The sequence below is a fragment of the Canis lupus genome, chromosome 25, assembly GCF_011100685.1.
Source record: "Canis lupus familiaris isolate Mischka breed German Shepherd chromosome 25, alternate assembly UU_Cfam_GSD_1.0, whole genome shotgun sequence".
In the NCBI taxonomy this organism is placed as follows: domain Eukaryota; kingdom Metazoa; phylum Chordata; class Mammalia; order Carnivora; family Canidae; genus Canis; species Canis lupus.
Genome location: NC_049246.1, coordinates 18,909,562 through 18,981,086, shown reverse-complemented (window position 1 = coordinate 18,981,086; position 71,525 = coordinate 18,909,562). Strand labels below are relative to the sequence as shown.

The 71,525-nt window shown below is 47.8% G+C and overlaps 1 protein-coding gene across 1 annotated transcript; it reads left to right on the top strand.

The window, feature by feature from the left end:
• The first annotated feature begins 22,181 nt into the window (after nt 1-22,181).
• Nucleotides 22,182-63,610, top strand: LOC119865837. The gene is made up of 12 exons (XM_038573058.1): nt 22,182-22,550; nt 38,246-38,372; nt 38,686-38,897; nt 39,400-39,562; nt 39,777-39,859; nt 42,468-42,628; nt 42,773-42,938; nt 50,200-50,315; nt 51,149-51,267; nt 54,636-54,765; nt 60,856-60,993; nt 63,134-63,610. Exons 2-12 carry the CDS (start codon nt 38,278-38,280, stop codon nt 63,380-63,382), a joined length of 1,632 nt encoding a protein of 543 aa, XP_038428986.1. The 5' UTR covers nt 22,182-22,550; nt 38,246-38,277; the 3' UTR covers nt 63,383-63,610.
• The last annotated feature ends 7,915 nt before the right edge of the window (nt 63,611-71,525 follow it).

Genomic DNA, 71,525 nt, shown 5'->3' with positions numbered 1-71,525 from the left:
CCCCATCTGCTGCTTCCTCAGGCCCTAACCTCAGCCCTGACCCCTTCACAGGTTTCTACTGCCCTGAAGGGACAGGGCTTGACTGGCAGCCCTGCCCCCCAGGCACCTACGGCCCCACACTGGGACTGAGTAGGCTGCCAGAATGTCAAGCCTGTGACAGGGGCAGGTTCTGCCCCAGGGCCAATGCTACGGAGGCTGGTGGGCAGTGTTGGGAAGGCTTCTTCTGCTCCAGAGGCTCCACCCGGCCCAACCCCGAGGCCGGCACTGAAGGTACTAGGCCCTCCCTTCTGAACACTGGTCTGCTGCTCCATTTCCTAAGGTCCCCCAACTGGGAGGCAGGAGACAGATTCAGTGCCCTCCCTCGACTCCCTCAACCCAGAGACCGAGAGTCTACTCTGTCCAGGAGACCTGGGGTGCCTGTCCTGCCACCTGTCTGTGTTGCTGGGCTCTCATTTGTGGGACAGTAGGACACTGGCCCAGCATGAACAGTGCTTTGGCGTTTGTCTCCACTACTTACTACCCCCTCCTGGGCGGGACACCCACAGAGGCCAGACTGAGGGCAAACACCTGAGGAAGTTCACCTTCAGAGTCATGGAGTTCTCTCCAACTAAGCCAAGCACTAGAGCCACCTGGTGCATACTGTTCCTGGGCTGGAGGGAAGGCCAGGCATCCAATCAGACCAGTGAGGGTCGGGCCCAGCCCAGGTATGGTCAGTATGTTAATCCTCTCCAGTGGTTCTCATTGTACCTCCGAGGGATCATTCCAGTGGTTTTAGTCTTCCAGAGCTCAAGCCCTCTTTGGAATCCAGGGACCACGGGGCAAAATCCCGTGATTCAGTACAATCCCTGTCTCTGGCAGAAGTGAAACTGAGGCTCAGGAAGACAGTCTGCTTTGTCAAAGGGCACACAGTCAGTAGCCAATTTGAGTGCCCAGGCCCACTGGCCCCAGTCCAGCTTTCTGCCACCCTGCAGCTGCCCTTGGACCCTAAGGGTCACACCATTCTCAGGGAGGCCTGGACACTGCTGAGGGCGCTGTCTGAGGCACAGCTCATCCCACCAGCTCCTGACCTGCCAGCTACAATAGCCCTGTCTACTCAGCAACAGCCTAGAACTGGCTGGTTCTCATCTTCACTCACCACGCAGTCCTGGTGGCAGGCCACTTAGAACAGGGCCCATGTGGGTCAGGGGAGTGGAGAAAAGACACAGCTATGCACCTCCAGAAACTGGGGAAAGTGTTAAAGTACCGACCATCATGGGAAGGTGTGCAAAGGCCTTTACAGCAAGAACTGGAATGGGTGATGGAAACCCTGCCTCTCAAATGCCGTGTGTCCAGAGCCTTCCAGAGAGGAGGCCCTGTCCCTCTCACGTGCCCTGCCTCTTTCAAAAGCCCTTCCAGCTGCCATCACCCCAGGTCAGGAAGAGCTCCCTCTGACCGCTTCCTTTCTGTAACAGCAGCACAGGGGCTAATGTGGAATGGCCAGAGGCAGGGGGTGTGATGGGCAGGACACCCAGCCTGATTCCAGAGCCCAGGGCCTCTGCTAAAGATGCAGAGAGAGATGTTTGCAGCACTCGCTTCTCACCACACACTTCCCAGGGGCCAGGCTAACTTGTTTCTTGGTTGCAGAGGAGGCTGGCCCATGTCCTCAGGGACACTATTGCCCCAGGGGTTCAGCCGTGCCCCAGCCCTGCCCACCTGGCACCTTCAGCGCACGCATCAAACTCAGCTCAGAGGTAGGGAGACCCAGCCCAGGAGGAGGCTGTGTGTGGGAAGGGCCCTGTTTGGATCTAGCCAAGCCACCTTGCCCTTGAGGTCCAAGGTTGCCATGGGGATTGGAAAACAGAGCCACCTGGCTAGCCCTTCCTTCCTTGGGGACTGTACTTGAAAGTCACTTTCCCAGGGAGATCTTCCCTGGCCCTCCTTAGCACATATCATAGTCTACCATAGTATTCTACTTACTGGCCTTATTTATTTCCCATACTCCCCACTAAAATATAAGCAGCACAAAGCTAGGGAGTTTTGTCTATTGCTCATTACTTTATAGTCAGAGTAGTGCCTGGCACGTAGCCGGCTCCCAGCACGTCCCTGTTGGCTGCATGCATGGCCATGCATACTAAATGGAAACTCAGAGGAAGCAGCAAAACCCCTTGTGGTAGGTGCATGTTGGGGGGTGCCCAGGAAGGGTGGGCGGAGGGAGGTTGAAGAGGGACTAAGGGGCCAGCTCACCTGAGGACTGCTACCTGAGTGAGCTGAAGGCCAAAATAGGGTTTGAGAATAGGAGTGATGTGAGTGAAACATTACTTTAGAATATATCTTAATCTATAATTTTTAAAAGGCTACCATAGGAAGAATTTAAATTCTATCTAAATTGCCAGGTTTCAAGAGCAACTTTAGTATCTAGTTCTAGTCACAAGTGCCTCCAAGTCATGGTTGCAGTTCCCTGTTCAGAGACCAACCCTCCTGTTGCTAAAGGAATGTTCCTGGCTTGTCAAAAGCCCCAGAAATCCCAGCTCTCTGGAGTGCTTGGTCCTCCACAATCAAATGAGCAGAAAGGGTTTCCCTGGAGGTAGATCAGAAGGATAGGCTTCCCCTGGTGTTATTGGTCAAACTACAAAAGGACATGGAAGTAAAGTGAAAAAAAGAAAGAAAGCAGAACAACTTGCTGATGGAGTAGTTTGGAGCATTAAGCCTCGGCTGTTGTAGGGAATTTGCATGCCACCTGGAGAGTGTGCGAGCAGAATGGAGGGGGTACCTGTCATGGGTGCTGGGGGTGGAGGAAGGTGAGCCAGGACCAGGTGTTCTCTGATCTGAAGCCCCTGCAGGCCTCCTGGTGTGGTCCTGGCTCTCTTCCCCGGACAGAGCTGGGGGTAGCATCTTAGTGGGGCATCTCCTGCAGGCCGACTGCTCTCGGTGCCCAGCTGGCCACTACTGCGGCTCTGCAGGCCTCACCAGCCCTTCAGGGCCCTGCAGCTCAGGCTTCTTCTGCCGCCATGGGGCCCTCATTCCCAACGGCTCCCTGGGAGATGGGACCAGTGGCCCTTGCCCTGCAGGTACTTCTGGTCTGAGGAGGAGCCTGAGCAGGTGGGAAGGGAGCAAGTTCCAAGGCTGCCACTCAGACGGGGGCCAAGGGTCCCCTGGACTCTCTAGGAACTGGGTTTGGGATGGGAACACCCTGAGAGCCAGGGAGTGCAGTTTCCTATGGGCTTGACCTGTGGGATCTGCTTCCCTTTCAGGGCACTTTTGCCCTCCAGGCACTGTGACCCCCAGACCGTGCCCAGCAGGCACCTACAACAGCCTGGCTGCCCAGGGCCACTGCGAGTCTTGTCCTGAGGGGTGAGTGCTGAGAGGCCGTCCAAGGGGCTTGTGTGTCCTGCCCAACGGGGTGAGCCTTCCTGCTACAGGAAGTGGCTGGACTGGATGCTCTCTAAGACCCCTTTCAACCTGAGTTTTCTGTGACTTTAAAAAAAGGTCACTGAAGGGGGTACCTGGGTGGCTCAGTGGTTGAGCATCTGCCTTCGGCTCAGGGCATGATCCCGGGGTCCTGGGATCGAGTCCCACACCGGGCTCCCTGAGAGGAGCCTGCTTCTCCCTCTGCCTATGTCTCTGCCTCTCTCTGTGTCTCTCATGAATAAATTTTTAAAAAAATCACTGAAGAACTGCCACCTTCTAGCCACCTTTCTTTATGCCTCTTGATCTCTTTACTGAGTGTGCTGAGACATTCCTAATTCCAAACCTACGTCTCTTTTGCTGTCATTTAAGCACCCCCCCCAACCCCCGCCCTGGGGCTTGAGCTGGAGAGGGCCTTGTCCACAGGGGTGGCACAGCTCCTGAGGCCAGGGGGGCAGGCTAGCCCAGGCAGCCATGTCTGCCCCACCCCACACTGCCCTGTGAGCCCCATCCTTCCTGCTTGTCTCTTCCGTAGTTTCTTCTGCCCGGCGAACACTTCCTCTGTGGTGGAGAACGAGTGTCCTGCAGGCCATTACTGCCCCATCTCCACGGCCTCTGCATCTCAGTTCCCCTGCCCCAGAGGCACCTACAAGCCACAGAGAGGGGGCGTCCAGCAGTCAGACTGCACACCCTGTGAGCCAGGTAAGGGGACAGGTCATACCCCCACCACAGCCATATTAGGGCACATCTTCCCTGACCAGTGAGGATGGGACTTAGGACTGGCTTGGATAGAGATGCTTCAGCCACAGCCCACAAGGCACCTTTGCTGGCTGGGATGGGAGGTGCCCCCAATCTCTCCCTGCCCCATAACTGGGGATCCTGTCTCTTCCTCTCTCCTATAGGCTCCTACTGCCTCCTGCCTGGGCTGGTGGCCGTGTCTGGGCCTTGCAGGGCAGGGTTCCACTGCACTCAAGCGGCAGCTGTCCCCAATCCCACCGATGGGATCACAGGAGACCTCTGCCCTCCAGGACACTTTTGTCCCGAGGGCAGCCCCAGGCCCATTCCATGCCCCCCAGGTGAGTTATGGATGGGGGTGGAGGCACCAGCAGTGGCAGGGTGTGCTCTGGCCCTGGAGAGGAGAAGGCAGTGGAGATCCAACCTTGAGGAGACATCTTGGGAAGGTCACAGAAGAAACTCCCACACTGTGCTTAAAAAGCAGTGTCCATCCTGCATCCACATAGCTTGGGACTAGGGGATGGAGTGACAGACAAGGTGGTCTAGAGCTTGGGCCCAGGCTCTCGGGGGAGGCTTGAATCTGGAGGGCTATATGGCAGAGAAGTGGGTGATGCCTTGCAGCAAAGATGGGGGATGAGATGCATCTCAGCTGTGCCAGGGCCCAGACCACCAGGAGGCTGAGAAGCCCTTGGGCTGCTGGTCTGTGGGGCTCAGCAGGCAGAGCGGGACCACGGCTCTACAGTCTGACAGGCGCCACCCTGGGTCTCTGTCTGGGAGAGGGGCCCTGACAGTAGCTAGAGAGTGTGTACTTGCAGGCTCTCTCCAGCCCATCCCGGGGGCCACGTCTCGGGAGGACTGCCGGCCGTGCCCACCTGGCTGGTTCTGCTCCAGGGCCGGCCTGAGCTTCCCAGAGGCTCCATGTGAAGGAGGCTGGTTCTGCCCTGGGGCCTCTGTCTCTGGGCACAGTCCAGGTAAGGGAGGACCTCCTCACCATTTGGGTAGGGGTAGGGTGCTGTGGGATCCCCCGTGGGCAGCCTGGAAGGAAGACACGCCTGTGGGCTCTCCCTCGACATTCAGGGTCCCGAGGCCAACTGCAGTGAGACAGGGCCTTGTGATCTGGAACCTGCCGTGGAAGGGGCTGAAAACACTGAGCGTTAGCAAGGCTCCTCGTGTGCCCAGAGCATAAAGGGAGATGGGAGGTATTGGGACGATGATAAGGAAGGGAAGAAACAAAAAGCATTTATTTAAAAAGAGTCAAAATGGAGAATCCTGTGGGGGAAGGGAATAAAAATACTCTAGGGCTATGTAAGACACTCCGGGGGGCAGGAAGGTTGTCACCCTCGTGTGCTACCTGAGGTCCAGCAGAGAAGGGGTAGAAGCTCAGACCCCAAGGACGAGGGTGCGTTAGAGCTCCCTTAGCAAAGGTGGCATAGTTCTGTCTCCTGGGGCCTCAATTCTCAGCTGAGAACCAAGAATAGGTGGATTATAATCAGTTTTGAGATGCAAGTAATTATACTTAAAGTTTAGGGCAGGTTCCTTTTTTGGGTCAGAATGTATTGAAAGTTGGCTCTATCACTACATTACTCAGCTGCCTTCTGACACTTTTCTGCAACAAAGGAGAGCGGAGTGAGGTGGTCTCTAGTTCCTAGGAATTGTCCCTGGCCCTGAAAACTTTAGCAAGTATGCTGTGCAAGGGACGGTCACCAAATCCAAAAAATGGGCCTGGCCAGGACACAGTCTTTGCGGACCCACACAAATGGCCACCAGAATACCAATCAGCGAGATTTGGAAGGGCATAAGGAACCCCTCCTAGGAGTAGGGTCACAGCTGCAGGGCTGAGGCCAGCTGTGAATGCGAATGCAGGGAGGGACCACCATGCACCTCAGGGCTCAAGGAAAGCTGCAAATCTAGGTAATTAGGTTTGTTTCTGTTGTTGTTGTTTTAAAGACTTTATTTGAGATTGCGTGAGAGTGAGAGAGAGAGAGAGAGAGAGAGAGCAGAGTGGGGAGGCAGAGGGAGGAGCAGACTCCCTGCAGAGCAGGGAGCCTGACACAGGACTCTATCCCAGGACCCTGGGGTCATGACCGGAGCCAAAGGCAGATGCTTAACCAACTGAGCCACCAGGGTGCCCCTAGGCAACTAGGTTTAAAAGATTAGATTTCAGTGCAAGCCAAGCAAACCTGCAAACCTTGTGCCACTGTCAGGCACTGTCTGTAGAGAACCAAGAGGCTCAAGCGCCCTGTTGTTACCAAGTTTACAATCTGACAGCACTTCAGTGGGAAGAGTCTCTTCACCCAACAGAGAAGGTCCCTCTGATACTGCAGCTCTCAGGAGGAATCCCCCACACTGTCCCCACCTGGGAGATCTGGCCTCAGCATGGACACGACCCCAACTCCAGAGCACAACCTATTTAGGACCGCATCTCCAAAAAAAATGCATCAAATATCCCAGGAAATTTAAAAAATGGATATATAAAAAAAATAAAAACAGTTTCATCCTTCAGAATATGGATAAAGAATACAGGTTTCTGATCCTGCTCCAACTCTACCTGCGGTCTGACTCCTAAATTAGCTCCCTTTCAACCCACATCTAATGCCTTCATTAAGCCACAGCCCATGGGAAGCTGAGATCATGAGCATGGACAGGCTTCCCACCACTTGCATGAGCTCCATAGGGTGAAGAGCACAGGGATCTCCAGGGGACTTAGTTGACACATTAAGCACTTTCCAAATTTACACACCTAAAGAGGCTACGTTTTGAGGAATATTTTATAGGACTAGGACCCCTGGGAAGACTATTGGTGAGAGATGTTCTGACCTGAGAGCCTGGGACTGCCTCAGGTAACATGTGAGGTTTCCAGCTTCAACACCACCTTGTGGAGAGTGCTGTCCTTCCATCCCTCTCAGCTCCATCACTACAGACCTGGCTCCTTCCCACAATGGGACTAGCAGGCGGTTCCTGTGTGGACCTTCCATGCAGAGCTGGTTTTCAGCTGGAGCATTCCGTCTAGGCATCCGTAGGACTTAAGGATAAGGGGCCAGGCCCAGGAGCGTCTATACAGCATCAGCACCATGAATCACATACCCCACCTGCTCAGCCCTCTCACACGAAGGGAGTGAGAATGGTTGTGGGCTCTGGCTGGAAGGAGATGGGGAGTCTCCCAAGAGGAAATAATTGTCTCCCATGGTTTTTCTAGGCACTCTCTGCCCCACTGGGCACTCATGCCCCCCGGGCAGCCTGGAACCCCAGCTCTGCCCTCCAGGGCAGTATCAGGATGAACCTGGACAGAGTCTCTGCAAGACATGCCCTGCTGGAAAGTGAGTACTATTGCTGGGGCTGGGGGCTCCTCCTTTATCTGGGTGACGCCTGACTTTTCCTGCACTCTCTGAAGCTAGAGGGGCTCAGACATGTTGCAGGGATCAGTGACCATGGGCAGGCACTCCAAGCACCTTGCCTGCAGAGCCCAATGTAATTAAAACCCTGTTGCCAAAAAACAAAACAAAACAAAAAAAACCCAAAACCCAAAAACCAAACCAACAAACAAAAACAACCCTAATGCCAATGCAGGGGCCATGGAGAACTGCAGAAGACCGTTGTCAACCTTGATACCCATTTCCTCTGACCTCAGATGGTCCTGGAGGGTTTCACTTCTGCCCAAATCCTCCATGCCCTGGGATCTTCCTTCTTCTGGAGGAGCTTCACTGCCTAGAAAAACCTAACGATGCAGAAGGCCTGGACTCTCATTCCTAACCATCTACTGGCTATTTCCACAGGTTCTGTTCCTTCAGGAGCCAGAGGCCAGGAGCCGGGGCTACCTGGCCAGTGGACTGTCCTGCTGGCTACTACTGCCCTTTGGGTACCTGGACCCCCACCCAATACCCATGTCCCAGGGGCACCTTCCGAGAGTGGCCTGGCGCACGCAGTGCTAAGGATTGTAGGCCTTGTCCTCCAGGACAATTCTGCTCAGATTCAGGTGACAAGAGCTATCTCTCTGGGACTTTGCAGGGTCCTTAACCAATCCATTTGTCCCAGAGGCATTTAGCCTGCCTGTGGATGACATCCTAGGTCCCCTCCCATCACATATGACCCGGAGTCCTATGTAAGGGATGCTGCCTGAGCCTGAACGTGGAAGTGAGAGGGGAAGGCTAAGGTGACCTGGCCCCAACCCCTGAGAATTCACAGTGGGGAAGGGGATAGAAAAAGACAGAGAATAACGTGAATGTCCCAGCCCAAACACATCGACTTCTGTCAGACAAGATGTTCTGGATATCCTGGGGTGGGATGACATGAGTCCCACAGGGGTGGAGGCTTCGTAGGGTGCTTATTCAGAAAGCAGGGGCTTCTGTCCAGAACAGCAGGGGGTAGGGCTGCAGAGAGACCTTGCCAGAGCTAAGCCTAATAATGAGGGGGTAGACATATCAGCAATCACATTGGGAAGATGACAAGCAGAGTGTGTTGTGCATTTGTCAGTTTTAGTTGTCTACTCCATTCATGTATAAATCACCTGGAACCAGATACGCTTAGGGCAGTAAACAGACTAGTACACAGTCCTGGAAAGCAGAAGGGAGGTTGAATTCCCACAAGTGGTCCTCCAGGGATCCCCATAGGAGCCTGTGTGTGTGTCACACCAGAATGAGGCTGAGGATGTGAGGCACAGCAGAGCCCTGCAACTAGCCCTCCAACCACCACAGTGGGACCTGTATTTCTAGGTCCCTAAGTCTGACTATTTCCCGGGGTGGTTCTACATGATCCCATGGGATGTGACCAGACAGGCCTTTTAACTCCTTTCTCCTCATAATAGGGCTACTATTTTCCAGATGAAAACCATGAGATGAGAGAGGCCCTCCTGCACAGGGAGTGAGCAGCAGACCTGGGGGGCGGGGGGGATGCAGAGTCTGGCTGCAAAGCCCAGCACCCTGACCTCAGGGTATACTCCACTTGCAAGTTCAGGCACAGCTCCAGGCACTCTTCCAGGTCCTGTCTCTCCCTTTCCCTCTCATTTGCAGCCAGGCCCGTTGATGTGAAGTCAGCCTGCCTCCACCCCCTCTCCACAGGGTCCGGCAAAACCTTTCCAGATGGGCCATGCTCAGCAGGTTATTATTGTCCTCCTGGCCAGACTTCCGCCACCCCTACATCTTTCCGGTGCCCCCATGGCTTCTACTGTCCGGAGGGATCTCCCCAGCCAAGGGCCTGTGAGAATGGAACCTTCCAGCCCCAGGAAGCCAAGGGGTCATGTGAGCCTTGCCCTGCAGGATTCTACTGTGAAGACGGGGGCACAGGTAGGCTCACTGGAGCTGAACACGAGGCCCCCATGTGGTGCTGGGTCCCAGGACGAGGTGCTGGCAGTGGGAGCCCTTGTAGAAGTGACACCTCCTTGTTGAGCAGGAGTTCACCTCCCTTATTAGAGAGAGAACAGGGACTAACCCCAGGGTGGCACAGTGAATCTGCTCCAGTGCAGCAAGAGCCCCCTGGTATCCTCCCTTATGCATTCATTTAGATTTGGCTTTAGAATGTATCTCGGGAATTCTTACAGCAGAAGCTTGGGTGTCATAGCCACAGTGCTTTGATCCACATGCAGCCCTTGACAACTGACAGCAGAACGGAGGGAAGGGGACCCTGAAACCAGCCAGGTACGAGGGGAGGACATATCAGGGACTTAAACCAGGAAAGGCATTGCAAGGTGACTCAGCCCAACACCCGATGCCCAGCTCAGGATGGTAGGCACTGGATGCAGGACAGGACAGTATGAGGTCTAGGACTCTAGGATCTAGTTGGCTGTGACCCAACTGGGTTTTCCCAAGGTACATTCTGCACACTCGAGATCATAACATGGCCTTGGTCATGTTTAGAAATACATAGGTGGCTCCTGGCCTGACAGAGAGGCCACAGCACAGCAGTGGGGTCTGCAGCCCACTGCAGAGGTAGGCCAGATGTGCCCAGCATGTGCGAGTGCCACTGTCTGGAGAATGGGAGCTTTGTGCTCAGCAGTCAGCCTCAAGGCTGGAGATCTCAGGATCCCACAGAGGTTTCCTGGGCCATACACCTTCTGCTGCAATGGCTGATGGACAACCATCGAGGGTCTTCCCAACATGTTCAGAAATTAGAGAATAAAGCACCTTCACTGAGGAACTGGGCCAGGGCAGCTTCAGAGCCTGGGGGTCCCAAGTCTCTGACCAGGATGCTCAGAAGGGAGGGCTCCCACTGCAAGCTCGGGCTGACATTGCCATTGTCCCTTAGGTCCCATGGCCGGCCACCCCAGCCTGTGCCTGCAAGGCTACTTCTGTCCCTCCGGCTCCCACTCAGCCACTGCCCACCCATGCCCTCGGGGGACGTTTGGGCCCAAGCGAGGGGCCAGTGCAGAGCTGGACTGTGAGCTGTGCCCAGCAGGTTGGTGGACTCTGGGCCATGGGGTCTAGAAGCCTAGACTAAAGGGTTGAGAAGACAATGAGGAGCAATCGAAGGAGGGCAGGCAAATAAGTCCCTGAGCAAATGTGCCTTGGCTCCCTGGGCCCGTGCTGTCCCGGCAGCACCTCGTGGGCCTACCAGCTGGCTGAAGGACAGTAAAGTCAGGTTCAAACATGGGTCAGGGCCCCTCTGACCTCCGACAGGCCCACAGCTCCCACCATACTTTGGATTCTCCAGGCCTCCTCATACCGGGCGGCCCAGCCACCCCACATGTACCTCTAGGGCTCAGGGCAAGGCCAACCCCAGGCTTTCTTCAACCCAAAGAGAATGTACTGCCTGGTCAAGGCAGTTCCATGTCTGCCTGTCCTTGCTCCCTGATTCAGCTTGGCCAACATGCCCACACCCTGTGCCCGCCCGAGAGCCCAGGGAGGGAGGAGCAGGTGGGGCCCAGCCCAAGGCAGGCAGCACTGGTGCCAGAGCCAGAGGGAGGTGGGAGGAGTCTACCCCTTGGGTCTGCTTCTTCTAGGGATGTTCTGCTCATCAGAAGGGCTGTCCCAGCCATCAGGGCTCTGTCACTCAGCCTACTACTGCACTGGAGGAGCAGTGTCTCCCACCCCCCTCAAACACAAGGTATGTAACGCTGGGCACAGCCACCCAGCCATGCATCCGAGTCTGCCCTGCAACAGCAGCTGAGTAGTGGACGCGGAGCTGCCCAGGGGTTCTAGTAGGCTGATCGTTCCTCCTGCCAGGGTTGAGTACCCTGAGGGCAGGACGATTCTCACCTTGTGTCTGAGGCCTGGCAGAGGACCCAGTGACAGCTTATTTCAATGATTCTAAGATGTGCATCGTTTTCATGTCTAACATCTCTAAAATCAGCAGCATCGTATAATCCATGGCATCTGGAAACCACAATGGCAGTGGCTTTTTTCTTAAAATCATTCGCCTTCCAGGGTGTGACATCTTGGGTTTGATGGCATGTGACAATAATAGTAGCATAGGGGCTTTACTCAGTGCTGGACAACATTCATGTGCTGTGTACACACTGACTCCACAGTCCTTACAAGGGCCCTGTGGGAAGCCCCATGGTCACCCCACTTCAGACACGAAGACACAGAAAAGTGTGTGTGGTAATGAATGTTCTCCAGGCCATGTGGTGAGAAAGCAACCGTCAGAATGTTGGGTTATTGTACTGTAGAACAGGGTGGTGGAGAGTCACCTGGGTGGGTGGATACACAGACCCATGCCGGACCCACATGATGTCGGTGTGATAGTTGATTATCCCTGATTCTCATTTTTTTACTGACTTCCTGTGTGACTTTGAACATACCTGCTCTTTGCCCTCTCTGGACCCCAACTTACCTTTTACCAAGAGACTCCCCATTCTGGGAGTCACCAATTCCATGTTGATGCCAAGAGAAGACCGGCCCAGGGGATGAGGAAGAGAGGGGACAGAAGCCATTGAGTCAACATTATGATTTTGGAAGTAAGAGACCCCTCCCGGGCCTCCTGGTGCATCCTCCCCAGGTCTTGGCTGGCGCAGGCGGAAGCACCCAGTAATGGGATGATTTTGCGCCGTAACCTTATTTGCTGTCTCCAGGGGCCAGCAGGTGCCAGTGGTGCTCCTTACAACCTGGGACCACAGCTCTAACGTGAAGGCCTTTCTTCCTTCTTTCTGACTGCGCAGGTGGAGGCCCCAGGACTTTCTGGGAATGACATCTGCCCCCCCGGCTTCTTCTGCCCCAAGGGAACGGGTTCCCCAGTGCCATGCCCGCCTGGGTTTTATTCCTCCACCCCAGGCCTGGCCAGTGAGGACCAGTGCCAGCCATGCCCCCCAGGGCACTACTGCAGCCATCCGGGGCTGTCCCACGCCCTGCAGGCAGGGCTCTGCGATGCAGGGTGAGGAGGCCCTGACCCTGAACTCCTCAGGGGGGAGGGGGGAGGAGTAGCCCTTAGGCCTGACAGGGCTCCCAAATCACAGACTAACCCTAAATCCTATGGTCTCTCCTGAGTCCCCGTGAGGATGCTGGGCCAGGGTTATTATGCCCCAGGCGTGGGTCCTGATGTGTCATCCCGTAGATACAAGGCTGAACTGACCACACTCTCTGGTGCCCTCCCTGTGCTGACTTTCCAAGATCCAAGCAGTGCTGGTGCTGGGCCAGTTCCATGGTCCCACTTAGCCCCAGGGCAGCCTCCACACCCTCTGTAGCCCCTGCTAGGCCTTGGTCTTTACCCTGTTGGCCAACAGCCTCTGCCAACAGGTGTCTGAGATGCCTGACAGGTATATTTTCACCTTATTGTTGAAAGGGCTGGAGACTGCCCGCAGCTACCAGTAAGCTCCTTCTAGGTGCCATGTGAAGGAATCCCTGCCCCATCTGTTCAGGGGCCTTGAGGATGGAGAAATTTTGGAGAAGGGAGCATGCTTGTTCTGGAAAATGTCTGACGTTTCCCAGGATCTTCCTGAGCCTCTACTATACAGTTTCCCATCACAGGGGCAGAGGACCTCCTTCCATCCCAGGGACAGCCCCTGGCTGCGGCCACTCTGGCCTTATCCTCAGCACAATTCTGTTGACCCAAGGCTCCAAAGGCCACCCCTTTCTCTCACCTTCTGTCTGTCCAGGACCACATGGTTGTGCTCGAGGAGGGCCAGCCACGGTTCTCCGTTTCCTCAGGTATATCTGCCTGGGAGGCAGTGCTGTACCCTCACCTTCCGACGGCACTTACGGATACAGATGTCCCCCTGGTTTCCGCTGTCCCCCAGGGGCTCACAGCGAACAGCCCTGTGAGCCTGGCACCTTCAGCCCTTTGCCTGGGGCTGACACCTGCCTGCCCTGTCCAGGAGGTACCTACTGCCAAAAGGCTGCTACCGTGAAGCCCACCACCTGCCCCAAAGGTAACCGATGCCCTCAGGCCAGTCTCTGCCCTCACTCACTCTCAGGACTGCAAAGGACAGCGCCGCTCAGGGTTCAATGTAGCTGGGACCGCTGCTCCCAGAGCACAGCTCTATCCCACAAGTGAACGCTTGACGGCAAACCCTCAGCCTTCCCTGGATGCCAGTGACCCACCTATAAAATGGGGCCAATCACACGGCGGAGGGAGGACTCAGGGTGCTGTAGGAGACACACCTGCCTGGGAGGTTGCCAGCACCCTCCCTCACATGGCTTGTGACCAGCCTCATATGTCCGTGCCACAGGTTACCAGGGGGTGCCCAGGAGATTATAGAGGGAGGGACATTCTGGTCCTTGGACAGCCACAACCTGTCTATAAAGTGAGACCAGAGGACCTGAGAACTCCACTCCGGGAGCTGACTCCCTCTCAGCCAACACCCCCAGAGAAGGCTACACTGTGTCTTTTGTGAGACTTCAGCAGCCCCACTGGCCCGGCTTCCTGTCAGGGTGCTCCTTGGGCAGCTATTTCTTGAGAGGGAGTTCTGGGGGGCTGTGTAAGGTGCACACACCCACTGTCTCCAGGACGAGAAACTCTCTCCCAGGCTCCCGAGCCCAACCACTCACTCTTACTAAGTAACGACTGTAGAAACCTCAGTGCTGATGCCCCCACACACATCTGCACACACACACACACACCCCTGCGCATGGGCACACCTGCACACAGTCACACCTGTGCACGCGTACACCTGCGCACACGCACACCTTTGCTGCCTGCACTGAACCCCTGAAGTCCCCACCCCACTAGCCTGGATTCTAACCCTCCACACTTTCTTCTGCCACTTGTCCAGTGTCCTCCACATCCTTCAGCTACGTTCTCTGCACCCCTCAGGGCTACCCTCACCTCTTCACCATTGACCGCTAGGAGGTCGTAGGGCCCAGGGAGCCACTATGGGGTGGGATGCTTGGTACTCACATACTCTGTCCCCACAGGTCACTACTGCCCAGGAGGGACATCCTCTGCCCTTCCCTGCCCAGAGGGTACCCTAAACCCACAAGAAGGCGCTCTCTCCCCTGGGGCCTGCCAGCCCTGTCCTGCAGGGAGATACTGCCCCGGGGAGGGCAGCAGGCAGGCTGAGGGTAAGTGGCAGCCACCGGGCAGAGCTACGTCCTGGCTGCTCCTCATAGCTCCCCTGTGCTCTCCTTGGCAGGGCCATAGCACAGGTCCGGGTCTGACCGCCCACCTGGGTGTGGCCTCTTGCCACCTCTTCCCCCAAACCCTACTTCTTCCTCCCTCCCTTCCTCCCTCCCTCCCTCCCCTAAAGGTCCTCAGCCTTGTGGCCAAGAGCAGGTCTCATTCTAGGTCTGAATTTAGTGCAGATGTGACCTTGGACAAGTCACTGAGCCCCTCTAACCTCAGTCTCATCCCCTGTAAAGTGGGGATGAGCACAGTGCACACCTCTTGCGGTTTGCTATGGAGAGTGTGGTCATCACAGACAGGAGCTCAGACCAGTGCCTAGTGCGCAGCAAGTACCCACAACTGTTGTCTTCTAGAGAAACCTCCCTCACCCCGGACTCCATGTGGAAGCCACCAGCTCGGGCCAAGGACACCTTAGGCGCTCCCTTGTTTTCCTTCCTCCTACTTTAATTTCCATGACTCTCTGGGGTTAGAGACAGCAGGCCGGGACCAGGAAGGAGGCAAGATATAGCATAGGCAGCTGATAAGGCTTCTGTTGCTACCCTAAAATTCCAGTCTTTCTATATCCAAGGGCCCTGCTCAGCTGGTTACTACTGTGATGGGGGGGCTGCCAGCCCCTACTCCCCAGGGCAACTCCGCCTTTCCCCTCAATGGACCTTGCCCTCGAGGCCACTACTGCCCCAAGGGGACTCTGTACCCTGTGCCCTGCCCCATGGGGACAACGAGGAACAACCCAGGTGAGCATCTGCCCTAAGCCTTCCCATCCCCTCCCAGCTGGGGGCTTCCTTTCCTTTCAAAGTCTCAACTTCAACACTGGGGTTCCCACTAGGGTGGACTTGATTCTGGGGGACAGGCCTGTGTCCAGGCGTGGATGTTAAGGCTTCCTGCCCCAGGGACAGGGCCCCCTCCTCCATCTCTTGATCTATGCCCAATGCAGGGCTCTGCCTGCAAAATGCCAGGCTGTGCCATTGGCCAGCCCAAAACAGAGGTGCCCTTAGGGAGGCTCCAGCCAGTGGCTGCTTTAGTCAACACATGTTGTGCCAGACTCCATTCTAGCAAACAAGGAAAAGGTCTTATCCTCGGGGGATGATACTCCAGTGTGGGGACCTACAGAGCCTGTGAGCTTCAGCCTCCCTATCCAGGTGGTGCCTCTGAGCAAAGCTGTGGGCCCTGTCCAGCTGGCTCATTCTGCCCTGGCCTGGGCCTAAGCTCTCCTATCAGCTCCTGTGTGGTTGGCCTGGAATGCTCCTGGGACCTCAGGACCTCCAGCCCCATGGCTTTCCTCTGCCCTCAGGTACTTCCCCAGGGGCTGCAGGGAGGGGCCCAGTTCCCTAGGCTTGGGGAAGCCAGGGATCCCCACCCAGGATTCAATCTAGAGTCCTCCAATGGTGCGCCTCAGGCTGGGTTTTGGTGCCTTGTAGGAGGACCCTCAAAACTCCCATCTCCCAGAAGTTCTCTCTCCAATGCCCACCCCCCACTCCCAGCCTCCTGGCCTCCTGTACTTCAGTCACCATGGCCTGAACCAGCTGGAAGGAAGGACAATGCACAGACCTTCTTGAGCTCCTGAACACTCAACCACACCAGCCTGACTCTCAGAGGTGCCACTTTGTGTCCAATGTCCAGGGTCACTTCTGCCAACCAGGGTCTGCTTGGCCTGCCCCGTGCCACCAAGGGGAGTACCAGCCCTCCCTAGGCTCAGACACCTGCCTCTCGTGTCCACCCGGCTTTCACTGCCCACATCCTGGCACCAGAATGCCCAGGCTTTGTCCTGCACACGCCTACTGCCCAAATGGTAAGCCCAGAGCCCTCAACTACCCATGTACCCCAGTCCTTCATCTTTCTCCCCAGTATCCCTTCCTTCCTTCCTTCCTTCCTTCCTTCCTTCCTTCCTTCCTTCCTTCCTTCCTTCCTTCCTTCCTTCCTTTCTCTTTCTCTCTCTATCTCTCTCATTCACACCCCATAGAGTGCCTGCTGTTTGCCAGGCACTATATTCCCACTAGAAATGTCAATGGTGAAGACCACCTCCATAGATTTCATCCTCCCCTCATCCCTACCCCAAGCCCATCTCACCCCATTCTGTTGTTCTTCTTTTCTCCAGCTGTTGACTCACCAATGTCCCATGTTCTGTCTCTTCCTTACATTCAGCCTGGGGGGGCCAGGGTGAGCACCTGGACCAGGATGATAGCAAACAGATAGCATCATCTGGGCCAGTCTGGGTCAACAATCTAGGAGCAGCTTCCTGAACACTGCACAGAGAAGGGCTTTGCTGTGGTGTTGGGGTGCTACAAGTGGAACCCAGACATCAGAAGGCAGTGCCCCGGTCACCACGAGTTTGCTCCCCTCGAGTTTGGGTCCAATCATCCTGAACACACTGTACGCGAGCCCACCCTCACCCAAACTCACGCATGCACATGTGAACACATGCACAAGTGTCTTCACACACCCACAGTGCACACACACTCACACATGCATATGCATGTACAGATGCACAGTGTACACAAGCACACACAAATGCACACACACAAATGCACACACACATTCATAATGCTGTCCCCAGGCAGCCGGGCAAACAAGTATCCACAAAAGTTCATAGTCTTTGCCATGTCTTACAGACATTTGCACAAATCTTCCTTCCAATTTTAGGAGTTGTGTATTTACACTTTGCAAGAGTTCTTCCTGTAACTATGGTGTAAAATGTATATATGCCCCTTTTAAATGAGTGACCTCTCACCCCAGAATATTTACATTTCAAGTCCAAAGAACTTGGCCTGTTGTCCCTGTGATTACATATCGCATTAGTCACACACACACACACACACACACACACACACACACACACACACGGAGGACAGCTGGTCTCTGGGGAAGCACTGTTCTCCTGCCTTCCCAGCCCCATCACCCATACCCTCAGTCGCTCTTGCTGACATGCCAACTCTTACATAGCCTCCCCTAATTAAATTCACACCTTTCAGCTTCTTACTCCCCGTCCTGGTCAGAAATTTTTTTCAGTAGATCCAGCTGCTCTCTTTAAATTTTTTCTGTGTTGGGGGACTTCTCTCGTTTCCCATTCCAGATGTGTACACTGGGGTGCACCTGGTGTACACAGCACAGCCCATGTACACCAGAAAATGCAGAGGCCAGCAAAGCCAGAGGATGGCCCCCAGGACACAGGCCAGCCATACAGTGGGGCTGTGGGGGTTCTAAGCTGGAGAGGAGGGAGCCACACAGTCACATCTCACCCAACCAGGCCGGGCAGCAGAGCATGGCAGGAAGGGTGGCTAGGAGGAGAAGACGTCCCAAGAGAGATGTACATAGTGTGGAGTGCCTGCTTCCAGCTCAGTCCCAGAAAGCCCCATGTCCGACACACACAAGCCAACCCCTGAGCCTATTGGCTCAATTAAAGCCCCTCACCCCGACATAGTTTCACTGCTACCTGGAAACCTTTCCCTAGGGAGTTACTCTTTTGTAAGAGGACTATAATCCTACAGAGAGACTAAAGTCATGGCCATTTCAGCATTTTGAAGGCTCTGAGAAAGCAGGAAAGAAAACCTCAGCACTGTGGGGGCAGCAGGATGCTGATGAGTGCCCCCCGCCCTGGCACAGAGGAGGCGGGTCCACAGGCACTGATGTGATCTGAATCTTCAGCTGCCCATCTTCACTGGCTAACCTCTCTCTACAGGAACGTGGTCCCCTCCTCCATGTCCTCCAGGAACCTTCACTCCTCAAGATGTGTCAGGCCTCCGGGAAGAGGCTGACTGTTCTGTCTGTCGCCCTGGTGACTACTGCAGGTCAGTAATAGCCTAGAGTCATTCCCCTCCCCTCCCAGGCTGCCATCCACATGCACCTTCCAGGTGAAGAGACCCAACAGGTGCCAGGCCTGCCCTGAGCCCCCAGGCTGTGCATGTGGCCCCTAAGGTGCGAAGGGGCCAGGGCCAGCTATGAGACCACAGTCCCACTTGGCCCCACAGGCTTGAACAGGGAGGGAAATCTGACGATTAGGTGAAGAGAGCTGGGACAATGGGTGCAGACCCAGATGTAAGAAATAGTAATAATAAATACATTCAACCCGAGGGAGGGCCAAAATGAAATAAAAATAGCTCTGTTCAGTCCCTGCCTAAAAACATGGGGAAGTTCCTTACAGGCAAAGTTCTTTGTGCCTCCAGTCAATCTCAGAGTTCTGCACATACACTTGGGAAAAGCTGAACCATCCTTCCAACTCTACCTCTGAATTTTCTACATTGAGAATAGTTTTTGTAATCTTCGGGGCTAGAAAGACAATATATGGTACCTAGAAACAGAATAATCAGAGACCAGGGTGCAGGACACCCAAACTCTACCTGCATGTCCTACACCTACGTGGTATAAGTAAGACCTGTATGTATACAACGGGGATATTCTCGCTGTAGCGATAGAAGCCCCTGGAGGAACTCTGCACTTGGCATTCAGAGACTCGCAGCCTCTAGGGCTGGGTGGGGCAGGGTGGGGGGCTCCCCAGCCTCTCCTAAGACCTTAGGGACAGGCCAGCCCTCAAAGTAGCCCTCAGCCCAACTCCCCCAGAGCAGCCAGACAAAAGGAAAGCACTTTGGGGATCTCTGGTCCAGAGAAAGCTCCCAACATATATGAAAACATATACCTTCAGTTTCCTGAGACTGGGAAGAAGAGTCATCAAAAGAAGAGTTGCTCCATTTCATGTAGTGGCAAACCTGCTTCAAAGCACATTATTTTCTATTTAAAAGGCGAGAGTGGAGAGTTCCTCAGATGCTCTTTCTGGAGGATTGTCTCCCTGTACTCAGGAAGTTCATCCTTAGGTCTAGCCTGCTTTGTGCAGCAGAGTTGGAGATCCAACTGATGACTCTCAGAGCCCAGCACTCCCTGGGGACAGTGCAGGACGCAGCTAGAATGCCTGCAGTCCTCTTTGTCCTCGTGCTCACAGTGAGTGCAGCAGGGCCACCAAGCTCCCCCCGGAGGCGCTGTCCTGCTGGGCAGCCCTGAGTCCTGCTGGGCTCACTTCAAACTCTGCTCTGGGCCCAGCCCCCTGGGCCCAGCCTTATGCCCTCTTTGATTGCCGAGTGAGGTATCGCATCTTGTTTCTGTCATATCCATGGCTATGCTCATGTGCTCTCCTGGGACAGAAATCGGAAGCATTTCACACTGTGGGTCACAATGAATCGGTCTGAAACAGGACCCCACCTGACCTCAGTCCTTTCCCCTCTCTGTGCTGTTAGAGGTGGACAGCTATGGGGGAAATGTCCTGCTGGTTATTTCTGTCCTCCTGGGACCTCTGGACTGCCGACACAAGGTCCCAAGGAGTCTCAGCCCTCATGTCCCCGGGGACAGCTGTGCGCCAAGCAGTGCCCACCAGGTAACAACCCCTGTGTTTTGTCCCTGGAGTAGGAAAGAGGCAGAGAGCAAGGTTGCTCAGCTGTCACCACAGCACCCACCTGGGCCAAGGATTCTTCTTTTTCTTCTTCTTTTTTTTAAATCAAAAACAGACTCTAAAAATAGTTGATGCCCACACCTGACTGGCTCAGTGGGTAGAGCATGTGACTCTTGATTTCAGGATCATGAGTCCAAGCCCCATGTTCATCATAGAACTTACTTTAAAAAAATCATAAAAAATTGTTGAGCCCCAGTGCTGTACCTCGAACATTATCTGCATAGGCATGTGTATATGATTCCACACATCAAATGTATGTGATATGAATATGCACCTAATTCAATTCAGAAGATTACTGACTGGACAAACCTAAAAGCAAGTGCAACCAGGACGGGCACCCAGACCTCCCAACTTTGGTGCCCACCCTGGGCACATGCTGTTCCTGACCTGCTGTGGGGGAGCAGCCACGAGACCCAATGTGACCCCATATGCTTCAGGCTTTTACTGCCCGGAAGGCAGTGGAGAACCCACCTTGTGCCCCCCTCACACTGTGGCGGCTGTCCCCAGAGCCAAGCAGCAAGAGGAATGCGGGCCTTGCCCTGCCGGGCACTGGTGCAAAGCCGGTGAGCTACCTGCCCTGCAGCCCGGACAGCACTGGTCCTGAGGAGGGCAGAGGGAGGCCCTCTGGGCAGGATGAGAGGATGGAGAGTGAGCACAGTCTTTGCTCTCCAGGGGACCCGGCCCCCCGCCCCTGCCCTGCTGGCCACTACTGCCCCGGAGGGAATGAGACGAGCACAGGAGCCCCCCAGGCCTGCCCTGAGCACACCTATCTGGCTGCGGAAGGAGGCGAGAGTCTGGCAGAGTGCCTCCCTTGCCCTCCTGGGTACCACTGCCTGTCCCCAGGTGAGAGGCTCGCCCTGGGCTGGATGCTGAGACTGCTGTGGAGGCGAGACGAGAGGCTCTCAGGGGCCTCCTGGCCATGCCTGCTTTTTCTGCCCCCAGGTCTCTCTTCCTTCAAAAACCACCCGTGTCCTCCAGGCTACTGGTGTCCAGGTGCCCGGGATCCCTTTCTCTGCCCACCTGGAACCTTTCGGACAAAGCCAGGGGCAACCTCACAAGAAGACTGTGAGCTCTGTCCCCCTGGCCACTACTGCCCCCAGGCTGAGCTGAGGGGTCACCCAAATGTGTTTGCGATCCCCTGCAGAGCCGGATCTGAATGCCCTGCAGGTGAGACTGCCTGGCATCTCTCTCCCTCCCCAGCCCACCCCCATCCCTTGTGCCCTCACCCCTGAGGTTCAGGCTGGGTGCACAGGCAGGACTTATCAGCACAGGCACAGTACAGGCATGGTATGGCCACCTGCTTGCCTCAGCAAGCCAATTGCCCAGCCTCCCTGCATCTTGGTTGGGTCTGCACTTCCTGGATCCCCCCAAGACCAGTGGGCCTTGGTCTGCTTGTGTCTCTCACAGGTGCTGTGGCTGAGGTCACTTGCAGGGCTGGCTCCTACTGCAGGCCCCAGACGGGGGTCCCCCCACTTTGCCCCGAGGGCTATGCCTGCCCTGCCGGCTCTTCTACCTACAGTGGCCCAGGGCAGCTGTGAGTACCCTCCCCTGTTTGTGTGTGTGAGGCCCCCCTGTATCTCAGCCTCTGGGCTCTCCAGAGAGGAGTCAAGACCCAGAGGATTCAAGACCAAATAGCAGGACCCAGAAATAAGCCCTGGGTAACCCTGTGCTTGGGCTTCCCAGCTGGGACGTTCATGTGCCCTGTCTCTGCCTCTGTCCCTGGGAAGGGAGGGTGAGGAAGCAAGTCCCACTGAGATGCCCTTCATTCGTTTCCAAGGCCATTCCCTGTGAGGTGACCAGATTTAGCAAATAAAAATACAGGAAAATCCGGTTGAGTATAACTTTCAGGTAAACAACAAATAGATTTTTAGTATAAATACAGCCCATGCAATGTGGCAGTACTCACACTCACTGTTTATTCACTGTCAATTACTCATTGTTTATCTGAAATTCAAATATGACTGGACACAGTGTACTTCATTTGGCAACCTCAATCCTGTGCCCAGGACTGACACCCCCAGCACACAGACTGTCCCCGAATCAGAGCCAGGGTGAGAGGGGAGAGAGCACAGGCCTGGACACTGCCCGCTGGTGGGGCCACCTAGACATGGCTCAGCCTCCTCCGGGAAGACACCTTCACCTACAGTCCCCTGCCTGGAATAGTGTCAAAGCTGCCCCTCCCCCAGCCAGCTTGAGGCCCAAGAGTTGGGAAGGTCAGGGAGGAGGAGACTCCCGCTAGTAGGTGAGAGCCCCACACACAGACCCTCTCACCATGAAACTGGAGTCTAGGGGTCTGTGTCTCTGTGCAGCTGTGTGTTTCCCTATTACTGCCCCCCGGGCAGTGCCCATCCACGTGCGTGCCCTGGGGGCTCTGAGGCCCTAAATAAGACTGGCCTTCGGGTCTCCAAAGAGACTTGCTGCCGCCCCTGTGAAGCAGGCACCTACCGCAGCCAGGCCCCGGATGCCCAGGCCTGCCAGCCCTGCCCCCCTGGATTCAGCTGCCACCAGGGTGAGTTTGGGAAGTTTGGCTGTGAGTAGGAGAAGGGGGCTGGGGCTTCAAGTTGCATTAGGCAGAGCCTAGAGAGGAGGCAGCAGGTAGGGAGGACCCACAGAGCCCCCGGAAGCATGCAGGAGAACAGGCCTGCTGTTTTTCTCAACTAGGCGAGCCACCCGATAGACAATGACCCAATAATAATGGGAGGACACAGGTGAAGGGGATTCAGAGAAAGTAGGTGCCACACCTGTCTTGATGTTAGGTTTAAAAGACCTAAAGAGCCACCTGGGTGGCTCAGCGGTTGAGCATCTGCCTTTGGCTCAGGGTGTGATTCCAGTTGGGGGATCGAGTCCCACATCCAGCTCCCTGTGAGGAGCCTGCTTCTCCCTCTATGTCTCTGCTTCTCTCTGTGTCTCTCAGAAATAAATACAAATCTTTAAAAAAAATAAATGACCTAAAGATTATCAACTATGCACATCATACAGATTAGCATGCTGAAGCCAGTAGTCCGGGTTTCAGAAAATAGGACAAGCTGCTGCCCAAAGTGTTAGCAATGCTGGGTATGCTGTTCCAGGTCTGCTGGGAAAGATTGACTTGGGTTGTGTGGTGCACAGAAGGCTAACGGGGCTATTGCTGGGGAATGAAAGGGTAGATACAATAAAGCACAGAGCTTCCACTGTCCTCCTTACAATCTAGATTCGTCCCTAAACACTGTTGGCTTGGCTATCTCCCCTCCCTTTCCCTACTCCACCTGAATCCCACTAGCACGCTCATCCTTCCCTTGGACTCTGCCATTTCTCATTCCATACCCCAGCTAGAGTCCATGGCTCAGAATTTCCCCTCTGTTTCCCTCCAGGAACAGAGAGCTACCACAGCCAGCCCTGCCCAGTAGGGCACTACTGTCCAGCCGGGACTTCCAGCCCCAGGCCCTGCCCATTGGGAACATTTAGAAACAGCAGCCAGGCAGGGGCAGCTGGAGAGTGCCTACCATGCCCTGCGGGCACCTTTGGTCCCCAGCCTGGCCAGCCTGGCTGCCTCCCCTGTGGGAGCTCTGCTTTCTCTCTGCCTGGTGAGTCTCTGCCTATGCCCACTGCCTGCCTCCCCACTGGCTAATAATTGCTCTTGTCTCCAGATATGGTCTCCAAATACACCATTTCTCCTGTCCCCTGAAGTTTTGAGGATCAACAGTGTAAGGTTTCAGAAAACCACATTAAAGCTATAGTATGTGAGAGAATGGGTGAGCCCGGGACTCCCACTGTATGGGCCTGTGTGTGTGCACGGATAAAATGAGTGTCACATTGACTTCAATAAGTGAACACAAGGAAACAAGCTCAGAGAGGTCCAGCAACTTGCTGCAGATAAGTCAACTGATGGAGGAGCTGAGACCTTGCACTGGGACTGGCCAGTGTTTCTGACACTGCTGTATGCTCTTAGAGGTGATGGCAAGCCCACCCATATTAGAATCTGTGCAACAAGATTGGGCACAGGGACTTTATAAACCCAGGACTCAGCTGTGGCCTCTGGGTCCTCGCTGATCCCCTGCACCTCTCCCCATTTCAGAGGTGATTTTCTCATGGTTTTTGTTGTGCGAACCCCTTGGTGCACAGTACAAGCAGAAAAAGTAACCAGATAATACAACAAAAGGAAATTTAAGTTGTCCAAATCATATATGTTTAGCCTCCGTGAGGGCTCCCTCAGCCCTGTTCCCTAATGAGGGCTGCCCTCAGATCTCCACTGATAAGAGCACCTACCATATGCCAGCTACTGTTGCAAGTGTTGCCCTAATACCAGTCCTTGTGATCCTCATACCAACTCTCTGAAATAGGCACAGTTACTATCATCCCTATTTTATAAATCTGCCAATTAAACTATAGAGAGTTTAAATAACTTTCTCACAGTCAGACAGAGGCAGAACCAGGATTGGAACCCTCATGATTGCGTGCCAACAAGAATCATCTCCACGTCTTTAAGAGTCATCTTAGCAGAAGACAGACTTTGCAGATTTTCAGTGCTTTTAGTGAACTGGTATTTTTAGTAAATGTTTTCTGAGCAGCAAAGAACAAGAATTCTCCTGGTCAGAAAAAGTGGTCAAAATTCATTCTTTCCAAACAGATATCCAACTGGCATAGTACCTTTATTGAAAGATCACTCATGTTTGTCATTAGTTACATCCATATGCATGTGAGTCTGTTTATGAATCTCTATTCTGTCCATCAGTCTTTTATCCAATCCTAGTATAAATACTACCCTGTCCTAATCATTGTAGTTTTATAATAAACCTTAATTTTAGTAGTATATGTGTTCCAACTTTGTTCTTTTTAAAGATTGTCTTGGTTCTTGTGGCCTTTGACTTCTATATAATCAGATCATATCCAAAAAGATACGTGCTGGAATTTTTTATTGGATGGCATAGAAACAAATCCTTTTGGAGAAAAAGGATTATATTAGTCTTCTAGTCCTTGAACATGGCTTAGCTTTCCCTTTATTTATGTCTTCTTTACTCTTATAAGATTTTTTTAAATTTTTATTTCTTAGTAGAGCCCTTTTATACATCTCATTAGCTTTATTAATAGGTACAGGCATACCTTGTTTTATCATGCTTCTCTTTATTGAGTTTCGTAGATACCACATTTTTTTACAAATTGAAGGTTGTGGCAACCCTGCATGGAGCAAGACTATTGGCACCATTTTTCCAACAGCATTTGCTCACTTCATGTCTCTGGATCACATTTTGGTAATTCCCTCAATATTTCAAACTTCTTCATTAATACTATATTTGTTATGATCTGTAATCAGTGATTATCACCTGTCAAAAGCCCAGCTTATATTAGCATCTTTTAGCAGTAAAGTATTTTTAATTAGGGCATATACATTGTTTTTTAGACATAATGCTATTAACACTTAATAGACTATAGTATAAATATAACTTTTTTTTTTAGTATAAATATAACTTTTATATGTGCTGGGAAACAAATAAATCCATTTGAGTTCCTTTATTTACTTTTTCTGCATTGCTTTATTCCAATATTTGTTTTATTGCAGTGGTCTAGAATTTGATCCACAATATTTCCAAGATATGCCTGAAGTTAATATATTTTGAAGTTATTGCAAATGCTATTAGGTTTTAAAAATTTATCTTTCAGTGTTTTTTTTTTTTTGTCTAAAATTTTCTTTTCCAGCTTACCCTTGAAATGTATTTTAGCTAAACAGAGAATTCTAATTTGATAGCTGTTTTCTTTTAGCATTTCAAAGATATACTTCCATGGCCTCTGCCTTTCATTATTTTTGTTAAGAAGTGTTGCACAAGTCTTATATTTGCTCTTACAAAGTAAATATCCATTTTCTCTGGTACTTGTAAGATTTCCACACTGTTTTTGTTTGGGGGGAATATAGCTATAAGGCATAGAAACAAATGCCTTCTGTAGTTTTTCTTTGTATTTATCTTCTATGAATTTCTTTAGCACTACTTGTACCTATGGTTTAATGAACTTCATCAAGTTTGTGAAATTTTCAGCCATTATATTTTTTTATTTGAATTCAATTTGCCAACATTTAACACCCAGTGCTCATCCCGTCAAGTGCCCTCCTCACTGCCCATCCTGCAGCTATCCCATCCCCCTACCCTCCTCCTCTCCAGCAACCCTCAGTTTGTTTCCCAGAATTAGGAGTCTCTCATGGTTCATCTTACTCTCTGATTTTGCCCCACTCAGTTTCCCCTCCTTCCCTTATGGTCCCTTTCACTATTTCTTATATTCCACATGTGAGTGAACCCATATGATGATTGTCTTTCTCCAACTGACTTATTTCACTCCGCATAATACCCTCCAGTTCTATTCATATCGAAGTAAATGGTGGGTATTCGTCCTTTCTGATGGCTGAGTAATATTCCATTGTATATATAGACCACAAAGATCCATTCATCTGTTGAAGGACATCTTGGCTTCTTCCACAATTTGGCTATTGTGGACATTGCTGCGATGAACATTGGGGTGCAGGTGTCCCAGCGTTTCACTACATCAGTATCTTTGGGGTAAATGCCTAATAGTGCAATTGCTGGGTCTTAGGGTAGCTCTATTTTTAACTTCTTGGGGGAACCTCCACACTGTTTTCCAGAGGGGCTGCACCAGCTTGCATTCCCACCAACAGTGCAAGAGCGTTCCCCCTTTTTCCACATCATCACCAACATTTATTGTTTCCTGTCTTGTTAATTTTTGCCATTCTCACTGGCATGAGGTGGTATCTCACTGTGGTTTTGATTTGTATTTCCCTGATGGCAAGTCATGGGGAGCATTTTTTCATGTGCTTGTTGACCATGTGTAGGTCTTCTTTGGAGAAATGTCTGTTCATGTCTTCTGTCCATTTCATGACTGGATTGTTTGTTTCTTGGGTGTTGAGTTTGAAAAGTTCTTTGTAGAATCTGGATAATAGCCCTTTACCTGATATGTCATTTGCAAATATCTTCTCCCATCTGTAGGTTTTCTTTTAGTTTTGACTGTTTCCTTTGTTGTGCAGAAGATTTTTATCTTGATGAAGTCCCAGTAGTTTACTTTTGTTTTTGTTTCCCTTCCCTTTGGAGACCTCTCTTGCAAGAAGGTGTTGCAGCCAAGGCCAAAGAGGTTGCTACCTGTGTTCTCCTCTAGGATATCTGTGGATTCCTGTCACACATTTAGATATTTCATCCATTTTGAGTTTATCTTTGCATATGCTGTAAGAGAATGGTCCAGTTTCATTTTTCTGCATGTGGATATTGAATTTTCCCAACACCATTTATTGAAGAGACTGTCTTTTTTCCATTGAATATTCTTTCCTGCTTTTTTGAAGATGAATTGACCATAGAGTTGAGGGTCTTTTACTGGGTTTCTATTCTGTTTCATTAATTAGTGTGTTTGTTTTTGTGCCAATACTATACTGTCTTAATGATTACAGCTTTGTAGTACAGTTCAAAGTCAGTCATTGTGATGTCCCCAGCTTTGGTTTTCCTTTTCAACATTTCTCTGACTATTCAGGGTCTTTTCTGGTTCTATACAAATCTTAGGATTATTTGTTCCAACTCTGTGAAGAAAGTCCATGATATTTTGATAGGGATTGCATTGAACGTGAGGATTTCTCTGGGTAGCATAGACATTTTCACAATATACATTCTTCCAACCATAAGCATGGAATGTTTTTCCACCTCTTTGTGTCTTCCTCAATTTCTTTCATAAGTGTTTTGTTGTATTAGAGTACAGATCCTTTACTCTTTGGTTAGTTTTATTCCTAGGTATCTTATGGTTTTGAGTGCAATTGTAAATGGGATTGATTCCTTAATTTCTCTTTCTTCAGCCTCATTGTTAGTGTACAGAAATGCAGTTGAATTCTGTGCCTTGATTTTGTATCCTGCCACATTGTTGAATTGCTGTATGAGTTCTAGCAGTTTTGAGGTGGAGTCTTTTGGGTTTTCTATATACAGTATCATATCATCTGTGTAGAGGGAGAGTTTGATTTCTTTGCCAATTTGAATGCTTTTTATTTCTTTTTGTTGTCTGATTGCTAAGACTAGGACTTTTAGTACTATGTTGAATAACAGTGGTGAGAGTGGACATCCTTGTCTTGTTCCTCATCTTAGGGCAAAGGCTCTCGGTTTTTTCCCCATTGAGAATGATATTCACTGTGGGCTTTTCATAAATGGCTTTTATGATATTGAGGAATGTTCCCTCTATCCCTATACTTTGAAGAGTTTTAATCAGGAATGGATGCTACATTTTGTCAAATGCTTTCTCTGCATCTCTTGAAAGGATCATATGGTTCTTGTTTTTTCTCTTATTGATGTGATCTACCATGTTGATTGTTTTAGGAATGTTGAACCACCCTTGCATCCTGGGAATAAATCCCACTTGGTCGTGGGGAATAATCCTCTTTTTTTTATTTTGGTGAATAATCCTCTTAATGTACTGTTGGGTCCTATTGGCTAGTATCTTGGGGAGAATTTCTGCATCCGTGTTCATCAGGGATATTGGTCTGTAATTCTCTTTTTGGTGGCATCTTTGTCTGGCTTTGGGATTAAGGTAATGCTGGCCTCATATAACAAGTTTGGAAGTCTTCTTTCCATTTCTAACCTTTGAAACAGCTTTAGTAGAATAGCTGTTATTTCTTCTTTAAATGTTTGGTAGAATTTCCTTGGGAAGCCATCTGACCCTTGACTCTTGTTTTGGGGAGGTTTTTGATGATTGCTTCAATTTCCTTGCTGGTATTGGTCTGTTCTGGTTTTCTATTTTATCCTGATCCAGTTTTGGAATTTGTGGGTTTCCAGAAATGCAGCCATTTCTTCCCAGATTGCCTAATTTGCTGGTATATAGTTGCTCATAATACGTTTTTTAAATCGTTTGTATTTTCTTGATATTGGTTGTGATCTCTCCTCTTTCAATCATGATTTCATTAATTTGAGTTTTTCTCTTTTCTTTTTAATAAGGCTGGCTATGGGGTTATCTATCTTATTAATTCTTTCAAAGAACCAGCTTCTGGCTTCGTTGATGTGTTCTACAGTTCTTCGAGACTCTATTTCATTGATTTCTGCTCTAATCTGTATTATTTCTCTTCTGCTTTGTCTAGGCTTTATTTGCCATTCTTTCTCCAGTCTCTTTAAGTGTAAGGTTAGCTTGTATATTTGAAATTGTTCCAATTTTTTGAGGGAGGCTTGTATTTTTTGCTGTATCCCAAAGATTTTGAATAGTTGTGCTTTCATTTCCGTTAGTTTGCATGAATCTTTTTAATTCTCTAATTTCCTGGTTGACCCATTCATTTTTTAGTAGGATTCTCTTTAACCTCCAAGTGTTTGAATTCCTTCCAAGTTTCTTCTTGTGGTTGAGTTCTAGTTTCAAAGCACTGTGTTCTGAAAAGATGCAAGGAATAATCCCAATTTTTGGTATTGGTTAAGAGCTGATTTGTGACCCACTATGTGGTCTATTCTGGAGAAAGTTCCATGTGCACTTGAGAAGAATGTGTATTCAGTTGCTTTTGGATGGAATGTTCTATATATATCTGCAAAATCCATTTGGTCCAGTGTGTCATGTGAAATCCTTGTTTCTCTGCTAATCTTTTGCTTAGAAGATCTATCCTTGGCTAAGATCAGTGCTGATGTCTCCTACTATTAATGTATTATTATCTATGTGTCTCTTTACTTTGGTTATTAATTGATTGATATACTTGGCTGCTCCCACATTAGGGGCATAAATATTCATAATCGTTAGATCTTCTTGTTGGATAGACCCTTTAAGTATGATATAATGTCCTTATTCATCTCTTAGTACAGTCTTTGGTTTAAAATCTAATTTATCTGATATGAGGATTGCTACCCCAGCTTTCTTTTGAGGTCCATTTGCAAGGTAAACAGTTCTGCACCACCTCATTTTCAGTCTGAAGGTGTCCTTATGTCTAAAATGAATCTCTTATAGACACCATATTCATGGGTCTTGCTTTTTTATCCATTTTAGTACCCTGTGTCTTTTGACTGGATCATTTAGCCTATTCATGTTCAGAGTAATCATTGAAAGATATGAATTTAGTGTAATAGTAATACCTGTACAGTTCCAGTTTCTGCGGATTGTTTCTTTGGGATCCCAATTTCTTTTGCAGGATCCCGTGTAATATTTCTTGCAGAGCTGGTTTGGTGGCCACATATTCTTTCAGTTTCTGTCTATCCTGGAATTTCTTTATCTCTCTTTCTATTCTGAATGACAGCCTTGCTGGATAAAGTATTCTTGGCTGCATGTTTTTCTCATTTAGTACCCTGAATATATCATGCCAGCCTTTTATGGCCCGCCAGGTCTCTGTAGAGAGGTCTTCTGTTAATCTAATATTTCTCCCCATATAAGTTATTCTCTTGTCTCCAGCTCCTTTCAGGATTTTCTCTTTATCTCTGAAATTTGCAAGCTTCACTATTATATGTTGAAGTGTTAATCGGTTTTTGTTGATTTGGGAGGGTCCTCTCTAGCTCTTGGATATGATTGCCTGTTTCCTTCCTCAGATTAGGGAAGTTTTCAGCTATGATTTGTTCAAACATACTTTCTGGTCCTTTCTCTCTCCACGCATTTTCTGGAATCCCAGTTAGATGGATGTTATTCTCTCTCAAACTATCACTTAATTCTTAGAGTCTCTCCTCATGGGCTCTAAGTTGTTTGTCTTTCTTTTCTTCATCTTCTTCCCTTTCCATCAACTTAGCTAACATTTAGTGTAATATTGGTTTCAGGAGCAGAATTTAATGATTCATCACTTAGATATAACAACACCGAGTGCTCATCACAAGTGCCCTCCTTAATACCCATCACCCACTTAGCACATCCCCCTCCGCCTCCTCTCCACCAACCCTCAGTTTGTTCTCTATAGTTGAGTCTCTTATGGTTTGCCTCCCTCTCTTTTTCTCCCCTCCTTCCCCTATGTTTGTTTCCTTCCTTAAATTCCATATATGAGTAAAATCATATGGTATTTGTCTTTCTCTGACTTATTTTGCTTAGCATAATACACTCTAGCTCCATCCACATCATTGCAAATGGGAAGATTTCATTAATTTTGGTGGCTGAGTAATATTCCAGGAAAAGGTTGTATTGAAACAGGAACTTGAAGATGAGTAAAATCTTGTTGGGTTGAGATGGTTGAGGGAAGATATTAAACAATGATTCTTTTAACATAGATCTGTGGTTATATCCATATTTATGAATGCCAGACCAAGAGTTCAGACATTTGTTCAAAGTATTCCTTAACAACAGAACACTTTTTCAAAATAATTCTCATTTAGGAAATTAATGTGAAACATGTAAAAGCAGAGTGTCGCAGAGTGAACAAAGGTTGAAGTCTCAAAATTACTCCCATTGAGTCATGCTTTCACCCAAGAAGTCCCCAAGGCTTCCCTGTGGAACCACAGTCTCCACAAACCCAAGTGAAAGCCCAGTGCTCTGGACAATGAGACATGGAAGACTCCTAGATCTGATGGTGCCCAGGGTCACAGCAGGGAGCTGGTATAGATGAGCCAAAGAATATACTGGAGTTCAGGATATTAGAAAAGGCTTCACCTGTGATGCCTAGGTAGCTCAGTGGTTGAGCATCTGCCTTTGGCTCAGGGTGTGGTCCTGGGGTCGTGGAATAAAATCCTGCATTGTGCTCCCTATGGGAAACCTGCTTCTCTCTCTGCTTATGTCTCTGCCTCTCTCTCTGCGTCTCTCATGAATAAATAAATAAAATCTGAAAGAAAGAAAGAAAGAAAGAAAGAAAGAAAGAAAGAAAGAAAGAAAGGGAAGAAAGAAAGAAAGAAAGAGAAGAAAGAAAGAAAGAAAGAAAGAAAGAAAGAAAGAAAGAAAGAAGAAAGAGAAAGAAAGGGCTTGACTATCTAGAACCTGACTCATGAGAGTTCTCTGTGTCACGTTAGTATTGAGTAATTCCCTTTCTTCTCTGCAGTAGAAATAATTATTTCTCTTGTTAATGGTCCTCAATTCATTCGGGGAAAGAATATGGCCCCATTAGCAAAAAATGTCAACTTTCAATCCATTCAACAAGTTCTGCTGAGGGCCTTTTGGCTATTATACACCGTACATGTGAGTGATTATCTTCAGGAAGCTGCCAAGAGCTAAACTTTAACTGAGTTTTTAATTCTCCTCAGCAGATGACAGTTCCAACAGGGGCAAACACACTGGAATTGCAGCGAACCCTAATCAAGCACAAGGTTCTAATCTCTACTTCTGCCCCAACTGGCTCTCCCAAAAGTATATTCACCAGGACTCCTTTAGTCTCCCAAATAAAACCTCAACTTTCCCCACTCATTACCTCCTCCTCTGCTGAGAATCCCTCTAGTCTTGGCTCTGTCCATCCAGTCCTGACCATCCTTCAAGCTCCTTGAGAGGCCTTCAGTCTCTGCAGCTGTCTCTCTATTGTCCAGAGATGGAGGCCCATGCCAGTCCTTCAGAACTGATCCCACATAGCTCTGTGTGATGGAGAATAGGAACAACACTTTCCATGAGTTGTCAAGTGCTTTCAACTACATCAATAATTCTCAGCCCCAGATACCCATTACAGCACTCAAAGGACTTTTAAAAAGTAGATGTTCTGGCTTTACCTCAGATATTTTTATATAATTTGCCTAACGAGGACTTGAACATCAATATTTTTAAAAAGCTTCTCAGATGTATCTAACACAAAGTCAGGGTTGAGACTCACTGATCCAAAAAATCTCATTCAATCCTCACAAAGACTCCTAAGGTCAGTATTTTGGTAAAGGTGGGTGTCTGATGTCCCCACTGATCACAAACTCCTAAAGAGAGGGACAGAGAGTTAACTCATGTCTCTGGCTCACTGTTAGGTGCCTCTGGTGGGCTATGGAACTTCTCTATCCCCAGGTGCCTCCCACTGCACATGTCGGGGCCTGAACAGGGTCTTCCAAAAGTCGGATGGTTCCTGCATCTGCCTGGCAGGACATGAGTCCTATAGCAGGAGGGGTCTGAAAAGTGAGGAGAACAACAGTGATGAGGACTGTCAGCCCCAGGTAATACCTTGGCCTCAAGAAAGGAAAGCTTGAGGAGTCTTCAGTCTCCTGAAGACTGAAGGAGCATGTGTGGTTCCCTCTGCATTCCAGTCACTTTTCGTTGGCTGTCTGGTTAATGTTTGTTTCATTGTGGTGGGTGGATTACCTTCTATACAAATGAGAAGACCTCAGAGAGTTCACATGGCAAGACACATTTCTCCTTATCATAGGCCCACAGAACAACAGCATTCATTATAAAGGATCCATCTTCCTGAAGCTAGAGCTCCCAATAATCTCATCCCAATTATCAAGTCGGCAAACTTGTTTTCTATTACTTTTGTAGGTTCCCTCTATCCTCAAGCAGTGTTGAATGCAATTCCAGCGTGTTTGCTCCTGTTGGAACTGTCATCTGCTGAGGAGAATTAAAAACTCAGTTAAAGTTTAGCTCTTGGCAGCTTCCTGAAGATAGTCACTTACATGTACAGTGTATAATAGCCAAAAGGCCCTCAGCAGAACTTGTTGAATGGATTGAAAGTTGACATTTTTTGCTAATAGGGCCATATTCTTTCCCCAAATGAATTGAGGACCATTAACAAGAGGAATAATTATTTCTACTGCAGAGGCCCCACCATGTCTCTGGAATGTTCTCTGATGCTGACAGTGCCCCCACCCTGGCCCTGCAGCAGGTACCAGAGCCAGGACTCTTCTCCCACACCCTCCCACAGGTCTTGGAACGCTGCTGGGCTGGAGAAGTTCGCCTGGCTGCCACCCGCCAGTGTGTGTCCCCCCAGCTACACAACTGCTCCTCTTTCTGTCACCCAGTGGGTGGAGAGCTCAGTGCTGAACTGGGCATGTAAGTAATGAAAAGCTGCTAAAAACAAAGCAAATCCACCATCTGCTGACAGATCCCCAGAGAGTCTGACTATCCCCACAGAGCCCATCCAGAAGGGTTAGGCAAGATCCACCCCTGATGGGAGACTGAGCCAAATACAAGCTCCTCCCAGAAGCTGCTCTGTCAGCATTTCGCAAGAAGGGGAGCTAGGTCAACACCAGCCAGGTCAAGCAGTCTAGAGCTGAGGAGGTGCTGGCACCAAGGCAGAGTGAGCTCCACTCCCCAGGTCCCTGAGCCAACTGCTAGGAGTGACTCTGACTAGATGTCAAGCCAAGAGGGATTCCAATTTGATCTGGCACTCCAGTTCTCCACCTGACCTGTAGACTGAACAGTCTCCCCCAGCAGGCAGGGGTGGGGAGCAACTGTGCTGGGAGCTCTGCTGAATAGAGTAATACAAGCTGAACAGCATTCTCTCTCTTTACTCTTGCCTCAACAGGGCACCTAAAACAAAATTTCTGAGCCTCTCAATCACGAATTTGTCCCACGCACTGCTCTCATTCTGAGAAGTGCCCAGGATGACACAGAAGCAAGGGCTAGAGAGAATGCATTTTAACGAGTTATCATGGACCTCCATTCAAAGTGTAGTCACTTAGGAAGCATAGACAGCTCATATCCTTCTGAAGGGGCCTGCACTAGCGGAGGGTATCAGGAGTGGGCAGCTGCTCCACACCCACCAGGACAAATCTCCCATCTTTCCTCTCCCACAGCTGCCAGTGCCAGGAGTATGTCTCAGCAGAAGAGCTCTGTGATGCCCAGTGTTTGGCCAGAGCTCCCCAACTTTCCCTGGCCTGGGGTTCCAGCAGGGAGCTGATCCTCAGTGTGAAGGGCAAGGTGGGAGACAGCAACCAGAGGGTAAGCCCAGCTCAGGGAAGGGCTGGGATGGAAGGGCAGCCTCTGCCTGCTGGGTACAAGGGAGAAAGAGCCACCGAGGCACTCTGGCTGCAGAAACCAGGCAGCAGAAGGGAAAGTTCATTTGATAACCTGTCTTTCCTAGTCTGTTGCTATCTGCATGAAGTTCCATTTTGTAGGGTGGAAGGAAAAGCAGAAAGGAAATAATAAGTGATATTTCTTTTGTTGATAATGTTAACCATCCAGTTTGAATTCCAGAAGGGAGCTGAGAAAGCATCAGCTTGGCTTTACACAAGAGTGAAGTGAGGCCCAGGGGCATGAATGCAATCACCATGATCACGAAAATGGTGTGAGCCCTGCTGGAACTGAGCCTGAGCCTCTCATTCCAGCCCAGACCTCTGGTCACAGAGCAGAGCCTTCTTTTAGCCACCATGGTGTTGACTGTGGCTGTCTTCAGGACCTTGATGCTTCGTCAGGGTGGGAGGGGTGGATGGCCGGGTCCTAGATGCGGCACAGGTCTGGCTCACCCTGGACGTTTGCCTACCAGAAGGTTCTAGGTGGCTGTGTCTGTCTCTGAAAGGGTAGGGAGGATCCCTGGTGTGGCACTGGAGAGCAGACCTGGGGTGATAGAAAGATAAGTGTTCTGAAGAAGTTCTGTTAGTAGGATTTTGCAAGTAGAGATTAAAGGAGAAAACAATGATGTAGTTCAAGGACCAGAGTTGTGTCAGGGGTGTTTTCTGGAGATAAGGAGGGCCTAGGGCACAGGAGGCCACCTGGGCAAGTTTCAGTGAGAAAGGAGGTTGACAATGGGTATCCTTGACCCCAGCATCACCAGGAGCTGTGCTAAAGAGTTTAGTCTGGGTTTCTGGCCAACCATCATTGCAAGCCTCTCTGCCCCTCCTGTCCTCCCTGGGTATATAATGCTGTGCTGCACGTTCTCAGGAAATAGTGAGCACTCTGGGTCCAGACCAGTTCTTCCAAGGGAACGCCAGGGTCCATCTGGTCCAATGTGGCCCCCATGGCATCTTTGGCTTTATCGTCTCCAGAGTGGACATGCTTGGCTCCTTCCTCCTTGGTAAGCAAAGGAGGAGGACCAAGCCCAGTCTTGCCTGAGAGAGTGGGAGGGATGAGGGGTGTGGCTGTGCTATTGTAGCAAGTGATGAGGAATAGGGCCCACCTGTGGCCCCTGAGAAACTTTCCAGCTCTGTATTGATGTTCAGGAGGTGAGGAACTGACAAAGACCACAGAAAGCCATTTGGATGACAGTCCTTAGGGAGGCGAGGGCCCAGAAGGACCAAAACTGATCCTAAAAGGGAATTGAGACAGGGCCAATAGGTGGGTGTGTGTACATCCCTAGACAAGCCCAAGTCCCTCAGTTTTCCTTCTTCAAACTCTCCCAGGACCACCTGCATCCAGCCCCTGGCTACAAAGGCGTCATCGGACTACGGGCTCGGAGCACCCTGTCCCTCGTGACCCCCACATTCATCCCCATATTCCAAATCCAATGGTCTGCCTGGTAGAGGGGGATGTGATTCTTTTCCAGCTTCATATTCTTCCCCACAGTAAGTTCCCTCCTTCAGCACCTTCGACCCTCCTCTGGCGGTGACTCTCTCATGCCTCGCCTGCCTGACTGCTGTGACATCGCATACAGACCACAACTTGGAAGTAGCAAGTCACAGGCTGATGCTGTCCCCCTGCTCTCAATCTGATTGGTCATTTCACAGTGGGCCTCCATTCACTTCTCAGAGCAGATATTTCAGCTCCAACATTTTGCAACTCCTTCCTGTAGCCCATGAGTGTCAGAGTTCTGTGCCTTGGGTGGAGGCAGGGACCCACCAAATTGACCTCTTATCTAGTCTAGCCCTCCTGCATATCTGCTCTGTGCCACACAGTCATCCATGCAGGTCCTGGAGCCCCACAGAGGCCGACTCCTCAACCTCTTATAGCAGCCTCCCTCATCTTCAGGTTTATAAGGATTATCTTTCTTGTAATGAGCAAAGGCCTGTCTCCCTGTGACTCCCATCCCTGGGAGCCTCACAGAACAAGGTGGAGTTTTCCTTCATGAGATAGCTTTTACTGATAGAAGAGGGTCTCATCCCCTCTGGGCTCATCCTCCGCCTTCCATTCATTGAGCATAGTCTGGGCCCTCAATAGACCTTAATTTCCTCCCATTCTCCTGCCTGGTGTTTCCCCAGGGTGGAGTAGATGGGCATTCCCCACATACCCAGCCCACCTGCTCACACACAGATGACAGATGACACAGTGCTGTCCCACTAAGACACCCCAGGACACCAAATGGCTGGGCTGAGACAGGGATAGGTCTGCAGCTCTAAAGACATGAGAGAGGCAAGAGAGCAACCTGCCCCAGCCTGACTTTCTCTTCTCCAACAGATTTTTTTTAAGGAACATATTTTGAGGAGAAAAAACATGAGGCAGAGAGGTATTAAATAGAAAATAAATGCAAATATAAGCTTTTTGTTAATTGTTTTATAATCACAACAAATTAATACAGAGAATGCCCTGTACAAACAACTCAATAAAGGTTCAAAGATTAAGGTGCTCCCTCAGGCAATGCTGAAGATACCAGTCTCTGGTATTTGGAATTCATGCTGCACTGGGTGTGTGGCACAGCCATGCTTTTAACCTGATTTAAACAGAAGAATGACCCCGGGGGCCAAGTAGAAGTAGTTGAAGTGTTTGATTTCACGTGTCACATAACTACTGAAGTTCCTCCCTACAAAGCAGTGCTGGGGTGATGAGCATCAAAGGGGGAAATAAATACTGGAAGATGAACTCGTTATCTGTGCCCTGGTTTCCAGGCCAGGTCTCCCATAAACCCACCACGACCTAGGCAACCTCCATCCTTCCTATGCCTTGGTATTTATATCTGTAGAGTGTACCCAGTTGCATTCCTCCTTCTCCACGTAGTAGGGAAGTGAGATCAGAGCCCCAGCTCTCCAGAGGATGGGAGTGGTCCGGAAGAACTGACACCTGTCCATGGGAAAGACACCCTGTGCAGAAGGGAGGGTCTGGCAGGGCCTATGTGTATCTCTGCCAAACTCCCTGTCCACCCCTAGCTGCTCCTTCTCTAGCCATCCCATAGCATGTATTGAGTGCCTTCCTGCTGCATGCCCGCTGCCTGTTGGGGGTACAAAGTTGAACAGGTCCCACCTCTGAGAGCCCCAGGGCACCTAGCCGTGCTCTGGCACAAAGGACATCCAGGCTTGGGGGCCTCTGTTCACAGGGTTTCAACAATGTGCTGGTGTGCTCACTGTAGGCTGAGCGGGGAAATGTATCTTGCCCAGGCACCAAGATTATTAAATGTATAATTATATATAGAAAGAAAAAATAGCCATTGAAAACATGTCTTCTCAGTTTGCTCACTGTCCTGAGGACAGACCCTGAGCTGCCAGGCTGTGAGCTACCCAAGGCTGGGGCTGAAAATTTCCCCAGAACCGAACCCCACCCTGGTTCATTTTCCAGATCGCTCAGCCAGTCACTACCCTGTGTACCAGATGCAGCATCTGTTCAACAGCAACCCCCACTGGGACTTTGGTGCCTTCAGGAGACTCAGCCACCTGGTACAAGAGACTCACCTCAACCTCTCAAGGTAATCTCAGCTAAGCTACCTGGGAGAGGCCATGGTTCCTCATGTGTAGTAGGTCACAGCTAGGGAGGTACTAGGAGGATACAGAGGAGGATGAGAAGCTGCCAATCATGTGGGTTGGAAGAGACCAAGGGCAGGTGAGGCCTCCTGAGTACATGGAGGGGAGGGGTTTGGGAGTCATGGACACCTTCCTTGGGCCACGTTATTCCTGTGCCTGGGATGGGGCCCTGCCACAAGTCAAGATCACTCACGTTTAGCCTGGTATGAGCAGCCCAGCAAAGCTAACTCTCTCCATATTCTGGCCCTTCATCCCCAGGTTTGCCCACCAATTTCTAGATCCAGGCACATATGTATTTCAAGACAACGGGCTGCCTGAGAGCATCATGGTGGTGCTGGTAAAGAAGAAAGGAGCAGCCTGCGATCCTGGTCTATCCCCTATACAGCCCTCCTCCCCATATCAGCTGGGCAGGCACGGAGTTCTCAGGCACAGACCACCGAACCTGGGCCCAGACTGGGCAGTGATCACAGGTACTGACCCCAGAGCAGAGTAGCCCAGACTCAGAGGGGGGATGGGAAAAGCCTTGCACAGCATGACCCTCAGTCCTGTCACTCTGAGCATAGCCCCAAAGACTCCTGGTGGGCACAAAAACAACCTTCTCTGAACTAGGACTTCACTTGCCAGGTAAAGACAATTTCATTTCCTTCTGGGGTCCTCTTTCTCCCCACCTCCCAAGCCCCTCAGTTTGGGGACCTATCCTTATGAGCAGGGTCTCATGGTGAACAGGGAGTCATAGGCTCACGGAGATGCCCTTTCTAACCTCCTCCGTGGGTTTTCCATTCATCTTCTTTCCTGCTTATCTTTAAGCAATCTCATTGAGCTTTCCAGGTTAAGCCTCAGACACTGGGTTAGTCCTGGCCCCCTGCCCAAGACAGCAGAGAGAAGGCAAGCCTGCAGCGGCTGAGACAGAAAGCCCGCAGATGCCCTGAGTGGTCATCACGTGGCCCCTGACTCTCTCCTCTGAACTTGCAGGAGTGCTACTGGCTATTGGTTTAGCAACCTTTCTGCTGACAGGCCTCAGCCTCCTACTGAGACCCCCACCGGCCCAGGCCTGCCCTGTGAGGACTTGGCAGCCCCAGTGGAGGGGCACTGGGGAACCTCACATGCCCACTGAGTATGTGCCCCTCAGAGACAGGTGAGTCCCCTTCTACTCTACACTCCTTTCCCAGCCTAGGGGCCACAGCAGGTCTGGCCACTCCTCACCCTGGCCCTGCCCATACTCATGACCCCAGTGCTAGCCCTGGAACCTTGGGAAAGAATGCCTTCCTAAGCTGACCTGTGATGTTCATCCCTGGCATTCCTGGTCCACATGAGCCCTGTGTCACCTGAGTATGGGTGCTTCTTTCCAGCCTTCTGTCTTATGAAGACCTTGGTCCTCGGGGATCTGGGGAAGGAGCTGATTCCAGGGAGAAAGCCATTACCCAGGGCACAGGTACCACACTTCTTGCAGCAACTCTCCTCCTCTTCTCCTGCCCTCCACGCTCACCTGCACTCCAGGTACACACTCTGGGTGACCTCTCATATTTCTACAGCATTGATCATTTATAGGACACTTTATGCTGTCCATCCGATCATTACAATGGCACCAAGAAGTGGGTTTTTTCAGGTGTCGTACCATCCCCATTTTATAGACAAAGAGACTGAGGTTCAAGGAAATGTGAGTGGCTTCCCTGAGATCCCCAAGTGGCAATGGCTTGAGAGTAGGTGCTGCTGGACTTGCAGTGAGAGCTCTCTAATCTTTACTGTGCTGGTCAGGAGTTCTTAGGAACACAAGGGCAATTCTACAACTCATGGTAGCTCGCCCTAGCTCACCGCAGAGGCAAAAATGAAACTTGTTCTTTAGATCCCTTTACAGGATCACTCACCTGTCCCGTCAGTTTCTCCTCTCACCTGAAGAACAGGATATTGCCTTGATTCTCGGGAGGACCTGGAGGGGCCACACCTTCTCCCCATCCCCAGTTGGCCCCCAGCACCTACTGTGAGGAAGAAGTATATGCAGAAGGGCATGAAGAAGAGGCTCTGCCAAGACCCTTCATCTGCTTAGGAATAACAACTGGGCTACCTCACTTTGGACATCAAAGGGACAGAGGAAGGCCCTATAAGCTCTTATTGATATGAGGTCACAGAGCTTAGAGTTTGCCTCCATTGGTCCTTGAGTGCAGTGTCACAGAAACCCCAGGAAGTAAGCTGATTGCCCAGAGACCTGGAGGAATCAGTAAGTAAGTGGTCACAAAGCAGTCATGGGACCAGACCAGCACCAGAGTCTTACTAGCTATGTGAACTTGAACACAGGCCTCCTCACACCACACACATGCATCCACACATCCACACAGACACACACACATCCACAGTGCGTACACACACAGACACACACACACACACAGACACATACCATCCAAGGCAGGTCTAGCTCTGTGTTATCCCTGACTATGACTTTGCATGGGGTTCAGATGTTGGTCATCTCTTTCCTAGTGATAGCTCTAGACAGTGAGAACGGCACCTTCCTAGTGCAGACATAGAGGACTGATTGGGTCCAGGACAAATCTATGCCTCCCACGCAGGTCAACCCTTGGGGTGATCAGCACGATGAGCTGTGCAGAACATGGACAGTGTGAACACAGGGAAGGGGATCAATGCCAGAACTTCAACCCAAAGGAAGTCTCCATTCAGGCTCAGGGCTGGGGATGGGGGACTCAGTGTTAGGATCTCCCACAGGAGGAGGCTGGCACAGGATTGAGGACTGGCCCTGTACAGGAGGGTGACATGCCCTTACACAGTGGGGCATGTGACAGAGCACATAGAGAGAAGGATCTTGATGGTGTAGGAGGTCTGAAATGCTGCTTTCTAACCCCATTCCCACCTGAACAGCTGATAGCTTAGGGGACAGACCCCATCTGAACTACAGAGAAGGGAAAGGAAGGCAAAGCTGGCTCTGTAGGGGCCGGGCCTGTGTTTGTCACCCAGAATGAGAATTCCTGCATCACTTTGCCAGCATGAATGGGGCTACCCTTCTCCCCTCTTGCACACACCAGGCCTGGGAAAGAGTAGCATAGGGTTGGTAGTGGCCACTCACTCAGCTTCATGTTCACACTCCTGCAGGCCACTCTGAGGAAGCCCTAGGTCAGCATGGGACCTCATACCACCTCCCTTCTTTCTTTCTTCTTCCTTCAAGACCCAGCTCCACAGGGAAAGGCATTTGGAAGGGGGCTCCTTTCACTAGCATGCGTCCTAGCAGAGCAGAGTAGGTTTGAGGGAGAAGGAAGTCAAGGGGTTTAAGACCCTTGGCCAAGGGATGTTGCTGCAGAACGTGAGAGAACTCCACTGGGGCCCAGCAGCCACAGTAGAGTTGCCTGATTCACTCCCCTGGGGTCAGTCTGGGTCACACTCCTGCCTGAAGCTGAGAGGAGGCACCTCAGACAGACAAGTACTTAGGGAACCTCTGCTGTCTGCCAGGTATGAGGGACACCTGAAGTTGAACAGGAGTTCACAGAGCAGTGGGGACAGGTGGGGCAAGAACTGTTGAAGGTGAGCATAGGGTGGTTACGGGGACATGAGGACAGTGATAGGAATTCAGGCAGAAGGGAGGGGCAGAGGTTAGTCAGCCAGATGTGGCCTGGAGGACCCAGCAAACAGCCTCGTCAGAGGGCTGCCATCCTTTTGAGGCCAGGGAGACCCACCCTCAGCAAAACAGGGAGGCAGTGCCCACCACCCAACTCTGGGGTAACACCAGGCTGGATGGACAGAGGCTGTAGGGCCCCTTGTCTGTCACACCCACACAGAAGAGGCTCTCTCTACAGCCACCGCTACCTCCTGCATGGGAAGGACTCCCACCTCCTCCAGCTCCTATCAAGCCTGACCCCTGCCTTTCCTCCAACACTAAGTACCCCTGCACAGGTGTCCTCTGCTCTCTGTCCTTGCGTACCTACCTGCAAAACCCCAGAGGGAAGGAGGGAAGCTGCGGAGCCAGCACCGACAGGCTCAGGCTCTGCTTCCAGCTCCTGTTCCATCCCACAGTCTCACTCTTAGCCTTCTTCCTACAGGAGAGCCACTCCTTGTGAAGACCCTGGAGGACTTCAGCATCCGTACTCTCTATAACAAGCTCGAGGACCAGAATCTGCACGTGGCAGCCCAGCTGAGGAAGCACAGGAGTGATGCCCTGGCCTTCTACAGGGGTGCAAGCCTACAGCTCCAGGGTCTCAAGGTCAGCCACAGTTCCCAGACAACCAAGCCTCCATCATCCCTGCCACCTCAGAGAGCGGGACCCCCACTCACCCACTTCTGGAAATTGTCCAAACCAAGAAGGACACTCATAACTAAGAGAGTGACACAGTCTTGGCTCTTCCAGGACATTCTGCAGCCTCTCTGCACAACTGAGCAGCAGGCTCTGGACAGGAGTGAAGGCCCAGCAATGGAAGCCAACACTGGTGCCAGGACAGACACGGGGCAGAGTGAGGAATCATGGGGTCACCGCACTGCAGCTTCACCCAGGGCACACTGGCGGCACCCTCTAGGTGAGAGGCAGGGGCCCGGGGGCACAACCATGAGGGCAGACTGAAAGTCATAATATTAGTTCCAGCGTTGTATAACACCTAACTCTGCATCTCACATTTACCATCTCACCTGACGCTCAGCACCCCTGTGTCGTCACTGGGTGGCATCAACCCTGATCACAGAAGATGGTCCTGGGCCCAGGGAAGGATCTGATTTGCCAGAGGAAGGGGAGCCTCAGATAACATCCAGCAGGGCAGTGTCTGCCTCAGCCGTCCTGCTGGCCAGAACCACCACTGTGTTTTAGGGCTGGCTGAGGATAGCAGGGTGCCAGGGCCCTGAGGCTCTTGAGTGTCTCCTTAGTTTATGTCTTTGGTTTTATTTTTCTAGAAGACAAAAGCAGTACATGCTCCTTACAAAAGTTCCATCAGTACAAAAGAGTAAACAATGGAAAGCTAAAGTGCACTTGACTCCAAATCTCAGCCACCTTGAAGGTCTATAAGTAAATGTTTATTTGCTCTTTTGTGAACTCTGTGGAAGACTGCTCCATTAGAGTCTATACTCTGAAGTACTCCTGCTACCTGGTAGAGTCTAAACCTCTTCAAGGTTGAAAAGACTTCTTCCTTCACTGTAAGGAAGCATGTGCTGGGCAGATCTTAAGATGGAACAGGGACTGGGTGTGGAGAGACATCCCTAGGTCCCCCTCCATGCTCTGACTTATAGCCACACTCAGATAGGAGAGATCCCAAAACAGAGCATTGTCTTGGGTGGGTCTGGCAGGTGGCAGCTCTGGGTGGGTGATCTCCAAGTTGCCCCTGAATGATCCCAGTGCTCCCTGTGTTTGGACCACTGAATAAAGCACAGCATTAGCTGCCACGGTGAGTGACCTGCTTCCATGTTGTAAGTGGTAAGAAGTGTTGTCCCTTTGCTGCTGGCCCCTCTCCCTCCCTATGAGTGTCCAGTGGAGGCCATTCTAGGGTGGAAAGACGGTGACCTCAGACAGAATTCCCACCAGCAGACTTACGCACAGCTCTTGCTGGTCTGGCTGCATGCTCCTAGAGAGTCTGCAGGCCTTCTCCTCCACTCTAGAGAGAGGGTGAGTGTTCACTCCCAGGCCAGGAGCCACGGACACCAGAGGAGGCTGTGTTCTTCCCAGAACAAGCACTCCTGGGCTGAGCAAGGACTTCCCAGCCCCAAAGCATGATCTGTGAAGGCCCAACTTCAAGACAGGAAAACCCAAACTTTTTGCTGCAAGTCATCCACATCTGAATCCAGACCTCAGCATAAAACTAGCTGACTTTCATTTTTCTTTCTCTTTTTTTTTGTTTGTTTTTAAGAATGTTTTTTAATAATAAATTTATTTTTTATTGGTGTTCAATTTGCCAACATACAGAATAACACCCAGTGCTCATCCTGTCAAGTGCCCCCCTCAGTGCCCGTCACCCAGTCACCCCCACCCCCGCCCTCCTCCCCTTCCACCACCCCTAGTTCGTTTCCCAGAGTTAGGAGTCTTCATGTTCTGTCTCCCTTTCTGATATTTCCTACCCATTTCTTCTCCTTTCCCTTCTATTCCCTTTCACTATTATTTATATTCCCCAAATGAATGAGACCATATAATGTTTGTCCTTCTCCGATTGACTTATTTCACTCAGCATAATACCCTCCAGTTCCATCCACGTTGAAGCAAATAGTGGGTATTTGTCATTTCTAATGGCTGAGTAATATTCCATTGTATACATAAACCACATCTTCTTCATCCATTCATCTTTCGATGGACACCGAGGCTCCTTCCACAGTTTGGCTATTGTGGACATTGCTGCTAGAAACATCGGGGTGCAAGGGTCCCGGTGTTTCACTGCATCTGCATCTTTGGGGTAAATCCCCAGCAGTGCAATTGCTGGGTAGTAGGGCAGATCTATTTTGAACTCTTTGAGGAACCTCCACACAGTTTTCCAGAGTGGCTGCACCAGTTCACATTCCCACCAACAGTGTAAGAGGGTTCCCTTTTCTCCGCATCCTCTCCAACGTTTGTTGTTTCCTGTCTTGTTAATTTTCCCCATTCTCACTGGTTGAGGTGGTATCTCATTGTGGTTTTGATTTCTATTTCCCTGATGGCAAGTGATGCAGAGCATTTTCTCATGTGCGTGTTGGCCATGTCTATGTCTTCCTCTGTGAGATTTCTGTTCATGTCTTTTGCCCATTTCATGATTGGATTGTTTCTTTCTTTGGTGTGGAGTTTAATAAGTTCTTTATAGATCTTGGAAACTAGCCCTTTATCTGATATGTCATTTGCAAATATCTTCTATTCTGTAGGTTGTCTTTTAGTTTTGTTGACTGTATCCTTTGCTGTGCAAAAGCTTCTCAATGGGGAAGCACTGGGAGCCTTTCCCCTAAGATCAGGAACAAGACAGGGATGTCCACTCTCACCACTGCTATTCAACATAGTACTGGAAGTCCTAGCCTCAGCAATCAGACAACAAAAAGACATTAAAGGCATTCAAATTGGCAAAGAAGAAGTCAAACTCTCCCTCTTCGCCGATGACATGATACTCTACATAGAAAACCCAAAAGTCTCCACCCCAAGATTGCTAGAACTCATACAGAAATTTGGCAGTGTGGCAGGATACAAAATCAATGCCCAGAAATCAGTGGCATTTCTATACACTAACTATGACACTGAAGAAAGAGAAATTAAGGAGACAATCCCATTTACAATTGCACCCAAAAGCATAAGATACCTAGGAATAAACCTAACCAAAGAGGTAAAGGATCTATACCCTAAAAACTATAGAACACTTCTGAAAGAAATGGAGGAAGACACAAAGAGATGGAAAAATATTCCATGCTCATGGATTGGCAGAATTAATATTGTGAAAATGTCCATGTTACCCAGGGCAATGTACACGTTTAATGCAATCCCTATCAAAATACCATGGACTTTCTTCAGAGAGTTAGAACAAATTATTTTAAGATTTGTGTGGAATCAGAAAAGACCCCGAATAGCCAGGGGAATATTAAAAAAGAAAACCAGAGCTGGGGGCATCACAATGCCAGATTTCAGGTTGTACTACAAAGCTGTGGTCATCAAGACAGTGTGGTACTGGCACAAAAACAGACACATAGATCAAAGGAACAGAATAGAGAATCCAGAAGTGGACCCTCCACTTTATGGTCAACTAATATTTGATAAAGGAGGAAAGCCTATCCACTGGAAGAAAGACAGTCTCTTCAATAAATGGTGCTGGGAAAATTGTACATCCACATGCAGAAGAATGAAACTAGACCACTCTCTTGCACCATACACAAAGATAAACTCAAAATGGATGAAAGATCTAAATGTAAAACCAGATTCCATCAAAATCCTAGAGGAGAACACAGGCAACACCCTTTTTTAACTCGGCCACAGTAACTTCTTGCAAGATACATCCACAAAGGCAAAAGAAACAAAAGCAAAAATGAACTATTGGGACTTAATTTTTCTTTCTTTTATTTAAATTTTGTTAGTTAACATACAGCGCCATATTGGTTTCTGGAGTAGAATTCAGTGATTCATCACTGACATACAACACTCAGTGCTCATCACAAGTGCCCTCTTTAATACCCATCTCCCATCTAGCCCACCCCCTACCCATCTCCCTCCATAAACCCTCAGTTTGTTCTCTATCATTGAGTCACTTATGGTTTGTTTCACTCTCTCCCTCTCCCTCCTTCCCAATATATTCATCTGTTTTCTTTCTTAAATTCCACATATGAATGAGATCATATGGTATTTGTCCTTCTCTGATTCATTTCACTTAGCATAATACTCGCTAGCTCCAACCATGTCATTGCAAATGGCAAGATTTCATTCTTTTTAATGGCTAAATAATATTCCACTATAGATCTATTTATATATTTATATAAATATATAATATATATTTTATATATCATATATAAAATATATAAATATACTATATATAATAATATATAACATATATTTTATGATATATAAAATATATAAATATAAATTATATATTTATATTTATATTTAAATTATATATATATATTGGTGTGTGTGTGTATATATATATATATATATATATACCACATCTTCTTTATCCATTCATCAGTCAATGGACATTTGGTCTCTCTCCATAGTTTGGCTACTGTTGATAATGCTGCTATAAACATTAGGGTGTATGTACCCCTTCAAATCTATATTTCTGTATCCTTTGCTAAATACCTAGTAGTGCAACTGCCAGATTGATTTTTAATTTTCTGAGGAACCTCTAAACAGTTCTCAGAGTAACTGCAATACTTTGCATTCCCACCAACAGTGTGAGAGGGTTCCCCTTTCTCCACATCCTCACCAACCCCTATTATTTCTTGTTTATTTAATTTTAGCCATCCTGACAGGTGTGGGTTGGCATCTCTCTGAAAATCAGCTGACTTTCCATCTCCTGAAGCAGTTTGTCAAACTGCAGGTTGTAGCTTATAAATCAATTTAATAAGTTGCAACAGCATTAAAAAAAAAAGCTAGAAAGGAATAAAATTGAAACTACCAGAAGCAACACATGTATATAAAGTAATATGGCTTCATACAACTCTACTTGCAGTTTTATACATACATATATGGAGAAGTATATGAACAATGAATTTCTTAGTGTACATTGTGATTCTTAAGTTGAGAAGCCACTGCCTAGGAGGAATCTTGTAATAGGATTTATCCCCAGAAACTCACCTAAATCATAATCCCAGTGGTCCTTCCAGCCTAGCCCCTCCTGCCCCTCTGCAAAACCCCGAAGACCCTTAAGCTCACCTGGTCAGCAAGTACCTTTAGATAAGTTCAGAGAATTTGTATTTGCCTCCTTACAAGGGAAGAAAACTCAGACCCAAGAAGAAAGGGCTCCTGGTTCTGGCCCAACATTGCCATTTTTAAGCTAAGCCTGCCGAATTTGCTTCACACCCCACAGGACAACATCAAGTCATAGTAATGAGAATTAACTTGATGGATTCTTTGTTTATTCCCATGTTCTCCATCCCCAGGGTGTGTTTTAAGGAAGGTAGGGGGAGGACAGCCCACTCACCCACTTTAGAGGAGAAACACATGATTCTTAAGGCGAATAGACAAGGCATTCCTGGCTTAATGCTTCCTTAAATTTCTTCATGTTAAAGGAGTTATTTAGAGAAAGAAAGCTTTTTTTTAGCCTCTAATTTTAGCAGGAAGAAGAATTAAAACAGCCCATAATATGGCAGGCTCTCAACAGATGGCTATCTATCAGATGACTGACTATTCAGTGTAATCTGAAAAATAAGCGCCCCCCCCCTTAATTAACTCTGCATTTAGAACATTTGATGGAAGGGTCCTTATAGGGTGGCTCCCAGAGGCCTGCTTCAGCCAGGATGCTGTCTTGTCAGCATCAAGAGGAGACCAAGGAGCATCCAAGAGAGAAGATCGGCACATATGGGTCATCTGACTAAGGAAGGGAGCATGCCCCAACCTCTCCTGTGCACAGCTGCCTGGGGTTCTATGAGCCTCTGGGACTCCAGCTTCTCCAAGTGCTTTCCTTTACAGCCCTGAGGGTTGTTGTAAGCTCTGAGTAACTTCTATCTTACTTAACCCATTTAACTCTCACAAGAAATCTATGAGTGACATTATCATTTTATACATGAGAACTGTGTCTTAAAGAAGTTAAAATGCCCACCAAAGTCACACAGAGAGTTACAGAGCTGGGCTAGCCAGAAGCCCAGTCTCTGCCATGCAGCCCTTACACACCTCTGCTGCTTCTAGCTGAAAGGGCATGAAAGACTGTACTTCACTAAACCCTAAAGGCCCACCACTCATCCACCAGGCTTCAGTTCCACCATAAGCCCAGCCACAGTCCTTCCCACTGAACTTCCTGACCCTTCCAAAGAGACAGGCTGGCCAGGCTGGGTGGGGTTCTCACCCCTTGTTCCTCAAGATCACTCTCTAGAAAGGAGTGGGACACTGGAAGAACATGTTTGAGGCTGAGATCCAGGTACTTGTTTACTTTTTCCATGATGATGGCCATGTGTCCTCAACAGCCCTAGAAGAGAGGACTAAGGGAGCAGGTCAGACAAATGCCAGAAAACCTCCCTGGTATATGCGCATGTGTACATGTGTACTTGTGTGCATGTGTGTGGTCTGTGAAACCCTGGGGATGGAGCAATGCTGTTAAGAGCTTTCCTTGACCTTCTCTAAAAACCATTCCCTCTTCTTAAACTTCTCATCCATACACTTCTGGGCTGGGATACCTGGCCAAGTGATCATGAGAAAGAAAAAAAAAAAAAAAAGCTACCTTCCTCTGAAATTGGCCTGGGACTAAGCTGTGAAAAGTCCATGTCCTGAAAATCTTCTCCATAGGCACCAAATGCAGAAGACTAAATGAAGCCTACTCTTTTCCTAGACATTGCTAACTGAAGGCAGAGGCTTCCATCATTTCTTGACAGGGAAGACTTTTCTCCAAAAAATTATGTGATAAAAATTTAACAACTTAAAAAGAAGAAAGCAATTAAATACCACTTTGTTAAAACTATCCTATAGCCCATCAGGCCCCCTCTAGGTGGGTATTTCCACAAGTCATAGTACAGTTCTTAGAGACTGCTGGGTGTGAGCCCCAGCACAGCCTTGGTCTTGGCAACAGGTATCCTAAGTTAGCCTGGGGGACACACAGGCAAAACACAGCACTCAGAAATGAGTCAGAAGTTAACAGATTAAGTATGGAGATAAAAGGAAGATAGGTCTTTAAACATTTCTGAATTTAAAAAAAGAAACAGAAGGAGTTGTATAAAAAGGGAAGAGATTATGTATAAAAATTTAAATGTTCGGGATCCCTGGGTGGCGCAGCGGTTTAGCGCCTGCCTTTGGCCCAGGGCGCGATCCTGGAGACCCGGGATTGAATCCCACGTCGGCTCCCAGGGCATGGAGCCTGCTTCTCCCTCTGCCTATGTCTCTGCCTCTCTCTCTCTCTCTCTCTCTCTCTCTATGTGACTATCATAAATAAATAAAAATTAAAAAAAATATAAAAAAAAATTTAAATGTTCACACATAAAAAGCCATGATGTATTCTTCAAGGCTCAACCCACATATACTTAGCACATTGCAGAGACTGCCTAAAGGAAGGGAGTGGGTTCCAGGATGGACATAGAAATGAAATAAAAAGGCCAGAGGCTCACAGACAAGGCTTCAAAAATGGGAAAAAGTCAAGTAAATGTGAGGTGGGGCATCTGGGATCAGATGAGATAACTGTGTCTGAGGCTGTTCTCTGTGTTCTCCTTCCCCAGGCTGCTCTGCCAGTGTCTCACCCCTGGGCTTTCAGTCAGAGCTTGACAGAGTGATCGTGGCCCTGGCATCAGCACTTTCTCATGCATGTGGGCAACCAGCTGGGGCCAACAGAAAGGTGAGAACGCCCGAGGGTGATAGAGCACACCTGTGTATGCACACAGCTTCACTGTCACCCAACCTTGTGGAGACTCATTTGGTGTGTGCATGTGCACACACGTGTACACACATGCACACTTTCATGCATGTACATACCACACACGTGTACATTCACATGCAGAGAACACCGCACTCACGCATAAACATACATGAACATATACCACATACACATACACACTTGGGCCACATATTCTTTTTTATTTATTTATTTATTTATTTTATTTTTTTATTTTTTGGGGCCACATATTCTTTAGGTGGCTCTGCATTCTGTTCAGAAACCCAAGATGCACTATCTGTGCCCATAGGTTAACCCCTATTTTCAGCTCTTTATCTTCCCCAAGATGTGTGTCAGAGACAATATTCCCAGTCCCCTTGCTCATCTCTTTTCTTATACAGAGTTCAGAAGGGAAGCACGATTCATGGAACCTACCCTGAGAGCAGCATGTCAAAGGGAAGAAAGACTCAGAGGGCCTCTGTTCAGGAGACCCTGCCTGGTGCATCCCCAGAGCAATAGGACAGAATTAATCACAGCCACATTTGTTCCCAAAGTGCCTATGAGGGCATAGAAAAGGGAGACCATGATACATATCAGGTCTCAACTGCTACTGAGCAGGTACTTGGGGCCCCCAGGAACACCAGGCAGTCAGTGGTCTGACCACACAAAGACACGGAATCCCAAGCTTGGACCAGTGCAGGCGCCCATGTGGGTTCGGCAATGATACCCTTGTCCATCACTGTTTTTTTCTGGGCTGTGAACTGTAGGAAAGTCACAAGACCTTCTGTTCTTTCAAGGCCTCTGGTCAGGTTGGTGAACAGCCTCTCCCCACCTGTCAACAAGACCCTCACAGGGCAAGTAACATGCCCCTGAAGTCACAGCCGCCACCCTCAGATGGAAAGCACCAAAGTACAAGGTGGGTGCAGGCACCAGCACCAAGTCTTGCACACAGCAGCTGTATTCTTTGGTTGTGTTCCTTAGCTCCCAGTACTGAGAATTTTATTTTTCATAGCTGGAACCTGATTTAAAACCTTAACTCCCTCAAATCCAGCTGAAGTCTTTGGGATGCTCTGCCCATAGTAATTCACCCATCGTCCTGGCTACCTTGGTTTACCAAGGGGTTCGCTGGTTTGATTAACTCTTCAGAACTTGTGTCATTTACTGGGTTTGTTCCCACCTATGGGAATGAGGCCACATTCACTCTGGCTGACCCCAGACTTCATACCTCTACCCTACTACCTTCCAACTCTCCTTCTTCTGATACATGGTCTCCTCCAAGATGGAGTCATATGGTTGACCTGTTCTTCTTCCAAGTTGACCAAGAGGCTGAGATGGATCTGTTTGCTTATGTTGACTTGATTTCTCTCCATGCATTTAGATGCATGGTCTGTTCCTCTCTTCATCTTCTTTTAATAACAATAAGTAGTAATAGTCATATTGACTGCTTTGTATATACTGGACCTGAGGTAAACACTTTATCTGCTCTCTACGTTAATCCTCACAATAACCCTGTAAAGTACATACTATAGCTCCATTTTTTAAAGGTGAGAGAACTGGGTTTCAGAGAGGCTAAGTTAGGTTGATGGAGCTTGGATATCAGCTCAGGAGGTCTGAGTCTCAGAGCCTGTACTAATCCCCGTTAATTCCTCCACCAAAGTTACAATAGCCCTTCCTCTCAGAAACATCTCTCCCATTGATTTCCTTGTTTAGGGTATCTAGAAAACTTGTACAAATAAAGTCTCCTGTGAGCAAGGGGCGAGGAATCTAGACTCTCCTGCTGTCACCAGGCCTGGGTTCCTGGAGGATCAGGGACTCCAGAAAGGAGGATCACACAAAGGCAAATTAGTGTAGGGACCAAGGGCCCCCCACCTCCTCACCAAAGATAGGCCATCTGGCATGAAGATTATTTTGAATTAGAAGCAATCAAAACCCAGTAGACTCAGGAGAAGTTCTTTAACGCCCTCCCCACCCCCCACCCTCCACTGCCTAAAAGAATTTAGGTAAAGGATCTGCTCCGGGAAGAGAGTTGTCACCATAGAAAACTACATTGTAATATGAACTAGGTGTGGTGGACAGGGAGGAATGGAGCAAGGCCTGTTTGGTTAAAGTCTTCTATGCCTCGTTGTTTCTGTGGGCCCAGAATGTTGTTTACCAAACATTTACTCCCATTCTTCCTTGAATTACTTTCCTTCCCTTTGAAGTCTCAAACCCCTTCTCCTTAGTTCAGGATGACACATACACCTCATTTTCTCATCTTTGGAATCTTATATCCATGTGGATTCCCTGTATATATGAAACTAAATTTGCTTTTCTCCTGTTAATCTGTCTCATGTCACTTTGATTTAGTCCAGCTAGAAGGATCTTAAAAAGCAGAGGAAATTCTTCCTCTTAGAATCCCAGAGACCTGGATTTTTTTCTCTTTCTTTCTTTCTTTCTTTCTTTCTTTCTTTCTTTCTTTCTTTCTTTCTTTCTTCTTCTTTCTTTCTTTCTTTCTTTCTTTCTTTCTTTCTTCTTCTTTCTTTCTTTCTTTCTTTTTCTTTCTTTCTTTTTCAAAGACTTGGATTCTAAACTGGGATCTGCTCTCAAAGTTGTGCATCTTGAGCAAACACTTTGCAGCCAGTGTCATAAGCTACAGCCTGAGGATAATTTCACTCAGCAGATATTTTTTGCTGTCTTTGATACAGAGCTGAAGGAGTCAGGAAGAACAAACAATTACAATAAAAGGCTCTAGAAGTTTACAGATGTCTGCAAGGATCAGGAAAGATTTTGTGATGGTGGTATCCTTTGAAATAGAATTTAAAATAAGAGGAGGGTCCTAATGGGAAGAGGCATTGGGGAAGGGTGTTCCTGGAGGGGAACAGTGTTGACAAAGACATGGAGGTGAGAAAGCTAAGATGTAGCTCATGAACTGAGACCAGTCCCAAAGGCCCAAAGGCCCAAAGGCTCATTGAGGACAGTCCAACCCTCTCATTTCAAGGGGCAGAAACTGAGATCAAGACTTGAGTTTCTCAAAGGGAATCTGAACAGTATGGCAGTGTATTGACCAGGATCCCAGTAGGAAGCAGCTGGCACTTTCCAGATGGAAAATTTGAGGGGAATATAATTAAGGAGGACATATAAAAGTGCAGGCAGGTACATGTAGCCACAAAGGCTAGCATAGTATCCTGGGGCAGGTAGTAATTTGTCAATATCTCCCCTTCCCAAGCCTGAAGGGTAAGAGCATAGAGCAGTCACTAGACCCCAGAAGGAGCACTATTTGGGGAGGGCCTAAAGCACAGCCAACCTGATGTAGAGGTAAAAAATTCCTTTCCCTCCAGCCTTAGATTCTTGGCTGGGGCCCTGTAAATTACACTGACAAAAGATCAACAAGAGAAAAAGAGAAACAGAAGTTTGTTAACAAAACATGACACACACACACACATGAAACACTCAGTGAAATGTAGAGAAAGGGTCCTTAGAACTGGAACTTACACAGCATCTTAACAAAAGAACAGTAAATTTTTAGAGAGGTGACAAGACAAAACAAAAGGTCTTTCAGTTTCTAGAGAAGGCAAATACATGGGGGAACTAGTGGAGAATAAGGGCTAGTTTTAGCAAGGTTTTTGTGTAAATTCCTCTGATGCCATTTCCAGGCTCATAAACATCTAGAGTTGTCTCAGTGATTAACTCCTGCCCTTCCAAGAGAAGGGAGAGGGCACCTTTAAAATGCACGTCCTGGGCAGCCTGGGTGGCTCAGCGGTTTAGTGCCATCTTTGGCCCAGGACGTGATCCTGGAGACCTGGAATTGAATTCCACTTGGGGCTCCTGGCACGGAGCCTGTTTTTCCCTCTGCCTGTGTCTCTACCCCTTTCTCTCTTTCTTTCTGTGTCTCTCATAAATAAATAAATAAATAAATAAATAAATAAATAAATAAATAAGTAAAATCTTTTAAAAAATAAAATAAAATGCATGTCCTGTTTCTAGGTAAATAGAGCAGAGAGCTTGCCTTATATCTGCTTCTTCTCAATTGCCTTCAGCTCAAAATAACCAATATGCCAAGGTGACATATTTCTGGGTGGCATATTATGTACCCGTCACTGAAAAGTCATTCACCTGCTGAGGCAGAGATGGCTGAGTGGGTACAATTTCAGGGAATCTTTGTGTCTGTCAGTTTCTCTGTCACATAAATAATCTCATCCTTCTCTAATCCCAGACACCTCAGGGAGGAGTTAAAAGCGGCCAATACATTCCTTTTCTATTGGGCAGCAGAAGCCTGAAAGAATGTCTCTCATTTCCTCTTCCTAGCTCCCAGCAGGACCTGGGGCCTGGACAGCTCCCACAGTGTACCGCCAAAAGAGGAGACACCATGAGCCCAGGTTCTAGGGGGTGGATCCTGGGGCCTGGACTCAGACACAGAGCCTTTCCTGAGTTGCAGGTAGGAGTCTGACTCTGACCAAGGTCCTCTTTACCTCAAGGAGTGCTATGAACCTCCGCCTCCTCCAAGGATTCTGAGCTGTTCAGCTGCCCCATCTCTCAGCCGTGCTTATTATCTGCACACTATATGTGACTCTGGGGGCCAGAAATCAAACACAGGGGTGGAGAAAATGTGACTGGGAGGGATATTTTGTGGGAAAAGAAATTAGGTTTGGAGAGTATTGGTCAAGAAAATCACCCATTAAATGTTCACTGATTGTCTACGTAGGGGAGGAAATCATTTTTTCTATGTCCTTCAAGATTCTTCTATCAGGGCACCTGGGTGGCTCAGCAGCTGAGTATCTGCCTTCGGCTTAGGTCATGATCCCAGGGTCCTGGGATCAAGTCCCACAAAGGGCTTACTGCAGGGAGCCTGCTTCTCCCTCTGCCTATGTCTCTGTCATTCTGTGTCTCTCATGAGTAAGTTCATAAAATCTTAAAAAAAGATTCTTCTAACTGGACTAAGAACTAAGTTGACATGAGACAGATTAACAGGAGAAAATCAAATTTTATTTCATACATATAGGGAATACACACAGACATGAGATTCTAAAATTAGATGAAATTAGGTATATCTTGAACTAAGGAGAAGGGGATGGGGAATTCAAAGGAAGAAATGTAATTCACGGAAAGATGAAAAAGAGTAAATGTTTGGTCAATGGATGTTTGCTGGGCCATACAGAAACAATAGGACATTGAGAGGACTTTGATGCAACAGGCCTTGCTCCATTCCTCCCTGTCCACCACACCTAGTTCATATTACAGTGTAGTTTTCTGTGGTGACAGCTCTCTTCCTGGAGCAGGTCCTCTGTCTAAATTATTTTAGGTGGTTGTGGGGGAAGGTCAAATTCTTTGGGCCTTGATTGTTTCAAATTTGGTATAATCTCCATGCTGAGTCTGGTCTTGGTAGTGGGATGCCCTTGGCCCCTACATCTATAATATTCATAAAGGCAAGAAGTGGGAACCTGTGAAGGTTTAAAAGAATCTTCATCTTTTCAAAACAATGAGAAAAAAAAAAAAACCAAAAGAAAGCAACAATAGGTATGATTACATAATAAACAGGATTCTCTAGGTCAAAATTTACCATTAACTGATACTTTTGCTCTATGAGAAAAACATGTAAATGGCCCTAAGAGAAAGGAAATACTGACTTATAAAATTATATGAAAAATGTTCAAAGAAATGTTAATTAAACTACACACCCTTTTATATCTACCTAAAGCATTTAACTAAAGTACTGTTTATGAGGATGAAAAAGATAGACACTCCCATATCCAGCTGATTGAGGATAAAAAGTTAAAACCTTGCTGGAAAGCAATCTGGCACTTTGTGCCAAAAGTCCCTAAAATATTCAGTCCACTTGACTGAGTCTCCAATTCTAAGAATCTAAGGGGAAAAATTTTTAAATACAGGCAAATATGAGGAAACAAGGACACTGAAATTTTTTATAATAAAAAAATAAATGGAGATGCTCTAAATTTCTGATAATATAAGGGTTTGCCTGAATTGTGGTAGAGCTCTATTGCAAGATATTAATGTCTTTACGAAAAATAAGGTTATGGAGAATTTCCAATGTTATTAAGGTAAAAGATGAAGATAGAGAATCATGTGGCATGATTTCATATATGGATATATATATATTCTTAAAAAGGCACATGGGAAAAACAAGAAGAGAGGGCCATAAAGGTAGTAGTGAGACTAGCTTAAGGAAAGAGAGAAAAAACTGAAATGAGAAGGCCTAAAATGTAAGAATGATTACTTAGTTAGCTTATGCTGCAGGACCAACAACACAAATCCCCTGATTTGGTCTGGGCCCACCTCGTAGTTCTGGATCTCACAGAGTGTCTGCATTTCAACTGGGCCCCAGATCCAGACAGGGCTTGCCCAAGACAGTGTTTCAGGGCAACCGTGCATCCAGGGTCTCTCCTCATCCTCCCAGGGCCCACAGGCCAGCCTGGACATGTCCTTCGTACAGTGTTGGCAGAATCACAAAGGACCTCTTGAGGCCCAGGCTCAAAACTGGCACCAGGTGACTTCTGCCTATCTTCATGGCCAAAGGAAGTCAGATGGTGGAGCTCAGCTTCAGGCTGTGAGAAAAACCCCACACACTGTGTGAGGGAACTACAGAAGAGCATGTGAAGGGCACAAGTTCAGAGGGGGCGAAGAAGTGTGGCCTTCAGTGCAGTCCACATGTTATTAATGTACTCATTTATATATTTGAATGTTATATTTACTTATATTCTATACTGAACCAGGGTTACCTTTTACAATGAAAAATGAAAGTTGGGAGATTCTTTTGTTAGGGCATATTTTTGTTTTTCACTTCTTTTTAATCAAAAGATACTAGGGCAAATCTGATAGTAAAGGAATGGAAATGGGAAAGAAGCCTACGAAACATAATGTTTTGTCCATAGGGCATCCTCAGAGATTGCAGTTTCTGCTCATTCACTTAAAACAAGTGCCACCCCTATAAAGGTATAGCAAATCCTACAGATGTCACTGGAACCATCCCCGCACAGACTGGGAAACTCTTTCTATTGAAAGAACATTTTTTATGAAAGTAAAATAGCAGATACTGTGACAGTCCATGACATAATGGAGCTACATGACATGGGAAGCCATTGGTATCCAAAATGGGTGATAATGATTTTAACTATCATTCCCATACACTAAGCCATGATTAATTAATTTTCTCTCTGCCAAATACACAGGGAGTCACATTAGTGCCCAAGACTGGCAGAAAGAAAAGGTGTTATTTGTTGAGAACTTCTTATGAGCCAGGCCTGTGCTGGTTGCTTTCACAGAGAACACCCATGTGAACCTCACAATAGCCCTACTCTGAGAGACATATTGATTCTTCAGCTATGGAAGCTGAACCTCAAGAGAGGGAGGTAACTTTGCCCAAGAGTGTTTCAATTTCCATTCTGCCCAAACTTGTGCTTTTTCTTCTATATCATGCTGCCTGACCTCATTCAGAAACATAAATGAGGAAGGGTAGGAGATTTTGCCCTGATCTCCATCTTTTTCAACCAGCATTTACAGAAGAAGGGCTGAGTGTGAGAGAGCTAGAGATCCACAGACATGTGAAACCCAGTCCCCCTGCTCAAGGAACTTACAGGTCAGGAAGGCATCTTGGTGTCCAATGAGATGGCAAAATGAACATACAATACAGACACTTGTAAAAAAAATGTATGTGCAAAAAGCATGATCTATTGATGGATATTGCTAGACAACACTTAAAATTTCTAGGGCACCTAGGTGACTCAGTTGGTTAAGCATTTGCCTTAGGCTCAGGTCATGGTCCCAGGGTCCTGATATCTAGCCCTGCATTGGGTTCCCTGCTTAGTGGGGAGTCTGCTTCTCCCTCTGCCCCTCACCTTACTTGTGTTCTCTTTCATGCATGCGTGTACTTGCCCTATCTCAAATAAATAAATAAAATCTTAAAAAAATTTTCCACCTCTATATTTTTTCACATCTCCTATATGTTTTCTATCTATTTGCCTCTGGGCTCTGTATTCCAGATGATTTCTTCACAAGTTTCTACAAACTCATTACAGCTAGGACTATATGTAAGCCATCAATCACACTGCCATTCTCTTCATATGTTTTCATTCCTAGATTTATTTTTCTCCATAATATTCTTTTGCTTGCTTTATGGATTATATTCATTCTTTTGTCTTCCTTCACATTTAAAAAATATTTATTTATTTTATAAAGAGAAAGAGAGAGAGAGAGAGAGTGTGTGTGTGTGTGTGTGTGTGTGTGCGCGAGAGAGTTGGGGGAGGGGGGAGAGAGGCTCCTCTCTTGAATAGCTTGAATGTATCATGTTCAATCAAGCAGATTCCCTGCTGAGCGGGGACCCCCCACAAACACACACACACTTGGGGCTCTATCCCATAACCATGAGATCATGACCTGAGCCAAAATCAAGAATCAGATTCTTAACTGACTAAGCCACCCAGGCACTCCTCCTCTTTCACAATTTAAACATGCTTATATGACAGTCATGCTCATATCTCACTGTTATCTCTAGGTTCTTAAGGGTATTTTCTTTAAGTCTATTTGCTTTTGTGCCATTGGATTTCCTTCCATATTTTGTGTTTTCATCCACACATCATCTTCAGGGGGACTGTCCTCTGTGCAGGCCTCCCTCTGGGGCGACTGTGATTATCTCCACTTGCACACTATGGGGTTTGTTGCTCCCAGTTCTCTTGGGAGGTTAGTTTCCATCTCCCTCTCTTGGGAGGTTAGTTTCTCATCTCTCTCTCTCTCATCTGGCCTCTCACAATGTGCTCAACCTCATGATTCCAATTTCTCACATCAAATCTGTTCCAACCTCAGCCCTGAACAACAAGCTTGCTCAGCAATGGACCATGTGCTCAGGCCAGATATAGGTTTTGAATTCAAGTTCAGGAAATAGAGAGCCACTTCCTGAGTTCAGACTTTACTCAGGTAGCCAGGGACAAGTTCCCAAAATAAATGGCCTTATGACCTCAATATCTGCCTAAAGTGGCAGTTAATACCTCAGCCTTTAAGAAAAAATAACTACATGCCATGTACCTTCAGGTTCCTCCTACCACTGACTTGTCTCTTCATCTCTGGCTTCAGGAGAGTTCCCATTGAAACATGGTTCTGCATTTATATTTGTATTTTATCTGGCATTTCATGTGTGGAACAAGAAGTGAGCTTTCCATGACAGGCAAGTTGACCAGGCAATTGGATGTTGTGCTAACCCAGGATATGCTCCACGAATAGCTTGAATGTATCATGTTCAAAATCAAACCCATCAGCACCTATGATCTCCTATAAACTCGAGGATCCTCTGTCTTTCTACTTCATAACCGTTAGTACATGATTTTCATCTTCATGGTCCCTGTGGTCACAGGATGGCTGCTGGAAAGGCAGTAAGGTAAAAAGGCACAGGCTGACTGTCAGCTCTTTTTTTAAGAGGTTTTCCAGAATCCATCCTTTCAACAATTTTCTTTTACATCTCATTAGCCAAAATTTAGTCATATGGTAATCTCAATCTACAAGAGGGTCTGAAATAAGCAGTTCTTCAGCTGGGTGCACAACACTCCTAACAAATTGAGTTCTATTAATAAGAAAGTCTCTGCCATAGTAACCAAGACTAGCACACAAGACCCTTTGTGGCCTACTGTCTGTAGTCCCCATATCACCTCCATTTCTCCAGCATCATCACCCTCTACTTTCCAAACAAATTCCATGCTACCACCAAACTGAACTTTGGCTACTTCCTGTAGCAACTTTCCCACTGCAACCCACAGGTAACATCCATCACTCATAATTCCTTGTCTTAGGTCTGTCATTCTTTTTTTTTTTTTAAGATTTTGTTTATTTATTCATGAGAGACACACAGAGAGAGAGAGGCAGAGACACAGGCAGAGGGAGAAGCAGGCTCCATGTAGGGAGCCTGACGTGAGACTCCATCCTGGGTCTCCAGGATCACACCCTAGGCCGAAGGCGATGCTAAACCACTGAGCTACCCGGGCTGCCCAGGTCTGTCATTCTTGATAGACTGAAAACGCCATGGAAGTTCACTAATGGAATTTCAGAACTAATCATTGGCTTGATACATACTGTGTGTTCAATAAATCTTTCTTTACTTATGAATGAGTGGACAGATGGATGGATGAAGGTTCCCTTTCTCTCTCATATATCTGTTTTCATATATACTGTTCCCTTTGCCTAGCATGCTTTCCTGTATTTACCACCCAGCTAATTCCTGTTTATCACTAAGATTCAGTTGAGATGTGCCCTCTTTGAGAAAGTTCTCCCAAAGAACAAGATGAGGTACCTTGCTTTTTGCTCTGGTGGCCCCTGTGTATCCCACCACAATAGCCTTTATTATGCTGGATTGTACATCTGGGTTTACTTGCCTTTCAGCTTTGAGCTCTTTGAGAGCAGACCTGACTTCAACTCTGTAAGTCCAGTGCTGATCTCATGGCCTGTCATGGAGCAGGAACTCAATAGATTTGCAATGAAAATAGAGTAAGAGTGAAAGTAATGAAGACCATGTGTCCCTTGTTTCTAGAGAAAGATATGGCTTGTGGAAGATGCTTTGGATGAGCTGAATGAGGAGTTCTTCCAACTCAGTGCTCAAGCCCTCGAGCTTCAGAAGGAAAATGACAAGCCAGGCCAACTGCCCCCAAGTGAAGGAAATGCATTTGCGGTAAGCACAGCAGGCCACCACCTCAGCTCCTGAGGTGTCCTACAGACAGCTGGGTCTTACAGTGTGGACCCCACAGAGCCACAACCCCTTTCATAGAAGAGTTGAGATCAGAACAACCAGCTCTGACCAGAAAGCCCACCTGTTTTTGGTTTTGCCTGTTTGCATTGGCAAGTACTTCTAAAGACAGGGAAGCCCACTCAATCAGTTTGGTCTTGCAGGTCTCTAAGTAAATTGATGGCCTGGAAAGACTGAGGAAGACATGACAAGGGAGCAATAAAAATAGCCTAAGTACATGGTTCTGGAACAAGGACTTTTCCATGAGATGCATTTGTCATCTAGATTGCTCTCTTATCCTAACTTGGGTCTCTGGAGATGTTAACATAGGGAAGGTTGGAGGGGACAAAGACAAGGGACAGAAGAGATAATTCTATCTGCACTGAGCTCAATAAAATTCTACTCATCAAAGCAGGCAGCTGGCTTGTAGGCCTTATTTGCCACTTGGAGTTTTTTTTTGTTGTTGTTTTGTTTTTTTTAAGATTGTATTTATTTATTTGACAGAGAGAGAGCACAGTAGGCAGAGCGGCAGGCAGAGGGAGAGGGAGAAGCAGGTCTTCTCCTGAGCAAGGAGCCTGTTGTGGGGCTAGATCCCAGGACCTGGGATCATGACCTGAGCTGAAGGCAGATGCTTAAACAACTGAGCCACCCAGGTGCCCCGCCACTTGAAGATTTTTAATATTGCATTAAAATACCATTTCTTTTGACCTGAGTTTTTTGTTACACTCTTAACTTTTGCACCCAAACCAGCACCTTCCTCATTTTACCCCACTCCCTGCCTTAGTGAATTGCTAAACACAGGCAATGCCCTGGCTGGTGAAGGAGCATGCATAGTTACCTCCTCTTGCTAGGCTTTCCAGAGCAGGCATCTGTGCCATATCTGTGTCATCAAGGAATTCCTCCTTCAACTAGGAATGCCCCTAGGACTGAGGATCCAGGAGGAGCAGGTTTGGGGCACTGCAATGCTCCACAAATACAGAGAGTTCCATGAGAACATTGTATGTGTCTGGGCCTTAATGTTGGGAGGTCTGGAGAATCTGTTTTTCTTGGTCAATCTGCCCTCCCTCTTTTTTTTAAAAAAAATATTTTATTTATTTATTATTTATTCATTACAGACAAAGAGGCAGAGACACAGGCAGAGGGAGAAGCAGGCTCCATGCAGGGAGCCTGATGTGGGACTCGATCCCGGGACTCCAGGATGATGCCCTGGGCTGAAGGCAGATGCTAAACCACTGAGCCACCCAGGGATCCCCTGCCCTCCCTCTTAAGACCAAAACAAGAAAGAGCACCTGTGCTCACAAATGACTAAAGGAAAATTTATGTTGTGTACAAACAACGCACAGCAAGGGCTGTAACAGTCACAAAATGCACAGATGCCCTTCCCAGCAGGGCTGGGGGAACTGTCTCCTGAGGTCCAAAAGGTTCCCTAAACCCCTAAGGTGGGTCCTTCTCATGAAACCTAAATGAGGATGCCAACCTCTCATTGTGTTCTTTCTTCATTGTGTCTATTGTTCCTTAATTGAGCTTCATCTAGACTTTTTCCAAAAAAGCCACTAAGCTGCACGGTCTCTGTGTAGCCCCCCTCCACTTCAGATAGGCAGCTATGATGTCAGTTCCACTGCAGAGAGACCTGGCACAGGGACCTATCACTGACAGCGTTGAGGGACTCAGATGATTTGGTGAGGATAAAGTAACAGAGATACTTCAAGATTAAGAAGAGATTATATAAATATCTCTAGTATTAAGGAAGGAAAAAACAGGATGAGCGGAGGGGCTGTAAAATGCAGCAAGACTTAATTATTCAATAATTATTTCAGATTATTAACCATGATGATTATGTAATGGATATAATTAGTTGTTGTTGTGCATTAATGTAACAACATAAACCCAGGGAACACTATGTCTTTATTAGTTAATTGTGAGATCAGCCCCTCGAGGTAACTCATTGGCATCTTCCCAAGTTTTTGGTTGGGTGGTTATGCCTAGAGACTATCAGAGTGACAAGAGTCTTCAAGCCAAGGTCACATAATAGATTCAGGAAAGAGATAGGGGTCACATCTCCTTTTTCTATTTGTGTCCTTTTCAGGAGGTTCCCAACATCTTGCCTTATGTGTGGCTGGAAGACAGACTCTATCCAGCAGAGGCAGGTGGCCCAGATGAAGAGAATTTGAGGAACAGTGCCCTGAGGAGTGAGCAGGCCCTGATGCTGGGAGTGAGAAGAGCCCACCTGGCTCAGAGGATTGAAGACCTGGAGTGGGAGCTGTCCCTGCTCCTCCAGGTGACAGATGGCAGTGTGTGTGCAGGAGGGGACTGGCCCAGCCTAGGGAGACACTGAGTCACACAGGATGCTGTGGTGGCCACCTGTAGGCGTGTCTTCTCCACAGAGAACACAACCAGGTTAATCCACTCAGTCCTGGTAGGAAAGAGTGGGTGTCTGAAGGGCCACCAGGCCTGGAGGGTGTGCTCAGTTTCAGGACATGTTCCTTTTGGGTAACACCCAACTTTTTTTTCAGAGCCTGGACTTGTACAGATTTCTGCCTGGGATCCTTTGGGGTGAGGAAAAATAAAGTTGTAGAGTTTGAGAAAATTGACCTGTGTTCCCATCACTGAATCTATCCCTCATTCTCTCTTGAGGGTACTGACCACTGAGTGCTGCAGTCCAGGCCAAATGCCCCCAACAGTTTTACTGGGGTGCCCGGCTTCAGGGGTGACAAGTGCTTGGGATGGGGAGTATGAGAACTTAGATGAAGTTGTAGCACAGAGCATCCACACCCATCTTCCATCATTCTGGAGTCATCATGGGGATCCTCAGTGAGCCGCATGTCCTGCCCAGTTCCAGTGACCTCCTGGAGCACAGAAATGAGGTAAGGCATGCTGGCAAGCCCCAGCCTCCTGTGCCACACTGAGGACCTCAGCCCCAGGGGGGACTCTGCTTCCCCAGGACAGCCTACACTTTGTGCCCACTGTGCCTTTGCATAAGCAGTTCTCTTCCCAGAAGGTCCCTCCTTCCTCTGTCCACTCACTCCCGTCGAAGCTCTCTGCACCTTCCAAGACCTGGCCCAGAAGCCCTTGGCATGCAGCTCTTCTCAACCTCCATTCCCAGTCTTTCTTTCCTTTGAATCCTCATGTTGTCTTGTTTCTACTATTCATCATAATCCCACTTTAGTCGTTTGTGCCATGATTTATCCTTCTTTCTAGACTTTAAGTTCCTTAAAGGCAGAGTGTGTCACACATACACACCATTTAGCACACTGTTTTGCACATACAGGATACCAGGTGAGCCAGAAATCCTTCATGAATGTAACTGACTGTACAAAGTCATGCAGTCATGTCAGGGCCACACCAACACATGGGAAACTGAACACCACTAGACAGAGGGAAGCATTCAGAGGCAAAGAAGCAGAGTTCCAGGGCTAAATCTCTGGGACACGTTAAAGGAGGGGCTAGGACTTGAACCAAGCCTTTAAGGGAATGAAAGATGGACTGTGGATAAGGGGCCCAGAAAAGGGAAAGCATTTCTGGCTAGTTAGGTAGCCGGTAAAAAAGAGACATGAGTGAGAAGAGCATGCAAGGTATTAGCTAAAAGGAATCAGGACAGAATCCATTTAGGAAGAAGAAACCACAGGGAGAAGTAAGGGTGGGAAGACTGGCTAAGCCCTCCTGAATCCCTGGCTCCTGGGGGTCTCCTCCCCATCTTCAGCTAGTGCTCTTTAGCCCACAGCCATCCTATGGCTGAGGCTGCCAGGCTGGGCCACAGAACTGTGTCCAGCCATTTCTGATAACCATTGTTGGGTTGAAGTCCTTGGTCCTCACAGCAACTAGATGGAGCCACACCTGGACTCTGATATCTTGTCAATTTGATCAAACATGTGCAGGCCTACCTCTCCATGGACTTGAACCTGGGTGTCCCAAGCAGATATTCACCCAGGGCCTAGAGGAACAGACCTCCCCCTGTTGTTCATTGGGTCTGTCAGGATGGCCACCCACTGTTGTGCCTCAAACACTTTAGGAGGGAGGTTTCTCAGGTGACTCTCCCCCCACAATCAGGAGCTGCCACTGCCATAGGGGGTCTCTTCTGCCTGTGAGATCCTACAGTTCAAAGCTCCAGGCCACTGAAGAGAGACAAGCAGTCACAGGGGCCAAAGTCCCCTATCAAGTCCTTACCAACTGGTTTTTGCTTTTCTGGCTGGTTCTAAAGTCTTCATCATCATTCTCTAGGGAGGTGAGTGACTGCTGTCCCTTTTAGTATCAGCAGGTCTCTGGGCTAGGACAGAAGACAGGTCACTCCCCACATCAAACTACAAAAGAAAAAGCACCAATGATGCTGTATTTCCAGTGCCACCTGGGCCTCCAGGCAGCTCTCCATGTATCCAAACTACTTTCTAGTGTGGCCTCTGGGATTGACATTGCTGACCCTGAGAGACCTAGAAATCCTATTTCTGCCACAATCAAACACAGCCCCCAATGTGTGTCTGACAATATTCATTCACAGATACATGATTCAGAGTGGACCAAGGCCCAGAACAGAGCTGAGGCCTGGGGGTCCTTACTAGCCATGTGCCCATGGGCCTGAAGGATCAGCCTGAGTCAACATGGGGGCTCATCCCAGGAGTGAGAGGTCTGTCTACCCAGATCTGAGCCCAGTGCCACTTCTCATGGATCCTAAATCAACCATCAGAACAGCTAGACATTAATCAAACTCAAAGATTACCCTTCATTCACGGAAGGGGTCCAGAAGGGGGAGAGGCTGGTCCAGGCTTTCACAGTTTTGGATGTCTTGTGTCAGGAGGAGTGAAACCCTGAGAAGGTCAGCAAGAGTAGGCTAAGTGCATCTCAAACTGCATATGCAGAAAAATTGCCAGGAATCTTGTTAAAAAGCAGCTTTTGAGTCTAGAGGTTCAGAGTGTCTGCATTTCTAACAAGCTCCAGGAGAGATACCTGGGCTGCTGCTTTGTGAACCTCACTTTAAGTCCAAGGTCATAGGCCTTGGTAAGGAAAGTCAATAGTATTTTAAGATCATTAATCAGGAGAATAATAGGATCTGGGGGTATACAGCACTGGGAGGGCAAAGGTCCTCAATTCTGTATTTTCCTGATTTTGAGCTGCTACTAGACACCCAAATCTGCTACAAGCTGCACATGTGGGCCTGGAGCTCGGGTGACATGGGAGCTGAATACAGGAGAGCCTCCAAAGGACGCTGATATCTGGAGTCCATGCAGCACTCAGCAGCCTGCACAGCACTCGGTCCTTGGCAGCCCTGCCCAAAGTAGTTGCTCCCACCCCGCCTATGAAAGTACTTTCTAAATGCCAAAGCCTGGGCTAAGAGCTTTAAATACATAATCTCATTCCATTTTCACAGGAACCATATTGCTTAGGTGGCACCATTTCCAGTCCATAGATGGGGAAATGGAGGGCTGAGAAACAGTAATCTTAGGAACTATGTGACAGAGTTCATATTAGACTTTGGTCTATCTGAGAGCAAAGCCCATGTCCTATCCACCATGTTACAGTGCTGACTACCCAGTGAATGTTCTGAAATCTACAGGCAGTTAGTAATGAACAGCCCAGCACATACTCCAGAGTCCCTTTGATTTACCTGGGCCAGTGGCTTCTAATGCAGGTTCCTCTAAATCCTATGGGTCTGTTGGTATCAGAGTTCTACAAGGATTCACTTCAGTTGTTTAATTCAAGTGTTTTAAAACTAAAAATTAATAAAACATATTCAAAGATATAACAGCCAAAATACAAATCATCAGAAAACACTCAAGTCTCAACTGCCAGGTTAGTGTGTTTTAATGTGGACTCCAAAAATAAATCTCCTGGCCTCTTAATTTTAAGATATCCTGAAATTGCAAAGGAAGATATTTTTAAATGTTTGGAATTTATAATAGTTGATCTGTATGAATCCAGATTTTTCTCAATAGTGTGTCACAAAATAATATAAGTAAGTGAGATGTTGGCTTGCACATATGTCAGCAAAAGCCACCCATGCCTCCCATTAAAATGTTTGTATTTGTCAGAAGAGCCTCATGGTTTTCATTGACCAATTTACAATAATTTATTCAATTTGAATTTATAAAATAACATACCGCTAAAACGTGGCTTTTTTTGTTGGTGGTGGTGTTGATGATGTTGTTACTTCATATGCTGCCGCCTCATGATTTTGTTGGCAGTAAGATCTCCTTACTTGAGAAGAGCCTCTGCCTGCCTGTGTGTCCCATCCAAGCCCTGAGGCTCTAGGGCTGGGCTCTGGCACAGTGAGTGACCTGCCCTGCCCCTCAGGGGGAAGCCCTGGGACTCAGTAATCTTTGTTAAGAAGGCCTGTCACTTCCCTGGCGTGGGCAGCATCTCTGGGGAAAATACCTCAGCATTTCCGTGTTTGATGGTGCTACTAGCCCTGGTCTCTCCCTACCACGGAAAAGGGACTGCCCCCAGAACTCAGTAGGGCCTGCCCCATCCCTCCCTGCATTCCTTCTTTCCGATGTTGTTGACAACAATAATGCTTGGCACTGACACACCAAGGACAGTCCAGCCTCCCAGCCTGCCCTCACTCTCCCAAGCACTGCTAGGGCCTCAGGAAGGTCAGAGAACAGATGCAAAGACATGCTGTCCACCACCTTCTTAATCACTGCAGACCACTCTCAACTCGAGAGGAAGGGATGACCGACCCTTGCAGGTCTTTGGCTCTACCCTAAGGGAAATGCTCTGCTACAGCAGGAAGAAGCTTGAAGGACCTGTGCTGCACAAGACAATGACGCTCCAACATGGTCAATGTGCAAATGAGAGAGGCATCTGCATTCATGCACAAGTGAAGCTGGAACCAAATGAAAGCTCCCTGCAGTCTGAGAACTGTAGATTCCTCTTCTGCAGCAAAAAGCCAAGATTGTACCCTGCTTACTGCCAGCTGTGCCACCTCCTGGTGAAGCAACAATGAGCAAGCTGCTTAAACTCTGTACTTCAAGTTTCTTGTCAATAAAACAAAGGTGATCAGCACTTGCTTGGCAGGGCTGCTGCTGGAATTAGACATACTATGCATTCATTAAGTTTTTGATGAGTGACTGGCATTCTGTAGATAGCAAACTTGTTAGTTTATTTTTTTCACTCTGAGGAGGTTCTGAGATTGTGGTGGAAGGGCCAAGGGTGAGTTGCCCCAAAATGTGCCACCTTCAAATGCAGGTTATTTCAAGCTGAGAACAATCAAGTCAGGAAAAAACTTTGACCTTTCCCCTAATTGCCTGAAAGAATTTAGATAGAGGACCTGCTTCAGGAAGAGAGCTGTCACATAAATAACTACACTATACTGTGAGCCAACTATGGTAGACAGGAGGAACCTAGCAACGCCTGTTGCATCAAAGTCCTCTCTATGTCCTGTTGTTTTGGGATGGGTCACCAAACACTTGTTAACCAAACATTTACTCCTTTTCATCTTCCTGTGAATTGCTTTAATTCCCGTTGAAGTCCCAGGTCCATATCCCTTCTCCTTAGTTCAGGATGACATATTATCTGATTTATCAGGCTGTCTTTGGAACCTCCTGTCTATGTGAATTCCCTATACACAATTAATTAAATCTGATTTTCTCCTGTTAATCTGTCTCCTGCCAATTTAATTCTTAAACCAGGTAGGAAAACCTGAAAGGGCAAAGGAAAATTTTTCCATGCCAACTGTAGAAAGTGAAGGATCCTTCCCCTAATATAAAAGTTGGGGCCATACAGCCAGGGAGAGAGACAGGAGGAACTTGGGTTTTGGTGACAAGTCCTCCCAGGGTTTGCACAGAGGAGGTCATTCTCATCCTCATTTCTGAAGATGAAAACACTGAAGTTCATGGATATTTCATGACATGCCATAGGCAGAAGCAGCAAAGGACTGGGTGGAAATCTGTTAGTCAAGCTTATCTGAATCCACGTCAACTCTCCTTTGCTCTACAAAGGTCTGAAAAGGATAATACTAATGCTGAAGGTGGTAGCAAGGGAAGGAGAAGCAGTGGTGTTGGTGGTGTCAGGCATTCTTAGCCATTGGGACAGAGTGAGATGGGTCTCCCAATTAGGAATCACTGGCTATACCACTGATTTTTAGACCCTTTATCTTTCGCCTTAATGTTTGCTTGTTTCATGGGCCATGATAAACAGAGAAAATGTATGAAAGATGGGACATTCTAAACTACCATTTAGAACTTCTCTAGAGGCAGAGTTTTGCTGAAATTGATTGCGGGTTTCTAAAACCCTTTTTATCTTTATTTTTTAAACCAGCTAAAAGCATCAGTAGATTGGTTTCCTATGAAAGACTGTGAATCTTGACTCTTCTACATCTACATTAATAAGCTTTAAGACTGGAACTTCAGTGATGATTTAAGACATAAAAACCATTAACAAAGTTTAAACAACTCAAGTCAAAGAACATCAGATTATCTTTTCTGTCCCAGCACCAACCCTGCCCTCCTCCCCTTTGTCAAATGCCATGAATTTCCCTGCTTTGGTTGTTATTCAACCTATTGTTAAGAATCTTAGTGTGTATGGAGAATATGTGGAAGAAACAAAGAAATAAAGAAGCTATAGAGAAATAAGCTGCTTGGGGGAGTTATCAAGGGATGAAAATTCCCAGACAGACAGTGTGATACTCACACAAAAAGACACATCGATCAATGGAACAGAATTGGAAGCCCAGAAATAAACCCACAATATACGGTTAATTAATCTATGACAAAAGAGGCAAGAATATCCAATGGGAAAATGACAGTCTCTTCAACAAATGGTGTTAGGAAAACTGGACAGCCACATGCAAAAGAATAAAATTGGACCACTTTCTCACACCACACACAAAAATAAACTCAAAATGGATTAAAGACATAAATGTGAGACTTGAAACCATAAAAATCCTAGAAGGGAACACAGGAAGTAATTTCTCTAATATTGGTCATAGCACCATTATTCTAAATACATCTCCCTAGGCAAGGGAAACAAAAGCAAAAATAAACTAGTGGGACAACATTAAAATAGAAAGCTGCTGCGCAGCAAAGGAAACAATCAACAAAACAAAAAGACCATCTACTGAATGGGGGAAGATGACATATCCTATAAGGGGTTAGTATTCAAAATATATAAAGAATTATAAAACTCAATACCCAAAACCCAAATAATCCAATTTAAAAATTGGCAGAAGATGTGAATAGACATTTCTCCAAATAAGAAATGCAGGTGATCAATAGACACATGAAAAGATGCTCGACATCACTAATCATCAAAACAATGCAAATTAAAACCACAATAAGATATCCCCTTCACACCTGTCAGAATGGCTAAAATCAAAGCACCAGGAACAAGTGTTGATGAGGATGTGGAGAAAAAGGAACCCTCTTGTACTGTTGGTGGGAGTACAAATTGGTATAGCCATTGTGGAAAATAGTATGGAGGTTCCTTAAAAATTATAGAATTACCATATGATGCAGTGATTCCACTAATAGGTGTTTACCCAAAGAACTCAAAACACGGATTCAAAAATATATATGCACCCCTATGTTTATTGCAGCATTATTTACAATATCCCTCAATAAATAAATGGATAAAGAAGATGTAGTGTACATATTATATATATAATGGAATATTACTCAGCCATAAAAAAGAATGGAATCTTGCCATTTTCAATAACGTGGATGGATCTAGAGGATATAATGCTAAATGAAGTAAGTCAGTCAGAGAAAGAAAAATACCATATGGTTTCACTTGTATGTGGAATTTAAGAAACAAAACAAAACAAAGAGAAAAAAGACTCAAATTCAGAGAACAAACTGGTAGTTACCAGATGAGAGTTGGGTGAAGGGATGGTGAGACAGGTGAAGGGGTTTAAGAGTACATTTATCATGATGACCACTGAGTAATGTATAGAATTTTTGAATCACTATATTGTACACCTGAAACTAATATATTGTATGTTAATTATAATGGAATTTTAAAAAGAAATTAAAAAAAAGAAAATTCCCAGACTGCAGTGGCCTGCTTTCAGAGATAGAGATCAAAAATTCTTAATGGATTTCTTATTTTTAAAATACAAATTATTGGGATGCCTGGGTGGCTCAGCAGTTGACCGTCTGCCTTTGGCTCAGGGCATGATCCTGGAGTCCCGGGATGGAGTCCCACATCGGGCTCCCTGCATGGAGCCTGCTTCTCCCTCTGCCTATGTCTCTGCCTCTCTGTGTCTCTCATGAATAAATAAATAAAATCTTTAAAAAATAAAATAAAATACAAACTATTTTAGAACACAGAGTATATGGGCTCTGTTGAGGTTAAGACCTTAGAGAGAGGAGAGAAGACAAAGGTCTGGCCCAAATGTCCCAGGCTTCCTGGCTGTGGGATAGACACATGTGATCATCTCCCAGGCACAGCAGGTCATGCTAGAGCAGCTTCTCCAGCTGAGAAGAGGACCTGCAGTCTTGGAAACAGACTTCCCTACCCAACAGCATCCCAACCACAGGTTGCAAAACACA

What these genes read in the sequence shown, in the direction of transcription:
- LOC119865837 (XM_038573058.1), top strand. Translation starts at nt 38,278, where the DNA reads ATGCAGCATCTGTTCAACAGCAACCCCCACTGGGACTTTGGTGCCTTC. An exon ending in GAGCCTTTCCTGAGTTGCAG is followed by an intron (nt 54,766 to 60,855) that starts GTAGGAGTCTGA and finishes CCTTGTTTCTAG; the next exon opens with AGAAAGATATGGCTTGTGGA. An exon ending in GTGAAGGAAATGCATTTGCG is followed by an intron (nt 60,994 to 63,133) that starts GTAAGCACAGCA and finishes TGTCCTTTTCAG; the next exon opens with GAGGTTCCCAACATCTTGCC.